The 72089-nt window shown below is 44.8% G+C and overlaps 1 protein-coding gene across 1 annotated transcript; it reads left to right on the top strand.

Annotated features, from left to right (window-relative positions):
- Positions 1–47134: 47134 nt before the first annotated feature.
- On the top strand, positions 47135–63546 carry LACTBL1 (lactamase beta like 1; the record flags this gene model as incomplete). Its single annotated transcript, XM_082493370.1, is given in 8 exon segments — positions 47135–47149; positions 47153–47179; positions 50388–50532; positions 51953–52066; positions 55020–55173; positions 57592–57839; positions 60670–60775; positions 62568–63546. Coding segments are annotated over 8 exon segments (1788 nt in total).
- Positions 63547–72089: the final 8543 nt, after the last annotated feature.

Genomic DNA, 72089 nt, shown 5'->3' with positions numbered 1-72089 from the left:
GTAATTCCTCACGTGTAAAGGCGAACCAAAGGACTAAGGAATCCCACAAATTCCTTTCCTATGATTCCAGGACTGATTGCTACCTTCTAGGCTGAAACTAAGAACCCCAGGGCTGGCTTCTTGGGTGTTCATATGCTTTTTGCCAATGACCTTCAGCTTCACTCCTCACCAAAGTTTTGTCAATCCTACAGGACAATTTTCCAGGCAAGTTAGAGCTACTTGGGCATCATCCACACAATAAAACTATTCTCTTGTGGAGGTGGATTCATCCATATTTCATCTGACAGAGATGTACCCCTTTTCTATCTTATAATGATGCATTTGAGTCACCATATTGACCTCAGTTCCTCACCAGCTCCATTGTTTGAGTGAGCGTCTGAAATTTTTATATGAAAAGGGCTTTTCATTCAAAATCATTTGTGCAAAATGGAACTTTTTCTTGGAAAAAAATTCATTATCATTTAAACACTCTGCTTTTCACAAACTTACTGGTATCTGAAATTGATATTTTGATCAAAGCATTACTAAACATCTATCAAACTAATTTAAATAATTACTGCTTTGCTGTCTTTACAGTAGACACAATTTTCTGTAAGCAAATGCAAATGAGCAAAGAGTGAATATTTCAAAAATGGTTTTATTAGCTTTAGAAAAAGTCTTCCTTAGAATCTGATAGATTGTGTAGAACAAGTAACATGTGTTGGATCTGGTTAATGGAAAGCCTTTCATAATCTTGGTACTTTAAAAAATAATTTTCCTGTTTTAACCAGTTTACCTTTATGTAAAGCATTTTTTACATTAAAGACTTGATAATGGCTTAACCACATCGTACCTCTTTCTAGTAGATAAAATGCCTCTCTTTTATTGTGAGCATTTTCACTCAAACATTTGCTCCCATTTTGTGATACCGAGTGTAACTGAAGATGGGAATGTATTCCCTCCAGGCCTATGGGTTGAGCATAACAGGTCCAGTAGTAGTTTTATAGGGATGTTGGATTTTTAAAACTTCAGAAAATGCTCCAGTATCAGTACCAATATTTTTTTATACCATCTCTGTCAGCAGCTTCACCAGTAGCTCTGCTTCCCTGGCTGAAACTCTGCATCATGTGTATCACAGATGACTACTCAGCCACAGGACTTTTCTACATAAAAAAGCCACTATTTTTGCCACACATTGCAGATGGGGCAGAAGGATGCAGACGGATGGGGCAACCAAACCATCTATACTCCACAAGAGACAGTGATTTCAGGTTTACTGCCAGGTTCCCTAAAAGACGAACTTAATGTTTTAGCCACAGTAATGAAGACTATGGTATGAGAATATCCATGTACTCAACTGACGAGATGTTATTATTCTGGTCTTGTCTGCCAGACCACCTGAAGTTACTGGGAGATTTAGGCACTCCTCTGTGACTCTAGACCCCAACATGTTTGCCACTGTTATGGTTTGTCCTCTGCTTGTCTGTGTGCGATATGATGGGTTGCCGCTGTTTTTTAGGTGGATACTGACTTGATACTCATGGTGCACTTTACTCTCGGAATTGAAAGTTTCTACTAATTTCCAGTCTAAACCTGCTCATGATCCACCTTCAGCTATCATTACAGACCTGTCCCCCAATTTACCCACTTTATGTTTTTCCTTCATATTTACACAGGAAATACATTCCTTCTGTCACATGAACACAATTATGAACACAAGTGGCAGAACTATGCAATATGTCTCAACCGAGTGTTAGGTGATGGTTACTTTGATGACAAACTAACAGGCACATATTTCTGGATCGTTGTTCACTCTCTTCTGGACAGAATTGTTATAGTTGTTACCCTCCCATTATGGGGACTATCCCTGGTTTGCATAATTGTTGTACATCGTCCCTGCTTGATTTGTCATTCTGTGTGCCAATGCTGTTAATGGTCTAGGTAGAAATCAGCATTTAATTTTTCCCTTGAATCAGACTAGATAGTGGCTTCACCTCAGATGATGTCATGCCTAGGGCCCTACCCTCGATTGCACCTGTTAATGCCCTTGATATCACAGTGTTGCTGCTGTTAACTGCAGGAAATAAGATTTCCAGTATTAGTGATAAGTAAATTTTGATCTATTTTTGCCTCATTTGTGCAACTGTCCTAATTTTCTCTTTGTTCCCCGTGGTTTCTGTGGCTTAAGTACCATTTACTATCATTAATTTTAATTTCCTAAGTGAGGTAGGTTTTTGGTCATTCTTACTTTCTTTTTGCAGTTTGTAACCTCTCAAACATACCTCTTCTCACTGCTCTCTCTCCCTTTTGAATTTTGAATTTTAAGTACCTATGCCTTCTCTGCACACAGATCCCAGAGCTGCTTAGTCAGACTCAATAATTCATTTCCTTAGATTTCAAAGTTTGCCTTTCTAAGCTTCCAGACCTTCATTCTAGACCTACTTTTTTCCCATTTTGAAATTTAAAGTGAGAAAAGTCAGCTCATGATCGCACTTTATTCAAATTTTACTACATTTAAACCCATACAGGAGCTAGGTCTAAAATGCTCTTATACTTACATTTGCGAGGAAATCCATCACCTAAAATATCTCAGCCAACATAAACGGTAATTATCTTTCAATCCATTTTTGAGACGTTAAAGTCTCCTATAATTCCCATTAATGCTTATGCATTTTGTAACTGTACAGAGACTAATCATGACTGGGCTGGAGCTGGGGGACAGAGGGGGCTAGTGAGTCTTTCTCTCTCCAGCCATCCCTCCTGACAGTGGTTTGCACCAAAACACTTTTGCCCCTGCCATAACATTTCATATCTCTACCTTCTGTTCCTTACCCAAACAAAACACTGCTTCATTCCTTTCATCTGCACTGGTTTCCAGCATCCCTGAAGTTTCTCTGCACCTGTGTGACTTCCATGCCTCTTTTTCACCCTTCCATGTGCTGTAACAGTTTTGAGTCATGTACATGAGCATCTCAAAGTGTGCTTGACAGTTCGGTCTTTCTCCCATTGTCAGCGAGTGTCAGGTCTCTGTCACTTCTAATAGACGTTGGGTATTGGGTTAGCTTCTTGGCGTTGTCTCTTGTGGTGGTAGTCCAATATCTTCTCAGGCCAGACAGCTGGTCATCATCTGAAGTGATGAGGCCTCGCCCTGCCCATTTACCTTTCTGGAAAGCAGCTGTCATCTCTGAAAGGCAGCTTGCATGTCCTAAACCCCACTGGCTGGCTTTATAACATAATATAACATTAGAGTGATAGATTCTTTTCCGATCCTTCTTGTTTGGAACAGGGGAGGATTTTCCCCAGCTTCCTACAAAAGCTCTGAAGGCTTCTGTGATCTTTGCAATTTCATGGTATACCACATTTTTGCTTCCAGCATAGGGTAGAAGTCATTATGAATAGTATAAAAAAAAATACGGAAACATGACAATGAAAATGATATTTTCATGTAGGATGGATAAAAGAAATGTTCACCTTTTCCATTCACAACTAGGAAAAATGTTCTAAGCCCTAAAATATCAGAACTGCGGTCAAAGAACTAGAGGAAACAGCATTTTTTCAAAGCTGGGAAGTTCTCCATTCCCCCAGCTGGGTAAGCACAGCACTGGACACCTGAATGGCTCCAACTGATGGCTGATACCCTAAATGATCTACAGGAAACTCTTCTTATCTCTGTGCCTCTGTTTCTCCTCCCACTCTCTGTCTCATCCATTTATATTACTGCCTCTCAAATTGTTTCTGATATGTGTTTGTGCAGCATCCAGCACAACGTGGTTCCAGGCTCCAGCGGGACCCCTTGGCATTACCATCCTACAAACAAATAACAATGATAGTCAAACTACTGTAGCTCTGCATCATTAGCCATGCCCTGAGAAAAATAACATTTTAATCAGTCTGATATGTCAACTGTGGCTTCCTTCACTGTCACTGTTAATCTAGCAAAATCCCTCCTTCACGTTTCTTGATTAGATGGTGATGGCATGATGGCAGACATCCATTGCTGTGTGCAGAAAGTACTGAGACCTTTCATCTTTTGGCAAGATGTATCCCCATAATACTACCTAGTTAGCTGCTATCCAAGCATCATGAAACACAGCGCATATGTCTCCTAGATCCATCCCATGAGAGTACACCTTTACCAGAGCAGGGGCTAATGCAGCGGCAAAGCAAGACACTCAATGTCAAAGCTGTGTCCCGATCAACAATCAGGTTAGATCACAAACTGTTCAATACAAGAAGATGAAAATCTACCACCTGTAGCATGCTGTGTTCCCTGGTCATTGGTTTCCAGATTGCACTGTTCTTTGGGTTTCCTCTCAATGTAAGCTTAGTCTGGAATGTCTTCAGTTCTGCAATGGAATTACTTCTCCTGAGGGCTTCTCAGTAAGTTGCTAGTCTGTCCTCTTTATCATCTAATATTGTGATGAATCTGTTATCAGTTATGCTGTGTTCCCGGCTGAACTCCCTGATGAATTTCAGATGTGAGGCTTGAAGTAAAAACACCATTGCAAAGGGGCAGGAAGAGGACATGCTTCGTACAGTCACATAATCTGTTTTCTCAAAACCTATGTCATTTCAGCCTGCCAGGACCAAGGGGAAAGGAAACCCCAACTAGGCACCAGCAGAGTGGCTCAACAGGGCTGTGGGATCTCCATCACCGGGGATGTTCAAAACTCCACTGAACAAGGCCCTGAGCAGTATCACGGGTCTTTAAAGACAGAACTGCTTGGAGTATGGGGGTGAACAAGAGATCTCCAGAGGTCCTTTCCAACCTTCAGTTTTTCTGTTATTGTATGAAATAATCTGTAATAGATTGACCCTTTTGCATTATTCCTGTCTCAGCAATGGTCATGGTGATTGCAGTGCTGACAAAATGCATGAAGAAGGCATTGGCCCCCACATTTACATAATTTAACATTTATACTAAAGCATATCTCATATATGCTTCCCCCCCGCCCCCCTTAGGAATTAGGTAAGTTACACAATACCTCTCTGAATCGGACACATGAAAAAAATGTCACACTCAACTTTCATCATTTGCCATAAAGGGTGCTGCACTTCAACATCTCCCCATCTCTAGTGAAGCTAAAGGAAACACTCATGTACAAACTCCTCAGTGAATTCTGCTTTTCTTCATGAGTGTCTACAGTGCAGATAATTGCAATTGTCTACTTTTCTCTTTCTCCAATATACTGAATATTCTGTTAGCTTAAGTAAACTGCATGAAATTGCATTGCCGAGGACATTTTTTTGGTGTGTCTTTCAGCTTTTTTAAATCATGAAATCACGGACAGTCCTCATTCCCCAGAGCTACATGAAATGTGGTCAAGTTGCTAAGTTATGACATGGACTTTGTAATTGCCTGCTTGTGCTGTTTCCCCATAGGAACATTTATTACACTGAGCACAAGATGAGTGATACTCAAAAAATCTGAGTTGTCTCACCAGAGAAGATGTTTGGGGCACCAGTGTTTTGCTTGAAATTCAAAAGGATTGGAAAACAAGCTGCGCAGCTCATGGAGGCCACTCAAAAGATGCGAAAGCCTTGGCTGTCTCTGACACTGTTCCAGATTGGTCACCCTGGACCATTTTATGTAACTAAGCCTTGCTCAGTGGGATCTTTTCCACCACATTTCTGGTAGGCATTTACATTAGTGGGTTCTCAAATATACCCAGGTGTTTCAGGTGACTTTTGTGCCGTAAAGTAAGTACCATCTACACCAGTGCCCAAATTCTGGTATGTTACACCTTCAGCTTGCCAAAGGTAAATCCCACTTTTTCTTTCCACATGATTTTGGCAGTGCACCATCTCTCCAACTACCAATAATATCTTGCAACAGAATAAGAGGACTACTCCCACCAGGATTTGTCCCTATGCTTGAGGAGCAAATACTGTGAGGAGAGGTACATGAGGTAGAAGACTACTTTTCCTGGGGGTACTCTAGCTAGCATAATACGGAACAGATTTTAACAAATGTTCAGTAGACTAGAAATAACTTGATGGCAGGATTATGCTGGCAGTTTGAAGAGGAGGATGAAGCAGGAGGACTAGGAAAAGACTAGGTAGATGTGAGCTCAGTTAGGGCAAGATCTTCATGAGGGAACAGGAGGGTCAGAGGCCATGAGATAAGTGGGAGGCCAAGGACAGGTAGAGAGACCAGATGACATTTTTCTCTGGCTCTTATAACTGCACCTTGGAGCTGGAACAACCCAGAGAGTTCACCAGCGTGCTACCTCCTCAAACCCAGTCTGTGTATTATCTCTTTTAAGGATCTCCAAGAGCATCACTGCCTGTTTCTCTCTGTATATGGGTGCTACACAACCTCAATGAACCTCCTATAGACAGGAGGAGGATTTGTTCCTGAAAATATCACAAATGTCACTGCTTCTCTCAGGGCCTGGGTCACTAATGCACCATTGGCACCACCAATGGCACTTTCCTGCCTCAGGCAGTTGGTGCTCCAAGCTGTTGGGATGGTTTCTCAATGCTCCAGGGAGTAGATAAAGCAATGCCTCATATATACACATATAAATCAGTTATGGGTCCAGAAGTGGACAACATGGGCTTGGTGGTTTGCTGAGAGTGGGCAGTAAGACCAAACTGACCATCCAAAAAACGTGGTGGTACATCTGAGTCTCTGCCATGAAGATTATTTGCAGACTGTGGTGACCATCTATGCATCACGATACCTGTGTGAAACCCTCAGAATCAATATAACACATTAGCATCTCATCCTTGTCTGACCTTAGCTCACACTTTGCCTTGGGTGCTCTGACAACAACTAACTTCTTCATAAACCTCCCTTCCAGCTATCTGAGATGTCAGACTCCAAGGAGCATTTCTCCTCCAAGTTGTCTTTCCTCCAGAGGGGTTATGGACATGTCAGAAGCTGGTATATTGCTGAAGTCCTCCAGGAGCTTTGAGGAGGAGAGACATGATATGGCAACATTGGTACTGGCTTGAATCACAAGACACCTTGGTCAGTGTGGCAGGTGGGTGAACAAGGCATGTGGCAGGAAAGAGAACATCAGAAATAGTGACTGAAGAGAGATATTCCCAGAATATCAGCAGGGCGATGAATCTGGAGAGCAGACTGGAAAAAATATGTCCTTATTTTCATGTTTTTTTTCCAGATAAAATCCTAAGTTTTTTGTGTTTAAGAGAAGTTTCTTTAGCTATTTATGGAAGAGGGTCAAGAAAATCCATCTGAATGTTATGGACAGCTCAGAGTCCTTTCACAAGAGACAGCTGACAATCTGGTGTTTCCTATATTTTAAATGTGTGTTTTGCATTTACAATATATATTTAACATAGTTATAAATATTTAATTAAAGATGATAAAAACCAACACTGGCTCCCTGAGAAAACCCTTCTCTTACCTCTGCTACTCTAGGGAAAAAACTTCCATTACATTTCTATGTTTTCTGTCTTTTAATGAAATTAGTTATTAATCCAATGAATCATTTCCCTTTATCCTATACCTATTTATTTTCCTTAACAGTCTTTTATGAGAAACCTTATAAAAAGTGTTTCAAAAATCCAAGTAAATTACATGCACTTAGGTCACCTTGCTCTCTGATTTTATTAACTTTTTCAGGTTAACAAGGCATACTTTTCCCTTCAGAAGCTGTGATGGTTTGACCCAATCAAGCTACACTGCTTTTATCTCAATGCTGTATTATTTGATTCTTAATTAGACTGTTTCTCTGGGACTAGTGTTTCTGACACCAATGGGCAACTTTTTAATCTTCTTGGTAATTGCTATTTGTAAGGGTATAAGGACTGATGTAAAGTCCACTGAAGAAATTGGGAAAACAGCCTCAGGAACTCCTTTAAAACCTGTGCAGAAATCTCTTTTGGCCCTGGTTAGCCAGCTCCTCTAGCAGCTCCGTAGCTTTGTTTTTAATTATTTCAATTTATTTCAAGACTATAATCTTCTTTTCTGAAAAAAACCAACCCTAAAACAAAAAACAAGGAACACAAAGCCCTCCCCTCCCCCAGCCTAAAAAAAAACCAATACCAAACCCAGACTTCTCCTTGCAGAGGACAATTACTTTTTGTATTATTCTTCCTGTAGATTGGGTGACTGTCTTTTATATGTTCTTCTTCCCCTCCTTATCTCAGGTGCAGCTTTTGTTAGCAGACATCTCTTCCTAGTCATGCTTTTCAAAATGCACAGGGCTTGTGGGACTAAATTACCAAAAAACGCTTCTAGACCAAACCAGACTTGCACACCCAACTAGTCAGTGGACGGGATGTGGCTCTCTGTGTGCAGTTTTCCCATCTGGAAGGCTTGTTATCCTGTGTATTTGCCAGCTTCTGTGTTTTATGGTGCCTCCTCTATTTGAGGAAGGAGGCTGGAGTCATACGGAAGGACCCAGACCTTATGCATACCAAGTGATACCTTTCCCTTTTCATTCAAATATTTTTAGGCTTTTAGCATTGTATTAACAATCTGCAAACATGAAAAATGTGGCTTAAGGTATTATTTGCACAACTCGCTGTGTGTGGAGCTGTGAAGGACCTAGCACGACGGCCAGTATGCTCAGCCAAAACAACTTCTAACCTCTGCTTTTGGTTGCAAGTTCCAGTTTCTGGCTCTGTTTCATATACACTACTTTACAAGCAGGATTTCCTGGCCAGAGGTGTCTGTCTACAACAGGCTGCTTGGCTAGATCAGAAGCTCACGACTCCCTCTGCCAGGCACAGACGTTGGTCTTCCTCTCATAAGCTCCTGTAAGGAATATTGCAGAGGGATATGTGGTAGCAGTCAGTGGTGGAAAAGCGTAAGGACATATTGCCTTTATACAAGATTATGGGTACAACATCACCAAAGAGCTCAGCCAGGTGCACCAAGGAAGGGGAGCTGTGGAGGAGAGAGGAGCAGGACAAAGAGGAGAAAGCAGGACATTAGGGTACAAGACAGCCAGTGGCTTTAGAGCATAAAAAACAACTTTCACTAGAGGGACATGGTGGATTGGAGCTCTAGGGACTACAGGATGTCTTCTATGTTTTGCACAAAGTAATGCAAATGAATCCTCTGGCTTTGGGCTGTGGCTTTTCATGTTCTGCAATGGGCTCCCAAGAAGATTCCTCTGTTGGGCAGAGAAAGGAGGAGATGTGCTCTAGAAACAAAGCGGGGACCAGGTGATTGTACAGCTGCCCCCCACCTCATTCTTCCATCAGCTGGAAGCACTCATCATTCTTGATTTGAATTAGTTTTGGGGAGTGGGAAAGACACCGTTGCTGGACCTGTGCTTTCTCCTAGGCCCTATAATACCACATAATGACACTTGTCCTTCACTTTACGTTCTTTAACCTTTGGATATTTATCATTTTTTTATGAGAGTTTTCTTTCTTCCTGTCTTCTCTCTTTGTGTCCAGCATTGATTTTATTGCTTCTTGTGCATATCCAGTACTGAGCAGCTTTCTCCATTCCCTCTGCTTCTTCCCTGCATCTTATCTCTCTTGCCTGCGGCTGGACAGTGTTGCCTTGATCAGTGAAGTGGCAACATGTCACTTACACTGTAAACTGCTGAGATTCCCGCTTGGCCAGAATAGCTATGGAGCACAGCTGCAGACCAACGGGAGACCACCAATCATTCACGTTTCTAAACTGCTTGTCGCAGTTCTTCAGTATGTAGGCTGTGATGCTGCCAAGAGCAATCTCATCTCTTAGGCACCCATCCATTTCTTCTCTTCCCAGACCCTCAAGGTACCCTAGTCAAACCATCCCCCTTCATCTTGCCCCATCTGTCTGTCCCACATTCCTCTTTCCTCAGGGCCCATCTTTTCATTTCAGGAACAGTAGATCCTGCTGCTTGACTCCCCACCTCCCAGTTGACTAGGGCTGAAAAAGTGAAAAAGGAGATGATGTAAATAACAGTAGGAGAGGGGGGATACCTACCAATCTTTGAAAAGAAGACATTTAAGAGAACAGAAAATTGATAAAGGGAGTTAAGATCACCAGAGAAAAGTCCATAGCTGCAATCAATAGAGTTAAGGAGCTTTTCAAGTACATTAGAAACAAAAATTCTAGTAATGACACAGATCAAATATGAAATAGATATTGTTTCACTGAGAAATAATGATGCAAGAAATAAGTGTGTATGTGTGTAAGCTTTGTTGCATATTTGGGAAAAACAGATTAATGAATATTGTATTGTCTATGAGATTACTTTCTTTTTGTTGGTAGAGAGAATTGTGTGTTATGTAATGGAGAGCTCTCAGACAACTGATTTTGAATGAATAGCCTAGGTGGTAGAAAAATTTCCAGAATGTGATATTACCAAAATCTAAATAATGTCAGATTTAAAATGATTTGACATTTCAAAGTGTAATTCTCCAATGAAGAGTTTCTGCTGGACTTACATGTGGCTCAGCTCTAGGACCAGAGATCTGCAGCCAAGTCTGGCATTGCAGATAAGACCTGCTGGGCGTGAAACACAGGTTGGAGTGGTAATGATGTAATGATGAGCAGACACTAGCAGAAAGGAATTTACAACATTTGGCAAAGGAAGTCTGGTAAAAACATTTTTTGATGTAGGCAGACTTATACCTCTGGTAACAAAGCATAGACACTGGTGGGTTGGTCCCAGCTAGCAGACAAACTCCTACCCCACTGCTCCCTCTCTCCTCCCCTCAACAGGACGGGGGACAGGTCTGAAAGATCAGGAATGAGAAAACTCGTGAGTTGAGATAAAGACAGAAAGTTACCAATATATCATCTCAGGCAAAACAGACTCAACTTGGGGAAATTAATGTAATACCAAATAATCATAGAATCATAGAATGGTTTGGGTTGGAAAGGACCTCAAAGATCATCTTGTTCCAACCCCCTGCCATAGGCAGGGACACCTCCCACTAGACCAGGTTGCTCAAAGCCCCGTCCAGCCTGGCCTTGAACACCTCCAGGGATGGGACAGCCACAGCTCCTCTGGGCAATTTGTTCCAGTGCCTCACCACCATCATAGTGAAAAATTTTTTGCTAATATCTGTTCTAAATCTCCCCTCTTCCAGTTTGAAGCCATTACCAGTCATCCTATCACTACATGCTCTTGTAAAAAGTCCCTCTCCAGCCTTCTTGTAGGCCCCCTTCAGATACTGGAAGACAGTTGTAAGGTGAGCTTTCTCTTCTACAGGCTGAAAAACCCCAACTCTCCCAGTCTGTCTTCATGGGAGAGGTGGTCCAGCCCTCTGATCATCTTCATGGCCCTCCTCTGGACCTACTCAAAAGGTCCACGTCCTTCTTATGTTGAGAGCTCCAGAGCTGGAGCTGAATACAATATTCCAGTTGTGGTCTCCAGAGAGGAGTAGGGGGGGACAATCACCTCCTTTGACCTCCTGACCATGCTTCTTTTAATGCAGCCCAGGATACCATTGGCATTCTGGGCTGTAAGCACACATTGCTGGCTTATGTTGAGCTTCTTATCAACCAACACCCCCAATTCCCTCTCTTCAGGGCTGCTCTCAGTCCATTCTCCAACCAGCCTGTATTTGCACATGGGATTGCCTCAATCCTGGTGCAGGACCTCGCACTTGTCCTTGTTGAACTTCATAAGGCTGGCATGGGCCCACCTCTTCAGCCTGGTCAGGTCCCTCTGGATGGCATAAGTAGCTCCTTCCACCACCCTCTCTCACAATGTCTATTTTGAAACTGGAAAAGGAGCATAAAAACCACAGGTGTGTGCAACAAGCAAATAGGAGGTCTCTTGTGTGTCACCTGCTGGAAAAACTGCGGCTTGAGGTTCCGCTCTGACTGCTTAGGCACTTTACATTTGACATTTATTTGATACACACAAAAAAAAATGCCAAAGAGCAAGGGCTCAACAGCATATCTCTGGGGTGATCTTAGCTCAGTCCTATGCTGTAGGGTGACAGAAAGACACATTCTGCACAGTTCAGACCCCTGCCAGCACCAACTTCCCCGCTTAGGCCTAGGGACGCTGGGATTTGAATATATGCCATGTGATCTCTGTCTATGTCTCTGGTGTGTGGCTGCTCACTTGTTCAATGCTGCGCTGCTGCTAGAGTACAGAGTGACCCTGGATCACTGGCTGTGTCCAGCAAGTGTTGTGAACAATACCAGGGCGTGGGCTTCAGGTAGCTCCACACCTGACCCCTCTGGGAGAGAAAGAGAAACATAAACATTAAAGGTACATTAAGGTATTACCTTCTGCTAACAGAAAGAAATGCCACTGCTCAACTATCTTTAGTAAGGCTTATCCTAAAGGTTAATCTTGAGCTAGGTCATGACGTGAATTTAAAATATAACTTTGTGGTTTGGATCCATCTGTTGGCTTTTGAACTTCCCTGCCTCTCCCCATACCATGTGGAATAACAATGAAGAATGCCAACTTTCAGGTGTAATGAGGCAATTTTCTCTTCTCTGCAGAAGCTCTGTTGCCACCTCTGCCCAGAAATAAGCACTGTTGCAGTCAGAAGCACCATTCCCTGCTCCTTCAGTTGATTCTTTCCCATCAGACTTAGACACTGTCCAGAAAACCAGGAAAGAGAGGTCATCTGAAGCCCTGCTCAGGCAGCAGTGGTGCAGACTGTGGCAAGCTTGAGTTCATATCCATCTTCTACCTGAGCCTCTGAACCTATATCCCACCACAGGCGGCCTGCTACCAAATGGTAGCCACGAGGCTGTCTGCTACCAGCGGGAGAGAGAACGTTTCCCTTGGTCTTTGCATTTACTGTTGTCATAAAATTCTGTATAGGTATAAAGCCTCAATCAGTGAGATACAGGGTTCTTCGTGCACTGTCACCATGCCCTAAGGAGAACAGCTTCAATTTGAGAGATCCCTCAACACAAAATAATGAGTAATCCGCAGTATTAAAGCTTTGTGGGTCAAGTCCTTTCAGACAGGTGAGGGATTTGCTCCCTCACCCCTGTAAACTGATGCTCTACTAAGCTAGAGTATGAACAGGAGTGAAACCCTCTGCTAGCTGACTTAACAAATCTGGTCTGAAAACAGTGCTGAGGGAAAATAATTTCATGGTTTTTGCCTTGGATACACAGATAGTTAGGGGGAAATTGCAACCTGTTTAATTTGTCACTAATAAACAGATTTTTTAAAAAATGCGTTTTGCTCAAACTTTTTTCCATTGAGTGCATGGGACGGAGATAATTGAGGTTGGGCAGAATTGTTGTGAGGTCCTATGGGGCTAGAGGCATTTCACTTTGGAAATGAAGGCCAAGCCTGAGCCTACCCTATACTTGCAGAAGGATCATGAGAATCAGAAGCACAGAGGACCTTGTCATTCCTACACAAGCTCCCCCTGGGCAAGACTTCTACCATCTTCAAACCAGCACCCTTATCCAAGCCAGGTGCATCTATGTATGCTGCTCTGCTCCAGCCATGGCCAGGCTCTGGCTGGGATGTGGACCTATCTATGATGTCTGGGGCCAGGTTAAATGGACGAGGTCCTTGCCATCTGTAGGGACCTGCAATGGGTCCTTGCCGCCTGCAGGGACCTTCAATGGGTCCTTGCTGCATATGAAAACAGAGTCTTCCATGGTGGAAGGACAAAGTCCATGGGAATTATTAGAAGTCCATGTCCTCCATCACTCAGATCCCTGAGATTTGGGTAACATTCATTAGCATTAGTATTAGTACCCATAATGAGCATTAAGGGTCTGGCCCAATAGGAAGGAAATCACTGCTCCTTAAGATCAGATCACTATGCTTTGGTGACTTCATCACAGTTTTCGTACTCTTTTGAATGCATCAAATGGAAAAGGCTATCTGCTGCTGCGATTTGCCCCAGGCACAGTGTGATTTGGTGGCAGAGCTCTGGTTGCAGCCCAGGACATCATTTGTGCTTATGTGTGAGAATCACACTCCCCTGCCAAAATACAAAACATCAGGCCACGCGCTTTCTAGCACGCCAACTGGCATGTGCATCCACAGGGAACCAAGCCCAGGAACAGCAACACCCCAGCCCTGTGTGTCCCTCCTGGCTGCGAGCACACCCGCAAGCACAACCGTGCTCACACAGAGGAAATCTGTGCACGCTCCCCATAGTGCCCTGATGCAACACGCGCGTCTGTGCACACACCCTGACACCGCCTGGCAGCAGCAGGTCAGCCCCAGCCCCAGCTCACTCTCTGCTCCGTCTTGGGTTTGCTTTAATGGCTCCTCTGAGACGCTGCCTCAGTGCAGTGAGTTTATGAATGTGACATATCATTCAATATCGTCTACCATAAGCCACTCTGTTACCATGGCAACTGCCTCCTTAGCCCAATTCCTGGGGCTCCTCAGGTCTACTTGATATTCACCTTGACACCTTTGCTGGAGACCTTGGGGAAATGCATTAAGTGTGAAAACACCTTGCACTTATTGGGCAAAGGTAATTCCTCCCCACATGGTTGTGCACATCATATTATCTCCAAGAGAAGGTCTCTCACCTCCCTGACTCCTGTCCATCCTTCACTTCCCTCTCTCCCTGCACAGCTAACAAGCTGCAAAGCCAAACCTGGGCAAGAGCCTGGGGTCCTCTATAATCGGAAATGCTGAATTCTCGGTGCTCTGGCCTGGGCTCCTGCTGAAAGGGCTAGGCAGATGTGATTAGGAGAATATGTGAAATATTGAACCTAGCTAACATGGTTTCTCTGTATCTCTGACTGTATTTCTGATCCCCTGCATGTGGCTTGCTTTGCTTACTTTGAGCCTTTCTTCTTTCATGTCCAATTATTCATTTCCCCCCCCTCATTTTCTGGGCCAAGCATTAAGTTTTCTAGCTCAGTCTCCTGATTTGCCTTCCTTCCCAGGGTTTTCTTCCTAGAGACTTTGCCTTATGCATTCTTTCACTCTGCTTCTATGTGTCTGTTTCACCACTGGTTGATTCATTGCTCACACTGTCCCAGTTCCCCAATTCCTGCCAGGTTATGGGAGTGGCATTTTTGTACACCCCTACCAGGTTCTGTCCCTGGTTTCTTAAACCCACCAGAGTTTGGTAAAGAATGAGGTTTAATAGCAGGCAAGATGCCTAGTCAGGCAAATTTTCAGGAGATATGGTAAGTGATAATGGTGAATAATTTGTTTCCAGCCATTCCCCAGCCTTTCATGATAGCTATTAAAGGCAGCACCATGGGACCTTTTGCTCTATCTTGGCATGTCAGGTGTCTCTCCAACACTCCTACCTATGGGTAATTTTGGTTTGCCTGACGAAATGTACCCACTGGAGGTTTCCAGAGGTCTATTTCAAAAGCCAGTCACAGAGTGAGTGGCATAGTGGGGCTGGAAGGTGGTGATATTCTGGAAGGAGGAAGAACTTGTACTGTTAGAAATGTCTTCTTTTCTCCAACATGCCTGGAAAGATCTCATCTGATTTTCTTTTTACTCTTCATTCGATACTTGGTTAGATGGGATGCCTCCATAGAAAGGATGTAAACTGCACAGAACCTATAGTAGGTGACAGAAAGGCAGGGGACAATTTATGTTCCCTGATTTGGAGCACAGTGCCAATGCCAAACATCATTTTTGACCATGCTTTCTTTGGAGACTTTGAGTCCTATGTGCTAAGAACCACTTCTTTTTATCTTCTGGAGCAGAAGGATGTTATCCCATTTGTTTCTCAGCAACCAAGAAATTGTGAAACTGAGGCACCGTGACCACAACAATAGCATAAATATCACTGTATTGCCCACACTGCATGTGTTGTCCACACTGCCTGCAGCAGCAGGAGGAACTGGATCTGATGGGGGACCATGGGTGGAGCACAGAGGATGGTGGGTAATTAACAAGTGCTTGATAAGGCTGCCACAACGCGCACACAGCCTGGCCCATGCTCAGCCACAGGGGTAGCTTTGGCTAGCAAGAGGACTGGTGCTGGGAGGGGAACAATTTAAGCTAAGCATCCAGGAGATGGGGCTACCCTGTGCTGTCCTCACAGACATTACCTCTGTCTTCTCCTGTGATGCTTGGGCTACTCCAAAGGTTTTCAGTTAGCTGGGAAATAATCAAGGAAACCTTTTTGACAGGAAAAGCTATTTGAGCCCTGCAAAAACCTCATGCTTTTGATAGTGGTCTCACCAGGAATATGTCTCAGGGCAGGAGAGCCTCCTCTGCTCTGCAGTTGTGTCTGCTAAACCAGCAGGTGAGGTACCACGCTGAAGCCTGTTTTCCAGCCTTGGAGAAGGGAATTATACATGAGCTTCACTCACAGGCAGCCCCCTCCACCCTCCTGTCCTGATGTCAGCCCGCTGCTGTTTCCCCTTCTTTCTGCTTCTGAAAGGTTTCAAGCCATGCTGGCTTTTACCTGTATTTCACCCGTCCCAGGAGTTTGTTCCCTTATCAGCGATGGCTCATCCTGCATAGTGGGACTGCAAATTCCCCAGCCCGCCAGCAAAGCAGTTACAAGGGAGCTCTGCTGGCAAGACCCATGATTAGTTCTGGCTTCTGGTCCCTCTGTCTCTAACTCTGCTCAGTGTTTACCTGACTTCTGACAACCAGTGGGCAACAAAGAAACCTCAGTTTCCCCCAGTTCCTAGCTGAAATCCCTAAAGCCAAGGTTACACAATCTGGCCACATCTGACTTGCTTCTCCTTTTGTACTTACATCGTCTACATTCCTGGGAATGCTGTGGCTTCCTTCACAGCAGAGTGTTTTGCTACATTCCCCGCACCCATCACAGCACCCTCTTAGTAGCTGGGGCACTGTCCTGAGGAAGAGTAGCTCTGGATTTGGGGTTTCCAAGCAGCCTTTTTTGTGGCTTTTCACGGGAGCAAGTTCTGCCCGTTAGGCTTTTCTACAAGACGCTGTCCCCACCTTCAGCTAAACTTTAATGTGCCACAGAGCTCACCCCAAACGAGCCCAGCATCTGTGACCTCTAGCTTCGGAGAGATGTCATAAATCCAGGCAAGCAAGAATTTCAGACATGTTTGTGCTTACTACTGGCTGGCTGTGCCACCCCTACGCTTACCATGTGGCAACTGTAAATCCCACCCTGCAAGACTCGTTTTATCTGAGGTGCTGGATGGGAAAGTGCCCGTCCTTGCTCCATGCCGTGGATGGCAGCCTGGAGCTGGACCTCAACACTTGCAGGGCTCAGACTAAGTCTGAGGAAATGTTTTGCTGGCAATTGCATGGACACTGTAAGGTGCACCCATAGGGTAAGAGTACCTTGAAAGGGCAACAAATGTGGGACCACAACAGCTATAGGCAGGACTGGCGAAGCAGTGCTTTGCTTCTTACCTGGAGAAGGGATGGTCTGGGTGGGCTGGGGAATTCCTGCTGAACCCTTTTCTAGTGGCTTATTACTTTTGAAATATGCTGTGTACATCTGAGAACATTTGATCTTCTCTGATACCAAAAGTTTATCAAGAGAAGTTGTCAGCTTTTATGGTAGGGGTTGAATGGGGAAGGGAAGCAGATTGTTAATGTTAAGATATCTTTCCTGCCTGAACTGGTTTAACCTGTGATAAGATGTAAGGTTAGGATGTACTGTCATAGCGCTTGATCCCAGTCCAAGACAAGTTTTGAGCAATTGCTCAAGGGCATGTTTGAGCAAACAGAGCCCTTCTGGATTAAGGCCAGTCTCTGAGGCTGGACTTGGAGAGCCAGAGGCTGTGTACCTGAAGATGAGAACACCGATATGCTGGAGGCAGTTTGTGACGGCAGGACAATCTGAAAAGGCAATAACACCCTCCCCACCCTCTGGAAGCTTCTGGACACTGTTCTGCTCTCATCACTCTACATACAGCAATGTTTCACTGCTTTGGAGACATTCCTGATTTTAAACCCGGACCCTTCACACAGACCCTACTGAGGATCCCCTTCACCCCACTCACCTTGATAACTCCACAACCCCAAACTCCCAGCAGCTGTCTTCATGTATGCAGGCCCAAAAAATGATACAACAGATAGTTCTCTAATGCTAAGGTAGCATAGAAAGAGGGTAAATTCTTGCCATTTCACCTTCCAATTTTGGCTCTTCACTCTGCTCCCTCTCTAGGACTACATTTCTATAAAGGCTTGCCTGTAGGAACCAAAGGAAGAAATGGATGCTTGGTGTCTTCCCAGCATGGCCTGCTCTATCAGGTAGGAAAACAGGGTCAGTCCAAGCCCCTGGAGTAAGGTGTATAGGCAGAACTAGAGGTGATCCCTGTATAATGTGGCAGTTTCTGCTGGCACAGCATTGGCATCCTTGACAGGAAGAGCTGCCATTCAGGAAAGGAATGCAAACAGCACTTGTAGAAAATATGGGAATCATGTTCCTAGAGGGTGATCACCTGGCACTGGTAAAACAGAACCCATTTCGTTCAGTAACTTCGCTTCTTAGATGGGCCTCTTCTAACTACTGAAATTAACAGCACATTGTGCAGACAGTGTTCACTCTCTCAGAGTGATAAGACCAATTGTCTATAGCTGATGCCCAGGCATGGGATGCAGAGAGGTTCTGCTTATACTTACGGCTATAACACCCAAAGTCAGCCAAATTTTTTATTTGCCCCGTTGGACGGTTGAAAGCAGAAAAGTGCAGTGGGGTCCCACCTGCGTGGAGGAGCGGACAGGACAGGTGACCCAAAACTGACCAACGGGGTATTCTGTCCCATCTGCCTCATGCTCAGTATAAAAACTGAGGGATCAAAGGGTCAGAGCTCTCTCTTTTTCTTCAATGGCCGACGTCTGAGGAGGACTCTGTTCGTCTGCCTGTGATCCCGATCCTGAATGCAGATCCGGAATCCAGTTCCCGTCTGTCACTGAGTCCAGCCTGGGACTGCCCCAGTGCCAGCCGGTGTCGTGGTTGTCATCTCGGGAGCTGGATGGTTTTGTATATATTTCATTATTTCTTTTTATTTTATTATTAATATTTCATCAAAGTAGTTTAGTTCCTTCTAAACTCATAAGTCTCTTTTTCCTCCTCTGCCTCTGTCTTTGAAGAGGGGTAGAGGGGAACATCTGTCGGTCCCATCTGGGGTCCCCCAGGTCCCCAGTAGCAGATTTGGCCTAAGCCATGACACCCCTGTCCCCCACCCTTCCAGCTATGCTCTTGCTAATACAACCCTGACTGGGCTGAGGATGTGATGGTATCTGAAGCACAGGGGGAAGGGTTAGCATTGGTGCATGCCCATCTGTCTTTTAGAACTAGATTGGTGTGTGGTGAGGACACCTGCCCAGTGCATCAGCACAGCTACTGCATGTACCACCCAAGATATATCCCTTAGGAGGGCTATCGCGGGGGAAGGACTGACTGGTAGAAGAGCAGACTGGAAGACATGCTTCACCCAGAAACAAAATTGTGGTCTGGAGGAGACAGGACCACTCTCTGTAAATACTTTTGGGGAATCAAACTGCCTGCAAAGGAGATGTTTTAAGCAGTTGGGGCTCAAGGAAAGACAGGGATGAATTCACAGGCCATCTATGTTTAGGCTAGAAACTTAAGGTGGTAGAAAGAGCAGTGATAGTAGCAGTCTGGAGAAAACTTCCAGTTTCATGTCAGGAGGGAGGTAACTTCAGTGGAGGTAAGCCAAATGAAAAAGGATGGCAAACTGAGGAGAGAGCTGCCTGGAAGCAGGTGGTACCCTGGAGAAGATGTCCTGGGCTGGGTTGCTGTGGCTAACAGGATTTATTGACAGGCACTTGGATGCCTTAACACAACGCGACATGCCCAGTTTGGGCCAAATTACTCATGCCTTTCGAACCAGAAGTGTGAGCCCTAGGATAGTTTGGCCTTCTTAGAGCTCCTTCGGGTCCCTGTGGACTCAAGGGAACCTGGGAAAAATACGGGAAATTTTTGGTTTTAGCCATTTTCTCTGAGCCTATAAGCTGGGAGTTTAAGGCAGTAAAAATGAAAGCAATATTCGGTGGGTGAGTGGGACAATTCTGGTCAATTCCTCAGCTGCAGATTTGAAAATTGAAGATGGGAACAAATAGCAGGAGAGTGAGAAAATCAAAGATGCATCTCCAAAGCTGCATTAAAAAAAAAGAAAAAAAAAAAAGGAAAGAACAAGAAAGCATTTCAGCATTTCATCCATCTGCTTGCATTTTCCTTGGTGCTTCTTTTCAGTTGCTTTGATAAGCAAGACACTAAGAAATGTCATGGAAGAAATTTCCTTCCCCCAACAACTACTTTCCCTTATCTGTTTCACCCAAATGAAAAGATTATTTAAAAAAAAAAAAAAAGAAAAGAAAACGTGAAAGAAAGGAAAGAAAGGAAAAAAAGCTGAAAAGGTTTCTGTGATTTAACAAGGCCATTGTGGGATATATTAAAGAAACAGAAGAAACCAAGGGCTGGCTTTGATGTAGAGCCTTTGAAAAACCTGAGCAGTGAGAAACAGCCCTGACCTATGCATGTCCTGATGAAAGGACTTGTCATGCTGACACCGGGTCTCTGTCTGTTGAAATCTCGTGAAGGTGCCAGGCCCAGCCATGGTTTTGCTGACACTCAGTGTCAGACTGGCTGCGTGCAAGGCCTCTTTCAAACCAGCCAGAGGCCTGGAGCAAGCGGGGAGAATGGGCTGGAGGAGAGGCTGCTACATGGCAGCTGCTGCCCTGCACACCAAGGTGTGTGAGGAGTGGAGAGCCGCAGGAGTCGCCACCCCTCTTCATACCATACGTTTCTGGTCGGGAACCAGGATGGGATTACTGGTGTGCATGGGAGGAAGAAAACAGCTGCTTGACTTTGCAAGGCTACAGTCAGCCTCCACTAAGACTGGGGCAGCTGAGAATGCTCCTGTGTCACTGAAGAGCCCTGCAGGGTTGCAGGATGCATTACATGCAACAAGATGTATTGTTCATAGGATTGCATTGCACGCAGCGAGAGGGCAGAACCCCACTGTGTGTGAACACTGGGGCCCTGAAAGGTGGTGTCCAGGTCCCTTGAAACCAGTGCCAGCTGTGGTAGGAAACCTGTGGCTGGGGTCTGCAGTAGGAGGGAAGAATGACAGAGGTCACCAGCATATCCCATGGTGAGCACTGTCCCTTCATCACATCAGCTCAGCTGCTCTACTCACTGACAAACCCAAAAGAGACATGGACATACTGGAAGCAGCCCAATAAAGGGCCATGAAGATGATGAAGGGACTGGAGCATCTCTCGTGAAGAAAAACTGAGAGGTCCTGGACAACTAATCCAAGGTGACCCTGCTTGAGCAGAGGAGTTGGACAAGATGACCTCCAGAGGTCCCTGCCAACCTCAAGCAGTCTGTGGTTCTGTGATTCTGTGATTCTATGATTATGATACATCAGCTTTAGGTCATACTATTCCAGTAAGTTCTGGGGACAGAATCGGGAAGATGTACAAAGTCTCTGAAGCCTTCTTTGCTCTGGCACATCACAGCAGGAATTTGTGACAGCTTCATCTATGTGAAAGGTGAGAACATTTCCAGAAAGTAAATGCAATACTTTCAGCAAGAGATTCATGAAAAATACCTCAAAGATAACTTGGGAAAGCATTTTTCTTGGCTTGAGTCCTCACTCATGAATCTTTGAAGACTAACCTAACTACATGCTCTGCTAGTAGCTAATGGTGCAGGAAACCAGCACTCAGAGGAGGGTAGAAGTAAGACAGATAAGAGAGTCTCCACAAGCCCAATACAAAATTAACTGAGAGCCTTGTGGCAACCACAGATTAATCTCATTGCAATCTTAGAGACAGCTTATTCCAGTGGAGGAGGGATCTATGAACCTTAAAAGGTGGGCTTGGGTGGCAGTATGAGCTTTAGAGGAGTGAAGATAGGGGAAGTCTTCCCTAGTGCAGGAGTTATTGGAAGACAGTGACAGATCTCGACCCCCATACAGCACACCCCAGTCCCTTGCAGCACCCCACCCTCATGACCTGGTCCCCTTCCTCCCACTGCTGACTCAGACTCCCACAAGCATATCCTCACTCTGCAAACCATGCTGACAGCCCCTGCCCAACAGGAAATCCAGTGACACCTCCCAGCCTCCACCATCACAGCTGGGCACTGCTTTTCACCCAGGTGATTCCTATGGGGAGCTCTTGAGCCTGTTCTGTTTCCAAGCACAGACATAGCTGTGAAAAAAGCAGGGATAGAGGGCAACAGAAGTGTGTGCAATAGACTGAGAGCAGGGAGGTGAGCACAGAAACTTGCACTGCTATGTGGCAAGGGAGTGATCCCAGGAATAGGGAAAACTGCAGAAGTCAGTGACCTGTGACACCCCCCATGACCACCTCCTCCCACACAGGGGGAAGGGCACTTCCGTGGGTCAGGGACATGAATGGGTCAGGGTCAGCTGGAGCCGTTTCTGGGACACAGGCTCTTGGATTCCACCTCAGTGCTAGATTGAAGGTCATCTGCAGGTTTTTCCACCTGAAACAAAATAGGTGAATCCCGGGATGCTGTGCAGGCCTGGGTGGGGCCTCAGTCTGACTGCCCATTCAGGTGACACATCCTCTGGACCACTGACTGGTTGTGTTCTTTACTGTTCTAAACCATTATACAAATTCTGGTGTTTCCTATCTTCTTTTGGATCTGGGATGAAGAGAAAGCACTGCTTGATGGTGGCTTCAAACCTTGAATCAGCAGAGATAATTTTCCAGTAAGGCCTTCAGTACCTGCGTGTTTTTTTTGCATACAACTCTGTGCACCTGATCTTAAAAAGTGGGAGTGGGTGGAAGAAGATCCAGAACATGGATGAGATGAACTGAGAGCATCCTGCTTAAGCAGTCAATGAACAGAAGTGTCCAAAAGGACCCCTAGGCAAGGAGTGGAGTTCTGGGTAATCTCAATAGAACCTGCAGGTTTCAGCTTGCTCTGCTTGCACTTGAGTCTTGATTTGGAAGGTATTCTCTTCTTTCTAACCTTTCACGAGGAGCTGAATTTTAATATGAATATGTGCAGATACTCTTCAGTTTGGCTTCCAATGATGTTGTCCTGCATCAGCACTCCAGCTGGCCATACAGCTCTCACCAAGACTAGTAGTGAACACCTTAGGGTGGATGCAAGAACAGAACAAAACTATTCTTTAAAATTCCTCACTGTATTCTCTCAGCACCTGTAGCTTATGGATTTTTTAAAAACAGAGATGATATTTTTGCTTTTATTAATCCACTAAATTGTTTTCTGAAACCATGACAACTTTCAGCATCAAAGGCACCCTGTGGTGATGAGTTCTGCAGCTTAATTACACGTTGCACTGGGCCATTCAGGCCATGTGAGTCTCAACAACACACCTGTACACTGGGCTGGGCTGATAACTCTTCAGTGAACCCACTGAAAATCACAGAATCTCAGACTGGTTGAGGCTGGAAGGGATGTCTGGAGGTCATTTGGTCCAACGGCACCTGCTAAAGCAGGGCCACCTAGAGCTGGTGCCCAGGACCATATCCAGATGACTTTTGGATATCACCAAGGATGGAGACTCCGCAATCTCTCTGGGCATCCTGTACCAGTGTTCAGTCAAAAGTGCAAAATCCTTGTTGCTGGCAGTGAAAAACCGTGTTTAGAAACATCAGGTGTACACAGGGATGGCTCTACCTCCTGTGTGATGGGGGCATTTAAACTGATGGGTGAGGTACAGTGTGTTAGATTGAATGCGTATCATGTAGCTACTTACAGCTGTGGGTAGACCCAGTAATATGAAGTCATAGGCACAGCGATCCAATCACAGTCAGCTCCAGGAATCTATATGTGACATCAGCGTCAGAGCTTCCATCTCATCACCCAAAGCTGTTAGCTGTGGGTTTTGGGTATCCATTAGCACCAAGGTGATGGGGATAAGTGGAAATAACAGCAGGATGAAAATGTAGCAGAAAGGCATCCCCAGGAGTCCCAGCCCAATGACAGGGAAGTTCAAAAGTTCAGGAGCATGCCTGACAGTGAAACGTGTTGGAAAATAAAGACCTTAATTAAAGTGACCATTTCTGACCCTGCCATCGTTAGTGACTCAGTTGCTAAAATACCACATTGAGTGGGGGCTGCTGCTGGCGACTGTGCAAGCAGCCCTGGCAGCCGGGCAGCAAGCAGGAGCACTGACAGCCAAGGCTATAAGGTACATCTTTCCAGTAAAAAGCCTCTATTCAGTCATTTTAGGCTGAAAGTCCCCAAGGCCTGCAGGTATATCTCTAGAGGAAGAGTGTGTAGCAGGGGCTGTGCATGCAAGTATCTCAGAGAGATGCAGACAAAGAAGATTTCACTGGTAGAGCAGGAGCACAAGGGAAATCTGTTGAGATAAGTGCCTGATTTGCAGGTACTTATGCAGACCTTCCATGATGCCTCTAGACGTGACTTTAACTTACAGTTTGATTATGTGAGGGCCAGCAAGGCTGGAAACAAGGTATTGTGAAGTTTGTCTTTATTTGTTGCACATGACTTGGGAGTCAGATGTGAGACTTATTACACTCACATGGTGAATTGTGTGTCCCAGTCAAGGAGTTAACACAACCAGCCACAGAGTTACACGGAGGAGTTAACTAGGAATTAAGCTTCATCAAATCAAACATTAGCTGCATGAACCAATTACAAGGAATCCTTTTTATGAAACTCACCTTCCACAGGTTTATCACTTTTTTCGTTCACGTTATTGTGCTGTTAACTGTTCATTTCAGATGCCAGCCTCACTCATCGTTGCTCCCATGGGAGTGAACAAGGTGAATTTACTTCCTGTAAAAGTAAAACCAAAGAAATAATATACAGTATTGCCGTGAGCTTCACCAATGAACAGTAAATCATTTATGAGAAGTACTGGTCTCTGCACGACACGAGCAGAGCCAAGACCTTGATTCTGTGCCACAAGAAGTATCACAGGGCGGTCTGATGGTGCAGCAGTCTCTCCTCTCACAGAAAGGAGAGGTGCTTCAGTAAGCACTAATTTTGATCACCAGTTTCCAAACTACCAAAGAATGTGGGCTGAAGTCCAGCGCTGGTGAAATCTCTGCTTCTTAGCTATCACAGCTCTGTCATGTTCCCTGTGAGACCACTGCTTCCCCCACCCCCTCCATCCTTCCTGTCTTCAGTGCTTTTCCAGGGAAATGGATGTGTCAGGCAGCTTCAGTCTCCGTATACGCACTGAATTATTTCTGAGTACCTTACACATCCTTACTGAGTACCTTTTAGAGACCGTGCTTACAAATATATTAACTCCTTACAGCTCTGAGACATCTGACACCAAATCCTTCCCCTTTTCCATGGTGTTTCGGACTCAGTAAGCCGGGATAAAACTTTATTTCCTTAACAAATAATTTTATGTGATCTAAGGTAACCTAGGTCTTATAGTTGCCTGTTACAAGATGACAACCCAGAATTATGTTATCCCACTGTCCACAGTGTACAATTTATCCAACAGATTGATCTACTTTTCTTTTAGCCTACTGCTTGCAAACATGCATTTGGAACTGGTTTCCTATGGGAAAAGGCTGGATGAACTTGTTAGGTGCTTTAGAAGTTTCCTCTGCTGTGTGAGCTGGCTCTTGTCTAAATCTTTTCCCGTGACTGAGACAGATTTTATTAAGGCATAAGGCACTTCTAAGCTCTGTGATGAATATTAGTGGGCATGCAGGACAGGTGTACAACCTGTTGGACTCTATGTGAGAAGCAGAGTCAGGTCCGGGAGAGTATTTAGGATTAAATGAAGGTTAAAAAGGGCCTATACAGGAGGAAGGGTATCTCGAACTAAAGCTATTCCTGAACACCTGTGGAAAGACAATATAGCCTTACAGTGAACCAGGAAGGGGTCAGGAGGAGCAGAGCCACTAGCAAACAGTGGAGACTGCGGGTGCACATCAGCGCAGCTCCACTGATGTCATTACTGGTGCTTTTAAAATTCACCCAGGTTTCCAGCTGACCTAGGGTCATCAATGCCTTACTTGAAAAGTAATTGAGAACACATCAAAATGTTTCCAAGCAGCTTCCCTAGGCTGGTTAGGAAGCAAATGGCCTGTACTTGAGCAATCAGCTGGTCCAAGTGGACCATTTGGGCTAAGCCCACGGTGTCAATGAATGCAATTCCTTTCTCAGCACAGAGCTCTTTATTGCCGTAAGTAGGAACCATTTTTCTCCTCTGTTCTCTTTTTCTGAGCCCTCTCTGGCAGTAGTGATGGCAGGGTGGTAAGATATGCCTCTGTTCTGAACTGCAGGTCATTGTTCTGAGTCTCCTTATCTTTGGTAACTGCTGAATTTTGATCTGTTGACCATTCTCCTTCCACCCTAAAGGGATTTGTTCTCCCTGCTGCAGCAGCTCACCATGTCAGTTTTTACCCTGGAGGGAATCGTATCTTTTATTTTTACTGGTGCTGAATTGAAGGATCAGGATTTTGAGATGAGAACTTGTTTAAACAAATTAATTTACACCTGTTTTTTTTTTTTCTTTGTCTTCCCCTGGCTCTTGCAGGATCATCTTGGCTGGGTCTGCAGTGTTGGGCAAGAGTTATTTCATAATAAAGAGCATCTGTGTCAATGGGAAAGGCTGAGGTGGCTTTTACTAGAGTATTCTGACCTGTCCTGAAAATGCAGCTCCCAGTTCCCCCAGGCCAAGATGAAAGCATTGATCTCCACGTGACAGGATAAAGCTGGCGCTTTCCTGTGTCAGGGGTGAAGCTCAGCATGAAGACAAACGTCAGTGTTAGCTCCCCGGTAAACAGGGGTAGCGGCTGGTCACCAACTACTGTCAACTACCATCGCATGCCAAAGACAATGTTACCCAGCAATGAGAAAACGCATATCTTTGTGCTGAAGCATGACGGGGAACATTCACTGCTGAGGGGTGGAGCCAGAACTACAACGACTGACCATCTCCGATTATCTCTTCCAGTCTCCTCAGTGTTGTGCATGTTTTGCACAACTATGGGAGGATTTACTGGCAGAATATCTGAAGGGATAACTGGGGCTCAGCTGTTTTAATTACTACCATCCCCTATGAGAGGTGTATTTGCGGCTTTGGACAGTAGCTTCCTTCTTCACAGAGCACTGCGTAGTTCATTCTGGCTTCTGGGCTTACTCCATAAGCCAGTGCTACCACAGTGAGGGAGGGAGGGAGGGAGGGAAGGGCTTTCTTGTAATCAGTGCTGGTCGGAGGAAGGTATTTTCCCTGCCAGGTCCTCATGGGCTACCTCTTGCCATGCAGTCAGCGGGTTCAACCAGGAATGTCTCTCTAAGTCATGCTCTGATTCAAGAAGGCCTATTTTTCTGTTGCACATTGCTTTCTGCCCCTCACCATCCGTGGTGCACATAAGTTAGCTCTCTGGGGAAGATGAGGTATAGTTGAAGCCTCTGGGCATGACATTTGGGTGAAATGCAATAGTCTGTACAAAGCTGAACTACATTCCCTCTGGCCTTGAAGCATGTGATGATCTTAAGGAAGGTAGAGGAACCAAACCTGGATCTGACCAGTAATTTAACCTTATCGCTGCTGTTGACTTTTCCTACCATGCAACAGGTCCCATGACCACTCTGTGTGAGTAAAACAAAGGTGGAACATGCAGGATCTTGCAGGAAGGAGAGTTCAAATGTCTAGAGACATATGGTCAAGGGTGCAGATAGTCATATGGATCTTGGCAGCCCCAGTTAGTCATTACAAAATCTCAAGGACAGGTCTTCTCCGGTGATGGATACTGTGTGTGCAGCTTGTGGTAAGGGCACATGTAAACCCCTAGTGCTAGGTGATTTGGGGTAAGCAGACCAAGCTCTCTGAGGACGTGAGCACTGCGGGCACTTTTGGAAATGCAATGAAATAGCTGGGTCTGTGACTTACAGTGTTTGGCCCCCTGACAATCTGCCACTTTATCATGAAAAATATGTGTCTTACTCAGGCCTAAACTGTTCTCTTCCTGCTGCCTGGAGAAACAGATTTTTGGCTGTGTCTCCAACCCTGCCCAAGCCCTCTGTCTCTCTCCCTGCTCTCCAAGTCCTTGCCTCTCGTCTTTCCCATCAGATGCTTGCTGTCTGCAGTCAGAGAAAGGCAAATAGGAGTTCGGAAGCAGAAGGCTTTATTTTTTCCCTATAGACCTAGTACTTCACCATGTGTTGTCAGGTATCTTCAGACTAGACAGCTTGGCCTTTTTTTAACCCCTTGGGAGAAACTGGGCCTGCTCACCTCTCATTTTTTCACAGAAAACATCTGCAGAAATACATCTTTCTTGAGATTTGCATGCAAGCTAGAACAAGCACCCTGTGGCTCAGGGAAGAGGGACAGAGTCCTTTGTGGAGAAAATATCTCCATTCAGCCATGCAAACTAGCCCCAAGGAGTGTCATACCTTTGCAGGAATGTGAAAGAAAGGCTTTGTCCTGCAAGCTAATGCAGAGACCGGGAAGAAGCTTGACACTGACTGCATGTTGTGAATGTACCAAAACTCAATGAGGGATTGTAAGGAAGTGGAAAAGGATTTGATTCCAAGGAAGTTGATTCTGCCCACCCGCATTCTCACATACTTATTTACAAACACCAGGATGTGTACGCCCAGGTGGCGTCAACAGGATCACTTGTGTGCAGCATGGAGGACAAAGGGTGTCAACTACTATGTCCCTAGCAGCTCTTGATCGGTGAGGAAAAGGTGTTTTGGACAGCTGTCTTGATCCAGGAGTCAACATTTACTGCAACGTGATCTTTCGCTTTAGAATTTTGCTTGCTTCTCCCTCTATAAGTCTTAAGTGAGATCGCTTTCTGTTGCCTGGGTTTCCTTGTTTTGGTCCTCTTACGATCTGGTCTGTTTGTTGGGATAACAGGAGGAGAAAAGGCACATACATTGTGGTGTATGGTTGCCAGAGATGCCAGAGCACACTTTCTGCTGTCAAGTCACCTCAGCCATTGGTCTTTGTGCAAGCAACACTTTTCTCTTTTACTGTCAGTCATGTGCTTTTAATCAGTCTGTTCCTACCTGGAGACATCTCACACAATTCTTCTGTGAGCAAAGGCAAGATGGATACCACGGATGGTGGCATTTGGAAGAAAGGATTTAATTTGAAGAGCAGGCTCTCGTTTACTAGGGTCACATGTAAATCCACAGCACCACATCAGGGGAGATCCTGATTGTAGCCCCTGGCTGGCTGGAGCTTGTCATATGACTGAGTTTCATCAGAAGGAAGTTCGTCTCAGGGGGCCTCACCTGTTTCTGTTGATGCCAAGCTTACAGTAATCTTTAGGTTTTTCTTAGGGGTTTGATTATACAATTTAGGTACTTGATTAAATTTGTGCTTTATATTTAATAGGGAACACATGTACAAATAAGCGTGCATTACACCTGGAATTTAAAAGCGGGGAAAGACTGTCTCTTAGCATGACAACAATCTTATATAAAGCGGAAAGTCTGAGAATATGACTATCTCTATTCTTCTGTCCCACTCACTATAAACAGTCCCTTCCTGGTCACTGAACTAGGTTTTCCCTCTTATTGTTCGTCATCATTAGCTAAATAGGCCATGTACAGACACCTTTTTAAAGGTTCCTGCCTTTTCCCTGAAGCATGTGAATCAGTGTACAGGCACAGTGTAAGACACATGCTACCGTGCGCTGAGATGGCAAGTAGCTGGGGTAATGCCTTGCCAGAGAAAACAGACCCACATGGGAATGCATTCAGGCTCACAAACCTTGGCTCTGCACCCCAAAACATGGCTGGGCAACACATCTCACCAGACCTGACTGTAGCTGGGGGCTCCTGGGAGGGAAGGCTATGGGGGATGCTTATCAATCCCATCTCCTGCCAGGACAAACAATCACAAATCACGGGAAGAAACAGTCGTCCCGGAGCCACAGACAATGTGGCAGTGATCCCAGGATGGGAAGAATCAGACTCAAGCCGAGGTGTATCCCACAGGTGAGGAGTTAGCTGAGGTGGTAAGTTGAGGGAGTGGAGGTAGCATGAAGGTAGTAGACTAGAAGACTAGTTTCAGGAAAGCCTGGATACCACTGAGGTAATACAGTGAAATAAATCTTGAGTTAAAGGATGCAGTAGTGGACCATCCATACCCAAGAGCAGTAATCAGTGGGTACAGTCAGTCTGAAGTATGATTGACTTCGAGTAACAATCAAAGTATCCCAGGGTCAAGCAGTGAATTGATAGAGTTCAATATCTTTATATGCTTTCTGGAAGATAACTCGGATGTATCCTCACCAAATTTGTAGACAACACTAAATATGAGGAAGTAGCTGGCACATGAATGGCAGACTTTCGGCCCAGGGGGACCTCAACAAACTTCAGGCCTAGGCCAACAGGAACTTCAGAAAGTTCAGCAGCCAGGAGAGCCAAGCTCTGTACCCAGGGCAGGATAACCCCAGGCATCAGTGCAGGCTAGGAAGCAATCGATCAGGCCTGCTGAGAAGGACCAGGAGGAGGACAAATTGAATATGAGTCAACAGTGCACTCTCATGGCAAATAAGGGAAACCACAAACCGGGCTTCTTTAGGACTGTGACCAGAAGGGAGGGGTTAACATATCCCTCTACTCAGTGTAGTTGTATCTTGAATACTCTGTGTTTGTCCATCCCCCAAGACCCCTCCCTCAACCCAGAACAAGAAGGATATGAAAAAAGAACAGACAGGGTTTGGCAGAGGGTGACTGAGATGTCAGGGGTCTCAGGCACATAGCCTGAGGACAGGTAGAAGGAGCTGTTTTGTGTTGTCAGACACAGAGGATGCTTAGGGTCTTGTAATCACAGCTCACAAATACTTGAAGGACAGTTACAATGAGAATGAAGCCAAACACTTCTCAGTGACACGAAACAACAAAACAAGGGCCACAGAGACAACAAAGGTTCAGATAGGATGTTAACAAAAAGTATCAGCACAGCACTAGCCCTTGCTTGGTCAGATCCCACAGTGACCTTGAATACATTTCCCAAAACAGATGCTTTTCCCCAGACCAACACTGCTCCATGCAAAATGGACATTCTCAGTCTACGATCTTGCATACAGTTCTCTCATCTGCATGGCAAATACCTATTAGGATTATTTTTCTTCAATATTTTTTTTCGTGTGGAATCCTACTTACCTGAAACTTTTCACCAAGCAAATTTCAGACACATACTGGAGACACGTATATACAGGAAAGGAAATGAAAAATGAAGCAGCATGTTAAAATTAGTCTGTGAACAATCAGTGCTGTGTAAATTGGATAGTCAATGCCACAGTTTGGGATATTAACTACTTAGTGAACAACCGATAGAATAATTTTTGATAAAAATACTCACACAATGTAAAAAAGACTAGATCACTATGGTAGCTAAGGGTGGAAGGAAGGTGTAAAATGCAGTAGAAAAGGAAGGAAATAAATCACCTAGAAGCTGAAAAATTAGTATAAGCAAAAGAGAAAACGAGAGAACATTTTGACTCATTCAGACTAGACAATATTTTACTTGTTCTTAAAGTCATCACAGGGAATGAATGCAAACTGAGAGGGAGATGTATGCAAATTCATGTAAATTTATATGAAAATCAGCACACACCATCAGTCTCTTGGCAAGTTACCCAATGTCTCTGTGCCTTAGTGACTGTATATGACTAAGTAAGAGTTTAAAAGTGAGCGACGATATAAATGTTGCAGTACATTATAGCAAGGATCCACAGCCCTGGGACAGGACCTGATAGACTGCATTTACACAGAAAAGGCTGGGGCTGTATTTCTGCTCACCTTTTCTCACTCCAAAATTAACTGCATATCCTCACCTTGCCCACTGACATTATGGGAAAGCCAGGTACACAGAGCAGAGGAACAAGTCAGGGGACTGATATGTACAGTTGAATTTGCTGGTCATTACAACTTCTTCCTCCAATAATTTTACCACTGCGTGAACAGAAATGTTCTATATTTTGGCTTCTCCAAGACCTGTTCATAAGTGTCTGGTTTTGTGCTCTCACATGCATGTTTCTCCTGTATTTTAGACTCTCTGTATTAAAGGATTCAACTCTTTTGTTTGTAAATTCCTTACACCCACATAAAAAAACATGCTAATAGTTGTTTATTTTTTGCTTTTCTTCATGAATTTCATTTATGAATGTTCATCGCTATGGGCTTCATTTTACCTCCTGAGACCAGTGGTCCTTGCATGTGACAGCCAAACAATAGGACTAAATTCTTTCCCTTTCTTGTAATGGAGTATAACAATTTAGACCCCACCTGGAGTACTGCCTCCAGCTCTGGAGTCCCCAACATAAGAAGGACCTGGACCTGATGGAGCATGTCCAGAGGAGAGCCACGAGGATGATCCGAGGGCTGGAGCACCTCTCCTATGAGGAGAGGCTGAAAGAGTTGGGGCTGTTCAGCCTGGAGAAGAGAAAGCTCCGGGGAGATCTTATTGCGGCCTTCCATTACCTAAAGGGGGTCTACAGGAGAGCTGGGGAAGGGCTTTTTACTGGGGCACGTAGCGATAGGATGAGGGGGAATGGTTTTAAACTGGAAGAGGGCAGGTTCAGATTGAACATTAGGAAGAAATTTTTCACTTTGAGGGTGGTGAGACACTGGCACAGGTTTCCCAGAGAGGTTGTTGAGGCCTCATCCCTGGAGGAGTTCAAGGCCAGGCTGGACGTGGCCTTGGACAACCTGGTCTAGTGGGAGGTGTCCCTGCCTATGGCAGAGGGGTTGGAACTGGATGATCTTCAAGGTCCTTTCCAACCTAAACCATTCTATGATTCTATGATTGTGGATTTGAGGAGTTTTTTGTTTGATTGTTTGTTTTCTTTCCTTCCTTCCTTCTCATTTGTTGAAACAGCTTTGTATGAATTCTTTGGGGGCCCAAAGTATTAAAATGTGCAAAGCTACTCATCTGAGGACACCAATAATTTCAGCAGGATGCATCTGCTTGGAAAGGGTATGTCAGTTCCAACAGCCAGCTTTGGAGACTGAGCAACCATCTGAGCGTTTCCCTGATTCCTTTCACCATCCTATCCTTACCTCTTGTGATTTTTGTCCATTAGGACAGGAGAAGGAACTGGAGGTAGCACAGGGCAGAACCTAGGAATTATAGTTGCCTATAAAATAGTAAGCATATTTTTTAGGTGTTTTTTTTTTTTATTAAATGGATTTGCATGCATTTAAAAGCTCCACAGATAAAGGAATAATGTGCATCTGTTTTTATGTGTACAATCAAGTGTTGAAAGAGGTTGTCTAGAGACGTTGTGCTCTCTCTGTGGTTGGAGGTTTTCAAGATCTGACTGGAAAAAGAAGCCTTGTCTGACCTCATAGCTGACCCTGCTTTGAGCAGGAGGTTTTAGCAGGACCTCCTGAGGTCCCTTCCAACCCAAATTATCCTAAGAATTTGTGCATTGGAATATTTCCACAGGCAAATGGTACTTCCAGGATATGTCAATGTCTGTTTTGAAGATATATGTCAAAGCTTTAGCACCATAGCATTCCTCTGCCACTAGTTAATGGACAATCGTTTAAAAAAAATCCCAGTGGACCCAAAAATCCCAGTCACCCCAAAATCTTAGTAGGACTAGGACAATGAATTCTAAAAACTCAGGTTCTGCAGAGACTTAGTGCTTGAATAGGCACGTGTCTGCGTTGGGTAGCACCACCATGAACCACAGTCTTGTGTCACTAGGCACATGATGCTGCTCACCAGCTCACATACACAAGAATGTGAAGAGAAGCTGTCGGCCAGGTTCTCCTGGTGGCACACACATGGCTTGGACCAAATAATTTTTAAATCTGCCCCATCTTTGGAAATGCATGTGAGTGTCCAAATCAAGAACCACAAGCCTTGCTGCTCTTGCCCTGGCCCTGAATATGTATGCATGGCCCACATGTGCCTAGAAGGCACATAGTGGAAGCAGTGTCCAGATCCAACTCCACTGCATATATATGATCCAGATAAAGCTATTTTTAGATGATAGAGGGTTCCTAATGTATCAGCTATTTTCAAATTAATTTTAAAGGATCTTATTCTTTCACTTCACCTTCCCCTCTACTGACTTTGTTCAGAATTGCATAGCTTTCATTTAGACCCTTTGTCGACTTTTCTCCTCTGGTAGCTTCTGGGATGTTCTTTCTTTTTTTTTTTTTTTTTTTTTTTCTTATTTCCTCTCTCCTTAATCTGAGGGAACTCAGCTCACCTTCTGAGTTTATTCTCTGCTCCTTTCATTTTATAACCTGCTGACTGAATATCTCTCTCATCTGAGACACAGATCTCAGTTAACTGTATTGATACTCCCAAGAGAGTAAAACCAGGGTCTGGAAATGACATATGAGACACTGGAGCAGGTTGCCCAGAGCAGCTGCAGATGTCCAAACCCTGGAAGTGTTGAAGGTCAGGTTGGATGGGGCTTTGAGCAACCTGATCCAGTGAAAGATGTCTCTGTCCACAGCAGGAGGCTTGGACTAGATGATCTTCAAAGGTCCCTCCCAACTCAAACCATTCTATGATCCAAGGCCAGTCTTGGTAGTAAGTGCCAGCTCTAAGCTTTGTACAGAGCCCTCAGAAAACCTGTGAAGACCTGTCTACCATTGCTGCAGAAGAGCTAAAGCCATTTTGCTATACACATCGAGCCCATGGCTGGGGTCCTATTTCCTCTGTACCCAGTTTGTTTGGTGATTAGTATTTTTCATAGAATCATAAGATGGTTTAGGTTAAACCTAAAGATCCTTTAGGTTAACCTTAAAGATCCTCAGGTTCCAACCCCCCTGCCGTGGACAAGGACACCTCCCACTAGACCTTGTTGCTCAAAGCCCCATCCAACCTGGCCTTATTTTTATCATATGCAAATGATAAACAGTTTAGTGTGGTCAGTTTTAAGTTAACACACTTTCCCTGTTAGACAGGTGAAGCACAAGAAACGAGTAGAAGTCTAACTAACGCTCAACTTAACACTCCATAGGGTGTTTCCATAGGTTTGGATGTGGGATCAACACCATGACTGTCTTTGTAGAGGGGAGACAGCTCTGCTAAGGTAGCGGGTGTAAGGACAGCCCAGCCTGGTCAGTAGGACCTTCTGACAGGCTGCAGAGGAGCATAGCACTGCACTGTGACCTTAGAAATTTATTTGTTTAAATGCCTCACACTTTCACCTGCCCAGTGCAAAGCCTCTGCCAGAAGCTGTGTTAAGTATTAGAGAAATATTCTTGCATTGTCTAAAGAAGAAAATGTTCTTTGGCTTCAACATGCAGGACAAACTAACCTAGGTCCTGCAACAGCATATCTGAGGCTGCTGCTGGCTAGCTCTTCTCCTGAGGCATGACCAGCAAATCCCTGTGTTTTCTTCTCCTAACTGAAGACAGACTGTAGGGTAACAATGGGAACTCATGAACTTGAAGAAAATGGGGCAGTGAAGACCAAATAAATAAAGAATGCAGATAGATTGTCTTGTCACGGTGAGTTTGCTCTTGCAGAAAATGCTACCCATGTCCCCTGGGAGACAGTCTGCAATGTCTGCTCTTCCCCTGAGGCAAAAGTGGCTGCTTGCGGGTGGTAAAAAGAACCGTCCTTCGGGGTGGCATGCACAATGGAGCAGAAACATTCACCCAGCCAAAGCCCACAGCTACAGCCAGACTGCTGTCCTGGGCATATGTCAGAGCTGCATGAGATGCTGGTGTGAGGCAGGAGATCCACAACAGCAGCACGAGGTTAAGATGCAAAAGGCATCGTGTGGAGCTGGTTGGTACTGGGAATAAACCCCCACAGCTGTGGAAAAGGATCACAGATCAGCAAGGGACCTTTGTGGTTGTGAACATAGTCCATCAGCATACTGCAAACAGGTCTAGCCCCACTGACAGGAATGACAACTTTTTACTACTTAAACTCTAAATGTATTCCAAGGTCTCCTTCGCTGACAATCCTCTCATCTTCAGCTTTCCTAAGTTCATGGCTTGTTTCCTTCCCACATACCACAGGCAGAGCAAATGCCTAATGGCAAGGGAAATGATAAACAAAATGGAAAGGGCCATCCATACTTGTCATAAATCAAGATAATCTCATTAATAGAGGAGGTTACTCTGAAGCCTAGGGGCTAGCTCATATGTAGCCAAGACAGCTTATAAGTCACAGTAATTCCCCACACAAGTTTTTGTGGCACCTGTGGGAGATAACTCAGGGTCTCAGTCATGCTGTTTAACCATCCTGGAGTGGAGCTGCTGCACAGAGCCTTTCCCCATCCCCAATAATGTGCATGTGTCATCTGCATCATGCATTGCAGGAACTTCTGGGCGCACCGACTACTCATGCCCTGCACCTATCCCATGGCAACAGGGAGGAGGAAAGCCTCCTGCGTTGGTAAAAAACCGTCCTGTGTCACCGGGTTCCTGAACTGCATCCATGCCGCAGTGGAAGCAGGGTGCCCTTCTCTACTCTGTGCCTCTGTTTTGTCAGTATTCAGCGGGCTGGATGTGGAGCAATGGTGTCCACTCTCTTCCCCAGCTGAGAGCCAGGAGATGCCACTGTTTACAACGTTTAAATAGCACATTCAGATTATCACCTGGGCAAGCTAATAAGATTTTAAGTCATAGTCTAAAACCCAAGCCAATGGGAAACTGTAGCCATTTTCTATATCTTTCAGCAAGATCCTTCATTAAGGAAACTTCAAAAGAGCCATATTGATACAAAACCAGCTGTCAGAAGACTTTGGTGATTTCCAAGACGTTACAGGAGAAAGCCATAAGTAACCTCGTGTCACCTCAGAGCTGTCCCTGGATTTAGTAACAGGTTGGACTAAATCACTTCCTAAGGTCCCTTCCAGGTTGAAGGACTCTGTTTTCCTCTCATTCTATGAAAAAAAAAAAACAAACAAAAACAACCAGGGAAAACACAATCACAGCTCAGGAGGAGACACAGTGTCTCTGTCATGCTCTTGTAGGACCTGGGTAAATTTGTTCTAAGGCAAAAGGACTATTCGTCTCTGGATTCTGCAAGACTATTCCTTTAATAATTTCACATCTGCAGCATTTGTGCAAGGTTATGTGACAGCTCAGCACAAGGGGGAGGTCTTGCTTTACCTTCCACTCCTACAGCCCAGCAGACACCTCAGTGGTGCTGGGCTCTCCTAGAGTAGGTTTGTGAGTTGAATCCCCTTGCAGAAAGGTTGACAAGCACATGAACTACTGCAAGGGACTGGACAGAGACTGCCATCAGGAAAGACGGGCGGAGGCGGGAAGGGGAACAAGAGGAGAGAACACCTCTTTTCAGTGTCAGGAGCCACTAGACTGACTGAATTGTCCCTGTTACAGCCTTTTTTTCTCTCTGTCCCTGGCCTAACTATTGGGATCAGGGAGTGTCCCAATTTCAGAAACTGTTGGTGGACTGTCCCACCACAGCTGCTCTTATGGTCTGGTCTGGCACTGGGGCTACCTCAGCTGGAGGCACTGTCACTTCTCTGCCCCTGGCAGCCTGCTCCTGTTTCCAGTCCAAGGTGGGCTGCCCTACACTAGCCCCATACAGTTGCTATGGACCTTATTTATCCTCAACAACAAAGATTTAAATGCAGATGCCTCTTCTGAGACCAGGGAGTTGATCAAGGCCAGAAGGCTGTGTCTCATAGTAGCCAGAAGCTAACTCCTATGGTGAAAACATGCCATGGTGTTATTCAGGGAGCCCACGTACAAGGTGGGATCCAGAGTAAATCCACTGGCCACAAGGTCATGCCTCTGTACACAGTCAAAACCCAAGATGCTCCTGGGCAACCCCAGTTTAATATCTTCCAGTCTCAAGTAAACTATCATGGCTGAAGGTGCTCCCACAATTCTTTGGAGAAGTATAGGGGGTCCTCAACACAATGAGAGGAGCAATTCAGCACTGCATGCTGGAGGGTGACAAAAATGTCATTTAACCTTTCTAATTGTCAGTTACTGCCCCAGGCATTGTAATTCTCAGTGTCTTCAGGCCAAACCCACTGATTCTGACCTGTCCAGAACAGAGCGCTTCTCCCACAGGGTCACTTCTGCATGTCAACTAGTTTGGCTTTACCTTCAACCGTGGTTTTTACTACAACAGTGCTATTTGGTCGCCCTCCATTCAACTCGGCCCTCTGTGGCCATGCATGTGCAAGGATAGCTGCCCTGGGTCTCCAAGTACCTGGTCTGCAACAGCTTCTGACATGGTGAACTCAATTTTTTGGATGCCATAGCTCTCTTTTCCAGACCTGCCCATCTCAGAGGCTGTCTACTGCCTCTTTGCCACACCTGCTAAACCAAGGTCCCTCATGTTGCTGTTTGTGCTGGAAATCCTACATGTTCACTGCAGAGAGAAGGTGTTTTTCAGCATTTTCAGCACTTGCTGAAGCCAAGCATTCAGTGTTCAGACTTTTGCAAGCCAGGCCACTCCTAAAATGGGGAAATGCATGAGAGTTTCATGAATCCCAGCCTCAACAGTGCTCAACATGGGGCTGGAGCCCCTGCTTGGGAATTTCACTTCTGTTGCTTTTTACTGGCAAATCCAAAGGTGAAAACTGGAGTTGACAATTCAAAGCATTGCCACTGTTGTCCTCAGGGGTAATTGCCACCCTTCCTGGTAGGCACTGTGGGACATGCAGAACCACAGGCCCCTCTTCTTTGTCTTCTTGGGACCAGCTAAGACAGATTTTTATGTTTGATACCATCCCATTAAGTACGATGGCCAGTCATAGGATACCACTCAGATGTCTGCTATAAATGTCTACCTTAAAACATAGAAATGGTGCCCTGGGCTCCTCTGGGTTTGCTTATTTGATCTCTGCTGGCTGCTAAAGGAGCTTTGGGTGACAAAAGCATGTGGAAACAACTGGGTGCAGATAGCTGGAAGAAACTACATAGAGTCTTCCCCATTGACCCCATTCTTCTCAGCCATCACCATCACCTGGTCTATTGGGAAAGGAAAGAGGTTTCCAATGGAGTATCAGCAACTGTAGGAGCAAAAGTGACCTCAGCCAAGACCACAGCCAAACGGAGGTGGTTCTCAGCAGCGCTGTTCAGGGTTATCTCATCTCACATGGTATGTCAGCCCTGCTTCTCTTAGACATCTGCTGGAGACTGGGTAAATAAGACGGCAGATTTAACACCAGAACACAGGGGATAAAGACAAGTCAGTTCTCTTTGATTCACACTGTCATGATTTACTGTCTTTCTACCCCATGCAGCTCACTAAGCACCTGACACCACATGCCTGCTCCAGCTCTAGGTTCATTATCAGCCCTCATCCTGCTCTTTTTTCCCCAGTGAGGCTTCCCTGCCCTGATGTTCACCCACCATCACATCTAATTTTGTCTCCCAGTCAATCTCTACCCCTGCCTCCCCAGTGTCCTTCTGCCCCCACAGTGTTCCTACCCTGATGCTCAAATCATGTCCTTTACTGTGACTCCACTTACTGTCTGCCACAATGAAAGTTTACTGGCACCCAGTGACATGTGAAGGCCAGAGTTGTTCACTGTTTATCCCCAGAAATTGAGAGATTTTAATCTCCAGGCTAAACTGCCACTTCAGTGTTTTAGACCTCCACACTGGCTGCTTGCCTCTGCAGGGAGTCAGGGGAGCACAGAGAAAGGCTTTTGACCAGTTTCCCAGTGACGGGTTTGTACTGCTGTGGCCCACAATGATGTCTGGGACATGTTCCTCTGCACATTTACGAGCAGTGACAACATCCTCCTGACCTGGCTGGTGGTGCTTCAGAGCAAGGCTGAACTAGCACAGGCACACGGCATGTAAGGAGTTAATAAAAACTGCTGGATTAAAATCATTATGTTGCCACTGAAAAACCCTGCTGTTAGCCACAGGGAAGGACGTTGTCTGCAGCTCCCTTACAATAAAATGAAGGGCAATTTCATCCAGTCACCTGCTGCTGACCTATTTAAAGTACCCGGAGGCAGGGCAGAACAGGTCGCAGGTGGTTCAGCCTGCAGCAGCCAGGGTCAGGCTGCAGGTGAAGCATCCTGGTGCCACCTCTTTGGGGAACTGAGTGCCCGCACCTTCTTCTCAACCTGGACCATGCAAGCAAGCAAGCTGGTGCTGCTGGCAGCATTGCCCTGCCTCTACCCCGGTCAAGCTCTGCCACAAGTGTGCTGTTTGGCAGAGGCTGGGGTGCCTGGCAAGTGATGGAGCTGCATGAACCTGGCCACCACCAGGTGTACCCAGGCTTGGGGAGGTCACTTCCCAGCACACAGAGCCCAGCCTGCACACCCAGGCTTTGGGGACCCCTGCACATCCTTCATCAACATCTGCTTAAATCCCACCATGTTCCTATGGGCTGGGAAGGTGAAGCTTCCCTGCATTAGCTGCCACTGGATCTGCGGCTTTTCAGATGCCTTCCCATCACTGCCTACCTGGATGAGCATGGTGCAAAAGAGCCGTACATGATCTTTCCAATTTTTCTTGTCCTTGCCTTGAATGTGCCCTTCTGTCATTGAAGACGGTCTTCTTACTGGGCTGTATTAACACAAGCATAGCTGGCAAGTCAAAGGAAGTGATTCTTCCCATCTACTCAACATTCAAGAGGGCGCATCTGGAGTACCATGTCCACTTTTGGGACACCCTGATATGGGAGAGATGTTGATGAACTGTAATGGGTCCAGAGGAGGGCCGCTGAGACGGTTGGAGCTGGAGCACAGGACATATGAGGAGCGCTGGGTTTGGTCTGATGGATGGAGAGGAGGCTGAGGGGGATCTAATTTCACCGCCTGAAGGGGCTGGCAAAAGGACAGAGCTAGATTCAGGTGCACAAAGAAAGGGCAGTGGCAATGGGCACATGTTGCCATACAATGGGACATACAGGAAAATTTCTCCAACTTGGAAGTGGACAAGCACTGGAACAGGGTCCCAAAAGTCTCTGTTGGAAATCAGGTGAAATGAGCGCTACCTTCGAAATCAAGTTTCCTCTTGTTTCTTCTAAGGAAGATTAGAACCTTTCAATTTTCAAAATGCCTACAAGAGTCCCATATCTTTACTTGACTCCATGAATAAAAACAACAACTGCATTTCAAAATGTTAAAAATTGCACTGCCAGACCAGGCGGTGTCTTTTTAGCATACTTGTGATTGTGTGTATTTTTCTGCCTTACCTGCAAAGGGAAATCATCATTTCTAAGGGACTTTGCTAGAGGCAAGAGGTGGATTACTAGAGCTGTGTCCTTCATTTAGGAATAATAGCCATTAAACTCCTTGTTGCTATGGGGCTGCAATTTCCAGAGGCGATACCCATTATCAGAAAACTGGCTGCTGGCAAGCAGTTAATGAGAGAGCTTTGAAACGGCTCAGTAAAAATCCAGCTTCCCTGCAGACTTCTGAGACACGTATGAAAGGGGAAGGGGAGCCAAAGCTGCATCCAGCTGTGATCTGCACAGACGTGGGGTGGTGGCGGCTTCACTATTGCTTGACAGACTGAGGGAACCCCTTTCAGACCCAGCACAGGAGGGTTTTTTTCAGAGCTTTGGGGGCTCTGCTGGCCTGTGGCAGGTCAGAGCTCTCTGCCCTGAGCCCAGACTCACTCCCTGCGGCCTGAGCCAACACCAGCATCCTGCTGAGCCAAGAAAATACAAAGGTGTCTTTAAGCCATCAAGAAGCACACATGAGAGCCAGGGCATGGGGTATGAAGAAGTTCTTACATGGCAGAGTCATTCTTGTGCTGGGCTTTGGTCTCTTCACCGTGTCTTCCCAGCAGCAGAGAGGACCTGGGAGAGCAGCAAATCCATCTGGATGCGGCTGTTGCCTGGATGGAGAAGATGCACACCCACACACCAACCCAGCATCTCTCAGCAGCACAAAAGCATCTCACTAGACTGCAAAAAGAAAGCCACGGAAATGCCACGGTCCTTCTGTTCCTCTCCACTGAACTAAATCTGCAATAGATTCAGCAAAGTTCCTTGCACAGATGCATGCGGTCAGGCCTAATCCTTGGGGACAAGCAGTTTTTCTGAGGCCCAAGGCAACTGGATGAAATAAAGCAACTGTCACACTTTCAGTTTTACTGGTTTTGTTCCTTTCTGTTTGTTAGTTTTGTGAGAGCACTGATGTGAATTCACATTCATCCTTCCCTTTCTGAGCTGAGAAAGTCTTCATTTTGCTTTGTGACTGAGGAAAAAAGAGAGGAACCTAAAACATCAAGGCTCTGCTGCTCCCTGGCAGAGCCTGGAGGGATGCCCAGGCTATGACAGGCACTGCCACCGTGACTGAATGCCTCTGAGCATCACACACACACACAATATCCTATCGACAATGCAAACACACTAGCAGTGGTGCTTCTGGTTGTGTGAAATTCTCCCTAAAGCAGACAAGCTAAAGATCCCTGTTTGGGATGCTAAACTCTTTTATAACCTGCAGTTGCAAAGTTGCAGTGTGGCTCAGTACAGCTTTAGATAGCAAAGACAATGGGATGTGCCAGGTTGCCATAGTTACGCTGCAGAAAGTGGAGGGAATTTACCAATGTTTAAAAAAACAATTTCAGCATCAGCAGAACTAGAGCATGAAACAAATGGATGACACTTTGGGGCCAGGAGTAACAGTTTCTGGCTTTTCATGTATTTTCTAGAATCAGCCTCTAGCATGGCATTTTCATGTTGTAACCAGGAGGGTTACAAATACAAGTTTTCACTGAAATGGTGGATACTAAACACATGACTCCAGGACCTGCAGATTGAAGTAACTGTCAAAAATCTTATAATGCACAGTAGGCAGTCTGTAGTATTTCAGTGGCAGAAAGACTGGGCTGCCTGACGTGTGTTAATGACCTGCAAATATTCAGTAAGGTTGTGGCATCTAGGACATGTGCCTTTGTTGTCTGTGTACCATTCAAAGAGCAGGATATTTTTGCATCAACATGTTGTCAAGTTGAGGAATTAAAAAAATGCGGTTTTCTGTAAATGTGTTAAATAAATAAAATGTGTTGGAAGGCGTTTACTCTTGTCAGGGAGCAAAAGGGCTATCTGCTTCCTGAGGGATGGGGAGTCAGCAGCCAAGGGCAATAACACGGCCAGCAGGGCAGGGACCTGACCAGCCAGGGTCCAGCCCCGCAGTACCCAAGCAAGGCAAGCAGAGCAGCACCAGACATCATGGCCAGGTTCAATCAAGAGTATCCATCATCAGAGAAGCTGGTGTTGATGAGGCAGGTCCAATGTCAATCCACACGTCAGGGTCAGGATCAGTGGAGTCCACAGCCAGGCACGGGAATGGGCATGGCTGCACTGGGGATCAGCAGTCTTCAGCATATCTCAGGCAAGGACTAAAGGTTCAGGTCTTGAGCTTAAATTCTGCCTTTTGGGCCAACAGGTAAGGCATGCAGGTAGAGGCTCCAGGTGAGGCTGGTCTGGGCTGTTAATGACTCAGGGCCCTGACAAATCTTTGTGGAACATAATCTAGTATATCCTATATTGTAGTATGTATCAGCAGTCTCTGTTTCTATAGACTTTTGTTTGATTTTACCACAAATCTGATGATAAACAGTTTTTCAATAAATTCCCAAATCCTGGGTTCACGGGAACATGACGTGTTAATAAAAAACAGCAAAAAGATTGTACTACTTATTTTGGAGAAACCTTTGAAAACATACTCTGGCTGTCTTCAATATTGAATATTTCTTCTGAGGCTTCTGACTCTTGCTTTCCGAATTCCCGAGTTGGACAATGCCAGCAAACAGCAATGCTGGCCACCCCCTCCATAACCATCTGAGTCCACACCGTTGCTAGCATGCCTGGATACAAGAACATGCAGCTGGAGCCCATTTGGCACTCTGCTCTATCTTTTGACTCTCAAAGCTCACTTCAACCATACAAAACTATCAAGAAAATGAACCAGCTGGTAATGGGACAGAAAATCTGACAATGGTGCCCAGTAAGACACAAAGGACACCCAGTGGGACAACAGAGTCCCTGGCTGAGCTCTGCAATGTGGGACTGTGGAAGGAGGAAAATCCCCCTTTCACCCCCAGGCTGCTTCAAAGGCTGGTGTTGAGAGGAGGGCAATTAGAGCTGCCAATTGCTTTTCCTGCTGCAGCTTCCCCTTTGTCACTGCTAAAAGACTGACAGCCCGATAACAAGATGACAGTGCGGCTGAGCCCACACCCCTGAAACATGCTCTCTGCGCTCCTGGACCATTCATTCAAGAGCCTGTCTCAGTTCATTTTGTAATTCTTTCTTTCTCTTTAAGCTACTCATACATGAGGACCTCGTTCATCCACTCAGGCTGTTTCATTTCAGGTTGTGCAAGTATTTTGGCTAAAATTTCACCCAGACAACTTCTGTTTCTGTTTCACTGCTATACTTCACAGAGACATGATTATTCACCAACTAGTCACTGGGCCTGTTTACTCTGTAGATAAAGGAATAGCTCAGAGGTGCTTTTTCTCCCAGTCTAGGAGCCAGCACACCTCTGAGCACAAAACTTCACATCAGTTCCTGCCAGCTAGCAAAACCAAACCTTGGCAAGTTCTCTGTATAGGGATCTGCTCTGAAGCAGTGGCCTGCACAGCAGCTGGGAGCTTCCTGAAGACGTTTAGATGCATCTTCTTGGCAGGAATACCCTTCAAGGCAGAGATACTGCAGAACCGTACTAGGAAAAAGTCATGCGGGAGAGCTTTTCCTTATGTACACTCAGCTGCCTGCTCATTCTCCTCCCTCAGCAGGAAAGGGGGAGCAAATAGGGAAAAGACAGGCACGAGAAAGCTTGTGTGTTAAGACAGAGACAGGGAAGTCACTTATGAGTTACTGTTGCAGGCAAAACAGACACAATTTGGAGAAAAGTAACTTCATTTATTGCCAATTAAAATTTAATGTAAGTACAAATGTGGGTAGTGGGAAACAAAAAGAGAAACGTTAAACCAATACCTTTCCTTCCTCCCTTTCTCAGACTCAGTTTCACTCCTTCACTTCACCCTGCCCAAAATTGGTGCAGGGATGATCAAGGGCAGGGGATCAAGGTCAGTACGAAGTGGTTTCTCTCAGCCACTCCTTCCTTCTCACCATTCCTGTGCTCCAGCATGCGATCCCCACAGGCTGCAGGCCTTCAGGAAAATCTCCTCCAATGTGGGTCCTTCAGGGGCTGCATTTTCTTCAGGAGTATCCATTTGCTCTGAAGTGGTTCCCCCAGGGGTTGCTGTGTGAATACCTGCTCCAGCGTGATCCTTTCCACAGGCTGCAGGGAATATCTACTCTGGCATGAGTTGTCCATGGCCTGTAGAGGCTCCAGGAACAGCCTGCCCCACAGCAAAGTGCCTGTGAGTGGCACCACAAAGCGATAGTGAGTGGATGACTCCAAATGAGCTGGAAACAGGGGGATGCAGCCAGACTGTGCCAGGGTCTGGTCTGGCCACCTGAGCAGGTCTTTGCGTCAATTTGCAGCTGAGAGATTGGAGAAGCCTAAAAAGCCTTTGGACAGCTGTCTGTTTTGGTCAGTCCCTATCCTGCTGGGCTCCTGGGTGCTTCCAGATCAAAGTCATTTCATGAGTTGACTTCTGCATCCTGGAGCTACGTTGCTTGGTTGTAACTGGTGTCACAAAACACAAAATCTTTTGTGTGCAGTCACTTACGTGCAGTATATGTTTGATTGGGCAGCAGGGAGTCAATTGCTCTTTACCTTCTTGGTTGAGGCTTTCTGGGTCAGAGGGTTGGTCTGAGACAGGAGCCCCGGAGGGAGACACTGTCCTATAAACCTGCTCAGGACAGAGTGGGCATAAGCTCTTCTTACACTTCTTCTGCCACTTTTTGAGGTTTCTCTACAATGGGGCTCTTCTCTGAGCCAGTGTAAGGCCATTCAGTTGCAAGGAGGGACTAAAAAAACTGAAAGTGAAACTTATGAAACACTGCTGAGCTAGGAAAGACTGAGACTACATCATGGCTGTGGGTGCACAGGTCCTTTTCTGGAGGGGAAGCACAGAGCCGACGGATCTCAGAGAGAAGGTCAAGAAATACAGGGATAGCGAGTGAATTGCTGCAAATCACACTGAGTTGGAGACTAAAAACCTCTATTTTTTTTTAATGAACACTGCAAAAATGGAGGGAAAATGAAGAAGGAATGGGATAACAATTTGTGAAATGTAAAGAGCATGAGTTACCGACGTGCACTTCTTCTCTTTGGCTTTGAAGGAAAACTGCACAGACTGTGAAGAAAAGCCTGGGAAAGTTGGTTGAAGTGACAGAAGGAAATAGGAGATTCTAGAAATGAGCATCAACAAAACTGTGAAGAGCTTGATCTACTCAAATTAGTTAGCAGGTTGTCTGCAGCCCTGTTCAGCAAAATTTGGCCACAATTCTGGGGCACAGTCATATTGCTACATAGGCTCCACTTCAGTATTTTGAGCACTATTAGAGCCTGGGCCACTACTGGAGGTACTGAAAGGAAGATACGGTATTGAAGAGACTATTCTTACCTGTGAACATCTGAAGAAGGCAATAGGATGGCAGGACCCCTGAGGTTGGGGTTTACATGGATTTGGTGCATAACTGGGGGCATGACAGTGCCCTCCGCTTCGGAGAGTATTTATAATGTACTTTACATGATAATGGCAGTTCATTATTGATATTTCCAGCTCACAGTGTGTTAAGGATACCCTCCTCCCCAGCTCCCCATTTTCCACTCTGCTGGAATGTTTGACCCATGAAATCACCAGCAATACTCCCGTTTGGCTGCATTCCTGCACAGATGCTGCATTGTTTGAGGAGGGGTGAGGCATGGCCGATTAATCTGTGCTCAGAGAGGCTGACTGTTGGGATTAGTGCTTCAGATGCTCTTAACATCTGCAGCACCAGGACAGCCCCAAATTCATCAGCACTGGAAGCCTGAGGGTAGCAGCAAGGCTGGTAAGAGCTCTTGTGACAGGGGGGTTACCTATTGAATTACCAATGCCAGGTAGCAAGACAAGAGGCAGGTTTTATGGGAGATGTGGCAGCCATGCCATTGTCTTGGCACTTCCAAATCTGTCATGTGGTTTCTTGGCTGTGCCTGTGATTCTCAAGACTAAGAAGGGTGGTGGTGTGCAGAGGGAGCAAGGCTGAGAAGCCAGGGAGAGGGCTGGAAGAACCCTGCAGAGCTGGCACAATGGAAATGTGTCAAGCCCTGAAGGTCTTGAAGCTCCAGTTCTTTGTGTTTGGGAGGTGGGGTGAGGACGGCCATGGGCTTGCAGTAAACACAAAGTGCTGACAAACCAGAGGTAGAGGAGGGAAAATGTTACTGGGGAATTATCTCATGTGAGTACTGTGATTTATCTCCCTATCTGAAACCAGTCCCTCCCTGCTGCTCTGCTTATCTGAGCTGGGCTTTGTTACTCTGGGTTTCCCTTTGTGCTCTGACTCCATTATTTTGCTGCACTAACCTTTTTTTTTTCTCTTCATCACAGGGTTTTATAAGCCTGTTGTTTGTGGGGACAGGCAGCACAGGGGATGAGAAGAGACTTCTAAGCAGCCATGGATGGGTTACAGCTGAGGGTAAGGCTCACCTCCTGCAAATCATAACCTTCCACCATCCTTCAGGGTCCCCAGTAGCTAAGGGGAAAGAAAATACCAGCTCCATCTATGTCGAGCGAGCCTGTTAGCTGGGAATGACTCCCTTGTCTGTCACTGCAGGGGAACTCCAGAAGGCTGTTCAAGATTAAGCCCAGAGAGTGCCTGAGCTCCTGGCTTAAGCTCCCCCACCTCCTCTTCATGCAAACAGCTCAGCCTGCCCACTCCCAAGCCCGCGCAGGGACCGCCAGCTGGAGGCAAGTAGGGACTGTCCATCTCGTGAGTTAATCGCCTCCTGTTCAGATGTCAGGAGGAGATGAAGCTGCTATAAATAGATTGCGAAGCCCTCATGATTTCAGCTGTGATTCACACACATGGTAGAGAAGCATTAGGAAGAATTAACATTCAATCTCTCAGGCACTTTCCTGAGAGCAAATGCCATTCTGTCCCTGCCACTTAATCTCCTTGCCCAGGGGAGGTCAGCAGCGCTTTCTGGAGGGTCTGAATGGGTCAAATGGACAGGGAAACTCCAAGCAGAACTGTTGGGGAGCTAAAAACGGCCATTTCAGTCGGAGTGACTGAGCAGCACCTGCTCATGATACACAGCTGCATTTAGGAGCATGGCAAGGGACTCTGCTCCTGCCTTACCGAGGCTGAGATCAGGTGGTGTGGTTTTGTTATGGTATGGACACGCTGGGATGCCTGACAACAGTCCCTGGGACTGAGACGACTTCTGGCAATGGTATGTGCAGGGGACTGGGGGTCTTTCTGTCTCTCCCTAAGGGGCGTTGGGCTGTGTCTCTGGCAGAGCAGCTGACGGGACCTGTGGTAGTCTGCCTAGGTGAGCGTGGTGGGACAGGACAGTGTACCTGGGTGGTCTATGTGAAATCCCATTTCTCCCCCTGCCCCCGATTTTTCAAAGTTCAGGGGAAAAAAAAACGTAGCATACAGCTGATCTGCCCATGGGAAGCTGTGTGTACTTGTTCCTGCATGTGTTTGCGTTCATTTGTATGTGTCTAAGTGCTTGGTAGCCCCTTCCCCCTGCCTTGCTATGTTTATGCTGTTAGCAATGACGGTCACTGAGCAATGTATGTGAGATGGAGAAATCAGCTGAAAGGTCCTGGAGTGGGAAGCGTGAGGAATCTGTTTGTAGGTATCTATCCATCTGTTTGTCTGACAGTCTCTCAGGTACAGGGAAAGTGGTATTTTTCTTAAAAGGTAGCTTAGAGGGTAGAGCTTTTCCTCAGGGTTATGAATATTCCTCACACTTTTGCACATTTGCTGCCCTGTCAATAAAAGAGAGATCCATGTCTCTAGTTTCATAGCATCACCATGGTTCATTGCTTTGCCACTAGATTATGAGTCAGAGAATGAAAGAGACATTCGGGGCACTCATCATCCGCAAAAGGGAAAGGAGAGTTTGGACTAAAGGATAAGAGTTCAGTGTTGGTATTTTTGGGTCCTTGGTTAGTGGTCTAGGGAGGCTGGAGTTCACAGGATGAGGTGAAAATCGTTTCCTTTCACTCCACTCTTAAGGACCCAGGAATCAGGGCTTCTCAGTGAAGCGAGGAAAGAGGCAGAAAAATGGTCAGAGGAACTGCAAGTTGGTGGGGGAGTCACCTTATTATAATGGGAGTAAATCCAAGAAATTCACCCCATGACTATTCCAGGGCAAAGAGGGCCCCATGCCACTCCTTGCTGCAGGAAAACGGCATCTCATTGCAGCTCAAGGCAACATCCTTCAGCATAAACCAAAGCCTGCCAGCATGGGGGTGATTAAAAAGGTCTCCATACACAGGTTTCTCCTTGTGTGGATATGATATCCTGCCTACTAAGGCACAGTATCAAGTTGTGTATGTCTAAACCAAGCTGGTTTCGGTGTCAAAATGGCATTGCCCTATTTAGGAACATATGTCACTTAGTCTGATAGCTGGAGTATGGACTGCACGTGTGCTCTGGCAGGCTCAGGTCTGAGTGAGTCTGCAGACACCTGTATGATCTTAAGCCATCCTTGAAGTCTTCATTACATTATGGAAGAACTTGAAGTAAGCTGCCTTCAGAAAGTTATGTGGGAATGTCTGAACAGGCTAAAGGGCTTCAGAAATAATTGTGAGGTATTTCTGTTACCGTAGAGAAAGTGGAATTGCAACGTAGAGTTTCAGCAGGGGCTAGATTCCCCAGTTGGATCCTTACAGAGCCACAGAATAATGTGCAAGTCTGCAAGTGGCTCTGCAGATTCCCTTGTTGTGAGTGACGAGGCTCAGCTGACCTGTAGAAGATCTTGCATGAACTATCCTGTATCTCAAAAAAAGAAGAAAAGGGCCATGTGGAAATCTGATTTAGTCTGTCTGTCCTACAAGTGAGTCCAGACAACCTGAAACAGCTTTGGAATGTGGACCATATTAGATGCAAATGGCAGGCCACATGTTTTATAACATTAATTGCCAAACTTTCAAAAGCGCCCTATTGACCTCCTACAGTCAGTGAAAGAGCACAGCTCATGCCTGGGCACCTAATCATTTGTCATCTATTCCTTGTTTTTCTTCAACATTTATATGACAGTATCGCCAACCTGAATGGTCTCCAGTGTTGTGAGAGCTGCACAGACCCAAAATATTAGCCAGTTTTCCAAAACATGGCAGCTGTAAATGCCAAACTTACAGATGGTACATGATATAATGGAAATTACAGGCACAAAATAGAAGGGTAAAGGCAGTACATGGTGAAAAAATCCATCATTCATCTAGAAAAGCTGGATCTGCTCAGATGATCTGGCTGCCATGAACAGATGCTGGATTCTGGTTAAAAGGGGTTGGAAAGACATCCACGAATAAGTAATGACAGTTGAGAAGGGAAGAAATGAGAGCTGTAACAGAGAATCCTGCCAGCCTGGGCTGATGAGGTTCACCTGCAGGGAGGGAAAAAGGCAAAAGGAGTGGATGGTTTTCTTCTACAAGAACTAACACCGCTGGAGAGTAGTCTTGCAGGGGTCATTGGAAAACAAGGAGTCATCTCTGGTTCCAGTTGTTTCAATGTGGTCTGGTATGCCCAGCATTGGTGCCTCAATAGTACTGGAATTAGTCCATGTCCCAGCAGCAGCTTTATTCTCCAATGTAGTGTGCTTCTTTCGCCCAGCTGATATGCATGAGAGGCAGTTTTTCTCTCTCCAAGATCATATCTTTTCTGCTTACAGCAGGCATCCAGCAGCCGGAGCCTCCTCAAGCTCACAGTTATGGAGGTGAAGTGGATTCATATGTTGGTCATCTTCTTCTTCCTGCTATCTGTTGCAATGACGGGCTGCTTTCTCTGGCAGTACAGCCTGCCCAAGGTGGAACCCAGTGAGTAGTCAACTTTAAGTGTGGCCATGGTTTGGCACAGAAATTTATAAGACCAACAAAATGTCTTTCTCCCCATGTGGACATTTTTACCCAAAGACCATTTCCCCAAACAGCACACAAATTTACCTCCTCCTAGCTGGTGCAAGGACACACAGAAGATGAACACTGGGTTGATGAAGTACCATGTAACTATGCTGGTGTCCACAGAAGCTCCATTACTTCTGGCACCAACCTAAGTTAATTGATATACTGAGGAGACATTTTATTTTACATTCTCTTTCTTTAGCATCGTGTTGTAAAAGTCACTCCAGTTTAGAATGGATTTTGTTATACACCTTTCCATGAGCTTCAGCTTATGGCTTTGCTTTCTTTCCTATTCCCTTAATCTTAGATCTTTAAATGGGCTCAAGCCCCAGAGTCACACTAAAATTCCCTTATGTATGATCTATCAACAGATAGACTCAAGGCACTGTATGTGCAAGGGTGAAATGCATACAGTGTAACTGGATCAGAGTTTTAAGTAGCCCAAAGGTGTCATAAAATCCATGGTGAAGGTGCCAGAAGTACCTCATAGACCAATGTCTGAAAAGATTTCAGACCCTACATTTTTATCACAGAGTATCAGAGGTTGCCTGTAGGCTCTTGGTTATCCATCCCCATTCATCTCAAAGTTTTAACAGTGCTTTTTCTCTTCTTATCTGTATTTCTAATGTTTCATGCTCAGTTGGCAAGTGAAAAGATAAATAAGCATTTTGTTTACAGCTTACAGAGCAGAGAAGCTGTGTTTATAAACACTTTGGGATCAACTGGGAAAATAATGCCTCCAAGTAAGAGACTTCCCATATCTTACTGAGTTTAAAGATCTTTGCCTGCCACAGAAATTTAAGATACATCACTGGCATATGCAGAATACTGCTAATTCAGAAGACAGATAGTACACTAAGTATGCAGCCTACCTACTGTTCTAATGTTAGATTTCATGTAGCACTCGCAATTCACTTCTACATCCATTTTCTGAGGTTACAATATGCATGGGACAACTCTGTCCTCCTGAAGCCAAACTCAGACTTTCCCTTGAAATGGGGAGGTCACTTTCATGGGGTCTAAATCCACTGTCAGGTACCCTACAGAGCCTTCTGTAGTCCCAGTTCCTTACTCTTCCAGGTTGCAGAGTCAGCTGAAGCCTATTGGAGCTTCTGTCCGTCCCGTGTGCTATACCATGTTGGAATAGGCAATACCAGAGCACAGTCCTGTTTTATGTGAGATAGAAACAATTCAAAATTATCTCTTTGCCTATGAAGAAGTGTCCTTCAGCTTTGGACAACACAAGCAAGAAAGCTAGTGCTGACTGCTGGATGAGGTTAAAGCTTGTTAGTGTGTCTATTCAAGTTGCATATGCTATCTTTGAAATGTTTTCCAGGCCCGTCTGTGATGGAAGTGAGATCAGAAGCTGTGCAGATGTGCCCCCGCTATCCCGAACCAGTACCGCTGGACCATCCAATCCCCATTCTGAAGGACGCATTGGAAAAGGTCTGTGAGGAGAAGGGGACAAAGGGAGACAGAGCTCATGACTGCTTTTCTGAAGTTGTAAAGGGGAGAATATGTATTCTGCCCCTCAGCATCCCTGGGGAAGGAGGTGGGGAATCAAGGAGGTGGAAAACATGTGAATCGAGAAATGGGTATATAAAACACCCTCACTGAACATACAGAACAGGTCAATAAGCAGTTATCTTATCGAAAAGGTAAGCTATGATGAAGAAACATTATTGTCCATCAGAAGATCTAGTGAGCTAACATCAGCACAAAATGATGCCTCTTGGCATCTTGTCTACCATTAGGCAGCCCTCATGCCCTGGAAAGCAGGTGACTCATGTAACTCGTTCATATTCATCAATGACTGCCAATTCCTTATTTTATTGCTTTGCTGGCTTTCTCCATGCCACCATTTAAAAATTAAAAAGCTACTTGCAGGTAACTTCAAGGGGATGGAGGGGAAAAGGAAGAGGAAGGGGACCTGCATCTGAAAGAGAGACCTGCTTTTCCTCAGTATGATACGCTGTCTCCGAAATTTTAGCACTGCCTGAAATTCTGGTTGGCTCTGCAATGAGGACATACCGCAGCGGTGCCTTGACTGTATGGACCATAAGGACAGCCATGCTCTGACAGGACGCTCCTGATTTTGTAGACCCTATCATATAATATACCATCTCATTTGTCTCTTTCTCATGAGTAACTTAATTAGTCACAATAGAAGCTGTCCCACAGCTCTGATCATTCTTTTTACTCTTCTTTGAATGTTTTCCAGCTCTAGCATACTCTTGTATGAGGGAAATCAGTACTGTATACAGTATTCAAGGTGCAAGTGATTTATACAGGGATTTATACAGTAATAAACCAGGGTTTTCTGTTTTATTTTATGTTACTTCTCTAACAATCCCTCATATTTGATTTACCTTTTTTTCTGCCATAGGGAATTGAGCAAATGTTTACATAGGAGCATCCGTCATAGCCCCAAGGTCTTGTTTCTGAGTGCTAATGACCAACTTACTGCCCACCTGTGTGTTCGTGTTGTGAGGTCGGGATTGTTTTCCTGCATGCGCGTTGCTTTATCTGCATTGAATTTCAATTGCTATCACTTCACATTCACTTTTATGAAGTCTCTGCTGCTGTCTCTGGGGTTACTGTAGGGAGGTATTTTATTATTCAGTTAGTATAAGTCAGAGAGGTGGGGAAATGTACAGAACATTGAGTGTCCATCAGAGTCACCTAACCTCACTTCTTTGTGCTCCTCAGAAATGAAGTATCCAAGCACTTCTTTGAAATAGGCTGGTGAAACTATTCCTATTTTGTAGATGGAATAAGGCACAGAGAACCTGAATGCTAGATGCATAGGAAGACGTAGCTATTTGAAGGAGGCTTAGGCACCAGCACTTCAAAAGTGTATCTTCAGATGCCCTTAGGTTCTGCTTAAGTCTGCGGGCACTCGAACCCACACTAAAGATCTTGAGCTACCTGAGACAAACCAGCATCCTGTGCCAGGCCAGGGACCCTGGAACTGGACTCTGTACAGTACCAGATGTGATTATATTACACACAAGGGAGACTTTTTCCTAGCCCACGGCAGCTTGAAACAGGAGGGTTACATTCACTCATGGTTGAGGCTTAAGGAAACATTTCTTTCCTAAGGGTAAATACTTTTGCAGATCAGAAAGGCCTATATTTTCCTCAGAAGAGTCTTGCTAGCGGCCAAATCCAAACACTGACTATTGGATTCAATGACACTCAAGTCTAGAAGAGCATCACCTATTTCTGTCAACTTCCTGCAGATCCAGGCAGGTCTACATGCCAGATTCTCTCTGAGAAAACTCTTTAGAGGACCGTGCTTGCTGACATGAGACCACTCTGTTCTCTGGAGTTGCTGCTGTACCTAACCATACTAGACGGGCCATTGGCACGTGGGGAGTGGAGGGCAAAAACCACTACAGAAGGACTCGGCACAAGTTGAATGTTTCCACTGCTGGCTGTCAGTGCACCTGACTAGTCCATCCAGTGAAGAGGTCCTGAGGACATGACTTGGCTTGGTCTTTCTTGTTTCAAAAGCTGGGCTTGGAAGGCCATTTCTTATGTCTTAACCTTTCCGTGCAAAAGATAACTTATGCATGATGATGAAACAGCTTTGAAATTTACCACTTTAAGGGTGGTAAGGCACTGGAACAGGTTGCCCAGAGAGGTTGTTGAAGTTCCATCCCTGGAGGTGTTCAAGGCCAGGCTGGACGTGGCCTTGGGCAACCTGGTCTAGTGGGAGGTGTCCCTGCCTATGGCAGGGGTGTTGGAACTTGATGATCTTCAAGGTCCTTTCCAACCTAAACCATTCCATGATTCTATGATAAAAGGGCAAGACTAATGCGTTCTGCTTGCAGGAGATGGGCGGGGCATAGCTGCCTCATTAGGTCTACACAACCCTGGCGCAACAGAACAAAGAGGAATCACAACCCTATGGTGGATTAGGGCTGTTTCCCAGATTGCAGTTTAAACAGAGTTCTAGATTTGGCTTGTTTCATGGCATGAAAAGGGTAATGGGATATCTGAAAAATCTGGATCTTTCTCTCATACATCTTTGAATCTAAAATACTAATGCAAAGAATAGATGTGCACAGTACAATATAAAAAGGAAGTAATTACAATTATTAAGTTTTAGCATTTGGATTTAATCATATAAGCGTCATAGGTATTACAAGGATGAGCGCCACATTCTTGTACATGGTGGACACGTAGACTGAAAGAGATTGGATAATTCAGCGTAAGCAATTCAAAGGACCAGTACAGTTAAAATATTTTCTTTTGCCAAAACACATTTGAAAAAACCACTCTCAAGTGCTTGGAAGTAAGGAGGGCTGATGGTCTGGGTCTTTTATGTCCTATTACAGACGATGCATTATAAGAGTCTTCATTTGGAAATTAATAATTTCCCATCATTCTCCAGGTAGACATGATGCTGCGCCAAAAGATTCATAGCTCTGGTCTCCCTGCCATGTCTGCCATTGTTATCTACAACGACACTGTGCTCTGGACAGGCAACTTCGGAAAAAAGAATGGTTCGGACCCCGCCTCAGTGGTGCCCAATGAGTACACTATTTACAGGTGAGGCAGTTGTATCACAGGCATGAGAACTAGAGAAAGAGTAGGTACACATATGGAGATCTGGTATCTGGGAACAGAGCCACTGTCACAAACAGCATCTTCTACTGGCTCAGGTCCACTGCAGAAACCACTTCTGGGTTACACTGAAACAATGCTTCAGCTAATCCCTAAATTATAATATGCTTGTGGCTTACTGAGTTGTTTACTTTGGATTTTTTAAATTTATTTACTTTTAATTAGATCTGGCAATATTTTAAACTGGAATAGCAGCGATCATCATGAATAACCTGTAAACATACTACTCCTCACATAGAAATGTGTCCATGCTTTGAAGAGGCCTAGAGCACAAATCTAAAGACTAAGATCTAGCACAGATTTTGTGAGCAGTGAGGAGAGAGTGCCATAGGATAAAAAAAAAAAAAAAAAAAAAAAAAAAAAAAAAAGTTTAGGTTTAGCAAAAAATGGGGTTTGGGAAGAGTATCTACTGAACACGTAAAGTAGACCTGTAGGCTTATTCATTCTCCTAGTGAAGTCAAAGCCATATTGGTCATTATTTTTTAGATTAAGATAGAATCAAGCTCTTCGTGTGTGTTAAAAAACAAAAACAAGTACAAAGGAAGTGTTTAATTAATTAAAAAATCTATTTTCACTGACTTATAACTCTGCTATATATGAAACTTATGGGCTGTACTATCGCTATCAAATGTCCTCAGAATGAAAAATTTTGGAAAGTTTAAGCAGCTGTGATTACCTGTTTTTTTTTTTTCCACTTTGCCCCATAGTAAAATCCCTGCATAGATGACCTCATACTATTTCTTCCAGAATAACAGAATCATAGAATGGTTTGGGCTGGAAGGGATGTTAAAGGTCAGATAGTTCCATGCCCCCCACCATTGCCAAGGAAAGGGGAACCTGTCCCTGGATGGGCTCAAACCACCAACCTTTTGGTTAACAGGTGAACACGCTGACCGATTGTGCTACAGAGACTCCCCCCCCCCCCCCAATTCCTCACCCATTGGCATCATTTGTGGTCCGAACTATGATGGTATCTGATTGTCTTTGAACCTCTGGCTTTTGTTCATGACTAATGAAAACATTCTTGGCAAATGCTTTTGCTGTAGTCTGTCTTGCACCAGTCCAAGAATTTAACCTCTAGTAGCACAATACGAATGCCCCCAGGTGACCCTCTTAATGATGTCCCCATTTCTGAAAACCAACAAAATAGAACTGTAATCCTATTCCAGAAGACCTTTTATAAATTTGACCCTATTCTGAAGCCACACAAATATTAACACTGATTATGAAATGTAAAACTTTATGGCATTGTAACCTTAGAATTCCAACGAACTACTTGTAACTTGTTATGGTATTTAATAAGCAATAATTTATAAAATATGTCGTCTTATGAATACTAAATAAACAGAAAAAGTCCTGTAGCCCACTGCACTATTCAGGAGATACTACTAAAGGTTATGTTGCAGCCCATAAAGGCCAGAGTTAAAGATATTGTCCTGGTTTGAGGTAAAACAGAACCAATTTTGTTCAGTAACTTCGCTTCTTAGCTGGGCCTCTTCTAACTACTGAAATTAACTGCATACTGTGCAGACAGTGTTCATTCTCTCAGAGTGATAAGACCAATGTTTATAGCGGATGCCCGGGCATGGTATGCAGAGAGGCTCTGCTTATACTTATTGCCATAACTCCCAAGGCCAACCAACTTTGTCATTTGCCCCGTTGGAGGGTTGGAAGTGGAAAAGCATAGTGGGGTCCCACCTGCGGGGAGGAGCAGACAGGACAGGTGACCCAAAACTGACCAACAGGGTATTCCATCCCATCTGCCTCATGCTCAGTATAAAAGCTGAGGGATCAAAGGGTCAGGGGCTCTTCCTTCAATGGCTGACATCTGAGGAGGACTCTGTTCGTCTGCCTGTGATCCCAATCCTGACTCCAGATCCAGAATCCAGTTCCTGTCCGTCACTGAGTCCAGCCTGGGACTGCCCCAGTGCCAGCCGGTGACGTGATTGTCATCTCGGGAGCTTGATACGGTTTTGTATATATTTTTCATAATTTCTTTTTATTTTATTATTAATATTTCATTAAAGTAGTTTAGTTTCTTCTAAACTCATAAGTCTCTTTTTCCTCCTCTACCTCTCTCTTTGAAGAGGGGTAGAGGGGAGCATCTGTTGGTCCCGTCTGGGGTCCCTCGGGTCCCCAGTGGTGGATTTGGCCTAAACCACGACAGATATTAATTCAAGCTTCTTACCTGCATTTTAGCCATTCCCTTCTGAATTAACAAAAGCATTGCATGTAAAGTTACAGGCAGTGGGTCAGTTGAGTGATCTCATTTACTGACAATCTTTCCTCTTAATTCATGGGTTTCTTAATGCTTAATTTCTATAAATGTTTGTTCCTTAACAGAATTGCCAGTGTCTCCAAGATCTTTCCCACCATCATGTTGTACAAGATGTGGGAGGAAGGAAAAGTCACATCTCTTGATGATCCACTGGAACGTTACGCTCAGAACTTTATTATTAAGAACCCTCTGGGAAGGCTCAAGGAATCAGAACAGAAATACACAGCAGATGGGCTCAGTTTTTTGGAAAAAGGCTCAATGCCGCTTAAGCCATCACCTGTTACCTTGCGCAGAATGGCCAGCCAGCTCTCAGGTAAGACAACGCTTGCCCTCTGTTCACCACTATGCCACTTGAAAGAGGCCACACAGAGAACAGACCATATTCCAGGGATAAAAAATGTTGCTGTTGAGGACATTTCCCAGTATGGACCCTGCACCTTTGCACTTCCCAGAGATCAGGCAGGACCCTTGGAAGCAAGCTGTCAGCAGCTTCATGAAACGCTAAAAGGAAACTCTTGTCCAGGCCACCTGCTAGGAAGAAGGCCAAGCTGCACTGTGGGCTGGGGAATTGTTTTTCCCATGCAAGGTGGATATATATTTCTCCAAACACAGTAGCATGACCTGAAATCAGGTTCCAGTTGCATAACAGCCTTTTGTACTCCAGCCCAGAGTGCTCTCATTTTTCTAAGATATAGAGTTGAGGGTCAAAGTGGCACCAAACCTCTTTGCTTTGAACAGATAGACCTTGATCACTGAGTTAAATTTAGCTGTCGGAGCAGTTCTTGATCTGGGATTCCTGAGCTATTAATAGCTTTGTACTTGCTGGCAGAAGACTATTAATCTGCTGCTACCTTCACAATTGGGTAACCCTTACATTAAGGTGGAAGGAGCTCACAGGACTCAGGAGAACTTTAACCTTTCTCAGAAATGGAGCTACTAATAATTGACTCAGAGATTCCAGAATTTTATGGCCAAAGAGACTGTGCTGATATCTCATGTAGCGTTTTGGTTAAACTCTGTAGCACCTGCATTATTTCAGATGGGAATAAATGCCCTAAAAATAGGATCTAAGATCAAAATAGCATGTAGGCAAATTGCAGTACCTCAGGACAGGGTACAGCATCACCTGAAGTAAGCCAATATCAAAATAAGGGTTCCTCAAAAAGGAATGATGTCACTGAAATCTGAAAACAAACAAAGAACCCAAAGCGGCCAGTCTTGCTCTATCTAGCCTGATGATGTCCTCAAGGCCACCAACTCTGACTCTCAGGAGCACCTGAAGCTGGTCTGGCTGCTCCTTGCAGGAGCAGTGTGTGCTGGGGCTGCCAGCTTGCAGCCCTGCTGCAGTTCCCTGTCACCTAATGAGGCATTAGCTATGCCCTAGAAACACTTGTAGGAAGCATATGTCAAAAGTGTACCTGGCCATAGCATAATTGTTTGTAACATGCAGCTGTTCCATTGCTTCCATCACTGTGTGAGATTTGCACCCCTGCTTAGCTCCTTTTATGTTCCTATGGATTTTTCTAAGAATGTGGCCCAAATGTCCAGACCACACCAGCAGGGCACACCAACCAGTTGGACCCTGACAACTTAGTAGAAGGAGAAGCACAGTTTCAAAATCCCAACTGAAAATCAAATGAATGTTGAGGTCACATGTTACATTTCCTGTCTGTCAAAAACCAGAAAGGAATAGGTTTGGCTTAGCTTCAGGATCAAAGCCACTGCATGACATATTGTAAAGTGGTTTTCATCTAAATTCTTTCAGTGGAAACTGCTCTATAATATATCCTCATAATCTGGGCTTTTCTACATTGCATACTACAAAAGGAACTCCAAAGATTTTTCTGCTCAACAATTGATGGGTACATTGCTAGAGGAAAGCTCCAGCTTGTTAAGACTATGATTTTCAAGTATATATGAATAACAATATAAGATGCTATTTTAAATTATTAACAGCTTGCTTGTCACATCAATTAGCAGCCTGTGAGTTATAAATCAATGACTGTGGATTTTCTGTTATGCTCACACATCCTCTGGTTTATCATTTCTAATGAACCTCAAGACAGACATTGCACTGCTGTCATGGTGCTGGTTTACCTCTTGCAGTGGCACAACATTTTCTTTGGTGCTGTTGGGGCAGGTAGGAAACGAAGGAGCCCATTGTCTACTGGAAGATGCTCAGTGAATCTCTTATCTGGTCGTTCAGCTGCACAAATAACCACAGACCAGAAGCAGAAAAAATGCTTTCATTCCGGTTCAAATCCCAAGGTCAGGCCAATTGAGAAAAACAGGTGTTGCTGCTACAAAAGAATAGGGCCTCATCCAGCTTTGCCATGATTAATCCCATGCTCACTGAGAAGATGACTGCAAGTCATTTTTCTGTCATCTACCCTTCCTGATTTCCTCCTAACCTCTAAATCAAAGTCAGGTGTAAACTGCAATGAGGATTTCATTCCAGATGTAATCCAAGTTCTGGACTTGGCAAGCTGTAGATCCTGTGCAAAGGAGTTGTGGCATTTTGAAAAGTCCTGGCCAAAAGCTTTTAGGAAATCCATGTTCAGTATTGTGGAATTAAAAGTAAAAAGAACTTCATTTTTTCTACATTCAGAAACCCTGAATAAATGTTGCTGAAGCTGAAAAAAAAAATAGATAAAAATACTTTAGGCCAAGCTTGGAATGGCTCAGAGAAGTTTAAACCCTCTGTAGTGAGGTGTAAAGAAAAAAACCTGTTTAAAGGGGCCATTACACGCCTTTATAGTCAAGGGAATACAGTCCCATGGAAATATAGACAGGGATTCCCCCAACACCCAATATGCCCTTCTCTTCCAAAATACATTTGGGGGTACATGATATTTTTAATCATTCATCAGGGTATTTTTACTGAAATGTAACAATCCAGAGTTGGTGCTGGGGTAGGACTTAACATTATGCAGATTCAGTGGCCCGTGACTTGAACACTGTGTCCCACAGCCCGATATGAAGAGCTCCTTGCAGCACATTTGCTATGTGTATAAAGCATTTGTGTGCATCATTGTTGTTTCCATCTTGCCATTGAATCTTGCTTTTTGCTCACTCTTCACTGGAATCAAAGTTTCCTGGACCATGATTTGTCTCAAGTTAACTTCTCTTCTTCCATGGCACAGGTCTGCCCAGGAGGCTGCGATCTACCAGCCTGCTGTGGAAGGGCAATACACAAGAAGCTCTAGCTCTCCTGAAGGATGATGTCTTGGTCGCTGATCCTGGAACCAGGTCAGATATATTCACTTATAAGCTTCTGGTCTGGGTTTGTGCTCTCCACTGATGTTAGCCCCACCTGCAGTCTCCATGGCCAATGGATAAAAGACAGCCATTCCTAAAGGGACATCCAGCCATCTACCCACATACCTACCTGTCTTAGGCTGGAAAGAGTGACTGTTGGAGGTGCCAGGTTTTTTTTTAAATGTTTATAGAGCCTGAGTGAGAAGCCTAGATAAGGCAAATTAAACTGCTACAACTAGGTCCAATAAGCCTTAAATTGTGAAAGATGCAGACTTTCAAAAGTGGAAAAGCATGTTAATTGGTTTAAATCATCATAGATTTTGCTTAAAATCATACTATTTCTGTAGTGATTTGCATGTCTCTAAATTATCTATGAGTTCTATTAATGTTTGCTACAATTTACATAGCCTGTTAAAAGTCTGCTACCTGAGTAGCTGTAAGCACTCAAAAATATGAACAGGATCCAGTGGACAGCAGGTCCAGCAGGGAAGGATTCAGACTAACTGGGATAAACTTCTAAGTCTGCAAAATTTTTATGGAATAGAATTACATTCTGAAATAATTTGCCAAAGTTGCTGATGATTCCCCATGACTTGAAGTCTGCAAGTTCAGAAAACTCTTAGAAAACTCAATGGGTCGGTCTTGGCAACCTTTTATTAGTTCTGTCCGATGTCATGTAGGAGATTACAATAGATGTTCCTTAAAGGATTTTAAGACTTTAATACCATTGTCTTCTTTGGTATTTATATTCTGCTCACCATTAAGATACATAAGGACATCCACTCATGTTCTCTCAACCCCATATTACTTGACATGTAGATAGTTTTAACTCCGTCTCCCTGTTCCTGGATATACTTCACAGCTAACAGATCATTGTTCATAAAGGCAATTCCCATTCATTGATATAGAAATGTTAACATATTTTTCTGGGTATGTTGATACTCAACTCCATCTCAGATTTAAAATTTTAGATCCCGAATGTATTTATTCTTGGGGTAGAAATATGTATGTTCATCATGCTTTTATTCAGCTAGATGGACTGGAAATTGTTGTAGTGATACCAAATTTATGATCTAAATAGGCGTGAGCTAGGTGTATGGCTTCACACAATTAAAAAAAAACCACCACCAAACGAGGTTGAAAACATAATGAATTTTGAAAAAAAGTTGCCCATTCATGTCTTCATGTCATTAAACTTCATTCAAGTATAAAGACTTACATCACTTAATGTATATTAAAGACTGAAGCACTCAGGTGAGTTTAATGACTCAACATTGCTGGATGCTGCTTTGTAGACTTTTAAGTGCTTTTTAAGTGCTTTTACCATCTTAAGGTAGCTTAGGTGTTTAAGTGACTGTCCTATGTTAAATCTCCAAAGAGGCTTACTTGGGATTTTGAGACCTCTAAGGTAAGCACCTGTAAATCTCAACTCCTCTTAAAAAGAATGGATATATTCTTTGGTGAACAATTATAAGCAATAAGTCAAGATATGCAAATATATAGGTTTTTGCATAATTTTTTTTTTTAGTTTTTCATCTCCAGCCCTCTTTCTGTACATAGTGATTAAATAGCTCTGCTAATGTTCCCATAAGAAAGTTTTCTTTCTTCGCATAACAGTCTTTCTCTGTCTCTCCTTCATCTCTCATCTCTCTTTATCATGTCGTCTGATAAAATGAGAATATTTCCCCAGAGAAGAGAGACCTAGCCACTGTTTTTTCATAGTCATACCCACACTGCATCACTGAGGTAAGGCTGATCCTGATATATTGTTCTTCCTTTTCAGATGCCACTACAGCAATTTGGCCTTCTCACTGATGGCACACGTGCTAGCTGACCATGCAGCTGAGGGCCAATACCAGCGCTGGATCTCAGAGAACATCCTGGACCGCTTGGGCATGGAGGACACTGGCTTTGACATCACGCCACCGATCCGCTCCCAGATGGCTGTGGGTTTCTATGGCAGCCGGCAGCCAGCCCCTCTCTATGACCTTGGCTGGTACAGGCCTTCTGGCCAGATGTACTCCACAGCTGCTGACCTTGCCAAACTGGCAATGGTCTTCTTAGGCACTTACCACCGTCGTCTCCTAGAGCCTGACACAGTGAAGACAATGCTGACCCCTCTGTTTAAGTGCTCCACTGAATACTTTGCTAACAAGACTGGCACACCCTGGGAAATCAATGAGCAATTGGGATATGATGTCATTAGGAAGGATGGAGACCTTGACGGTTATTCAGCTACCTTCTCTCTTATCCCCAAGCTCCGCCTGAGCTTCATTGTGCTGATGGCAGGGCCCAGACCTCAGGGTGGAGATATCGTGACTCAGACGTACGAGTATCTTATTCCTGCCATGGAGACGGCATTCAGAGAGGCAGAGAAAAGCTTGATTCCTCCTCCAAGTCCAGGCCCTTATGTTGGGTACTATACTTATTCCAACCTGACTTTCTATGAGATCAAAGTTGGACCTGGTGGGGTGCTGGTCATGCAGCAGTTTGGGCCTCATGTGGAAGAGCTGATTCCCGAAAAGTACCGGACAATCAAGCTCCACCATCTGGAAGATCGCATCTTCCAAGTTGTTTTTGACAAGGAGTTCCCATGTGTTCTGCACCTGGGCTCTGCCTCCATCTCACTGGAGACCCAGAACGGGCAGCTCTTCAACTTTTATCCATTTGATCGCAAGGGTTTGTCTCCTGGCTTTGATGCACCAGGACTGAACACATACAATGTGGTGCGTGTACTTCGTAAACCTGTATTCTACAGCTAAATGTCCCCTCTACTTTTCTGACCACATCTGGAAGGTGGCTCCAAATCTGTGTCTTACCAGACTCTCCTGTCCGTGTGGCTTTATGGCTGCCATTTAAAGGGGAAAGATGGTGGCAAATGGCTCTTTTGCCCCAAAAATATGTCATGTCCCTCTTCTAAAATGGCTTTAATGGCTTGCAATCCCTGTCAGTGCACAACAGGCCAGCTACTAACTGGGGATGCCTGCAGAAAAAAGAGGTGGGAATGTGCTGGATGGACGGTGTTTGGATGCCATAAAAAAAAAGCCGAGCACTGAAGTCTCCACACTTACATTGTCTGTTTGATGATCACTGTGGTGAAGGACTGGTATCATCAAAAGGCTGAGAATTTCCTGTGTCTCTCAGAAAATATCTCTTCTTCAGATCAAAGGGTTTTCCAGGGCTCTTCAGGAGCCCATCTACCATCTACCAGAACTGTGTCCAGTTCTGGGCCCCTCAGTTCAAGAAGGACAGAGAGCTGCTGGAGAGAGTCCAGCCTAGGGCAACTAAGATGATTAAGGGAGTGGAGCATCTCCCTTATGAGGAAAGACTGAGGGAGCTGGGTCTCTTTAGTTTGGAGAAGAGGAGACTGAGGGGTGATCTTATTAGCGTTTATAAATATATAAAGGGGGAATGTCATGAGGATGGAGCCAGGCTCTTCTCAGTAGCAACCAATGATAGGACAAGGGGTAATGGATTCAAGCTGGAACACAAGAGGTTCCACTTAAATTTGAGAAGAAACTTCTTCTCAGTGAGGGTGACAGAGCACTGGAACAGGCTGCCCAGGGAGGTTGTGGAGTCTCCTTCTCTGGAGACATTCAAAACTCGCCTGGACGTCTTCCTGTGCAACCTCATCTAGGTGTTCCTGCTCCGACAGGGGGATTGGACTAGATGATCTTTTGAGGTCCCTTCCAATCCCTAGCATACTGTGATACTGTGATACTGTGATACCATGAATAAAATTCCTCATCTGGGTTTGCCAAAAGCATTATGTGCTAGAAAATGGCACCAGCCTGATACCAGGCCCTGCTTGTGATACCTGGGAAGTGAGGGCCCATTTATTTCCTGGGTCACAACAAGGAAACTGTGGAAAGAGCAGACAGCAATGTGGTTATGTCTTGGCTCCATGGATTTCTGCTGAAGTGGTGGTCACACAAAGGATATTGTAGCACTTAAGTATAGAAGCTGAAGCTTATTCCTGTGAGCAGGGCCAGATGAACATATACTGGTATATTCCAGGTGGACTCAGGTCTGTGACTATCTCAGTATATAGGCAAGAATGTGACTGCGGTGTTTAACTACAGGAATGTATGGCAAACTTTATGTGTGTTTTGGGCAGGGTGTCTGTATGGATTGTGTTTATGCAGGTGTGAGGGAGGATGCTAAAGGAAAGCGCATTAGTCTGGGGACCACTACATTTAGGACAGGTGCACCTGCAAGCAGTCTGCAAAAACACAGGTGCATTTTCTTCTCCCTTCTTGTGCCCACTCAATGCCAAGGCAGGCAGGACAGATGCCATGTCATTTATGGTCAACACCATATCACTGTGATGGGAACAGTGTCAGGCACGAGTGCAAGACAGGACAAGTACCACTGACTGAGAAGTCTTGGCTCCTGCAATGCCCCTTCAACTTTAGGGGAGTATTGTGATTGTAGCCTTAACTGGAGCCTGAAACAAATGAAAGCAGAGGGTCAGGGCAACATAACTCTTACCTTAAAATGAATAGCCTAGCTGCAGAATATGGCAATGGTGGTACAGCATGGAAATCCTGAAGGAAGTGCAAAAGAGTAGGCATACTAGCACCATCAAGGACCCGTCAAAGTGCATGTTGTCCCATACCATAACTGGCATGAGGTTGGATCCTCTTGCAGAGAGACCTCCTGCTGCTGCTTGTCCACACATAGCCTTGAAAGCGGACATGTCTCAGAGAAGATAGAAAATAAATCTCCCTGCCTTCCTTCCCTCTTGATGTCTCTCTCCGCTTTCACTCTGTGTGCAGTTCTTCAGCTTCAGTTTTGAGTAGAGAGACCACCACTGAAGGCCTAGAAATCTATGATTTGCAAACTCGGTTCCCTGCCTTTTTTTCAGACAATTTCAGTTCCCTGGTAAACACATGAAATAATGTAAATCTTGCCTTACAGGCAGTCATGGTTGCTGCTGTGTTGGTTTCCTCTGGACTTTGTAGGTGACTACATTTCATACCTTGTACAACCCCATATGTTCAAGTATTTGATGAGCTATAGCAACAGTAATAAAATATATGCACATTCTTGCTGTTGTCATGTGTGATCATGCCCAGAGGTATGTGTACAGGCAGCTATGTTGCACTATGGTTGATTTCCTGTAGAAGTCCCTACGCTCTGTCATGGCCTGCCTGACACAGCAGTGCTTTCTGGGCTTTGAGCTCACAAGATGTATGACTGATTGCAGGATACTTGAGTGGTCTAACCCTAGCCTTTTTGAGTGAGGGCAAAGTGACAGTTTGGGGCTGTTCTTCTTGCTTTGGAACAAAAGAAGTGATTGTTTACCCATCAGCTACCTTTAAAAACTTCCAAGAGAAAATAGTATTTGCATCCCATGTCACTCACAGGGCAGGGTGAAACACCACACTGGACTGTCTCTATGTCTCTGATGGAGAGGTTAAGGTGTTTTACTTTTCCATCAGTAACGCAGACACTGTCTTTCCTTTTCTAGTGAGTCACCCTCAAACCTGTACACTGACACTTTTGGTGCTCTTGTTTGTTCCCGTAACAGCAAAGTACAGCATTTTGCTATTCATAGCATGAACCCACACCTGCAGTAAAGCTCATCTCACCAAACCTTGGGTCACACTGGGAAGGTGAACAAGAGCTTCCTACACTGCCGCTTCCTGTGGGCAGGAGAGCACCTGGTATGGAGAGGAGAAAGGAGGCCTTGAGATGCCTGTACAGAGGATTTGGGAGAGGCTGTGTGGGGCAGGCAGGATAAGGTGGTGTTTTGGAAGACCCCAGTCAGCCATGGAGAGCAGCCAGAGTCACAATGCTGTCAAATGTCCAATTTCTTTCCAACACTTCATACCTAACAGTAGCCTAAGAAGAGCAGAACCAGCTTCTGTGACCTGGTGTGACCTGACTCACATTAGCAGGTGCTTTATACCAGCTTTAACAGTTCTTCATAAATTTTTAGTTTTAATACAGGAGTGACCATTCTGAAAAATTTTTTAAGCCTTTGTGTATGCTTGTTGCTGAATTAAAAAATATCCCAATGTTATTTCATGTATGTCAGAGGCTGGCTCCAACAATAGGTACAGCAAACATGTAAAAATCTACTCAGCGGCTCACTTTTCACAGAAGTGTGTGTTTTAAAAGGTGACTAGATGTGTCTGCAGCTGCCTATAGAAATAGTGTTTTTAAAAATGTTTTTATAATTACTCCTCAGGGAACCAAACAAATAGAATATGCTTCGTTAACGTTCTCAGCATCAAAAAGACACAATAAGAAGCCTTACTTATGACCAAATTCTGCTCTAAGGAGCACTGGTGAAACCACATAATATTGTAATAGTGTCGCTGAAAACTGTATTTAGTCTACAAGTTAAAAGGCTCTGGGCCACTAAGAATGAGATTAATCTGGCAAAATATAAACAGCTACACCTGAGCTAGCCCCTTTAAACTCTTTTCTACTCAGTGAACTTTAATTACTCTAATCAGTAGAGTGGATTCATCTCATCTTAAAGCACATAAGTTGATGAATCACCCTCTATGAATCCTCAGCCTCCAGTTTGTTGAGACGGACCAACCCTTGCCATCACAAGCAACTCTTCAGTCAGAAGTGAAACAGTTCAATAAGATTATGAAAGTATTACCTGCCTGCCAGGTAAGGACAAGTTCTCAACTTGTTACATAATGCAGGCCCAAAGCAGAACATTGGCAGTTTGTTGTGGTCCCGTGCTCACATACTGCTAGTTAAAACAACTTCTTCCCTTTTTAAAGAACTCCACCTTCAGGAACGTCAGCTCAAGTGAGGATGATATCAAGTTTTAAGATTCAACCTGCGTTTTGAAAACCGCAATTTATCCCTACATGTTTCTTTCCTTCATACTTCTGAACCAGAGAAGTGTGGCCCCAGTTGTTTACTGGACAGCACCTTTGCAGAGCTTTTTCTGTTTCAATGATGTAAGATGATGCGTCTGTCTGCCTGCAACCACCACCAGAGCTGGACTCAGAAAAAAAGGATGAAGTCAGGTTAGCAAGGACTGGCCTTGGTGTCAGAGTCTGAAAGTTTATTAAACACTAACTCTAGGCTGCCTGTTTTCCGCCTCAGAAATGTATTGATGTGTTTGTCACAAAGAGATGTGTTAAGCCCCTGTGATGTGAAGCACAAGCTTTTTGACTTTTCAGTTCCACAGAAGCTTGTAGGAGTTGTTTAAAAAGAAATGTCAGCATCCACCCTTTAAGAGAGAGAAGAGATTGAGAGACCTGCTGGGATGCATGAAGTGAATACCAACAAACGCTTAAGTACTTCACAGTTAGCAGGGAAGCTTCAATATATATTGCTATTAGGCGCAATTCTCACTCTAGATAAGGTTGTGCATGCATCAAAATGCAAAAGGTAGAAGCCTGTTTGCAAGTTTAATCCTTTCTTGTCCATTCACTTCTGCCTTTATGAAGAGTCTGACATCTTATGGCTTGGTTTACAGAGATGCAGATCAGCAGTCACGAAGAAAATAAATGCCAAAAAATCTCCAACACTGTCTCCAGAGAAGTGAGACAATTTCCATTTACATTTAATAGGCATTTGTGCAGCCCAGCTGAGCATGAACTGTTGGTTTAATGTGACAATGGCTGTCTGCAGGACTCACCCTTGCAGACATAACAGTAATATATCACCAGCAAAAGCAGCTCTTGCTTTAGTCCACTAGGTAAAATCCTGTGTTTGCATGAAAGAGCTCTTAGTTTTCAGGCCTGTCTTACTTTTGGGCTCCTGACCTTGAGACTGTGGAGGACACACTCTGAGGGCAGTCTCCAACATCAATAAGAGACATAGCTAGTATCTAAAGTCCAGTGTCATAACATGAACACTGTGTTCAAGGAAAAAGCATCTTGTGATGGTGTCCTGGCCTTGCAGTGAATCCCAGGGGAGTGGGAGATTGCACATCCAGCTCAGCAGCAGGCCAGATCTTGGCAGTAGCTATTGAAATGAGAGGAGAAGAGGCTGCAGATGATAGGATTGATGTCAGAACTCAAGGTGAAGATGCTTAGCAAAATGCAGACACCCTAGAAGACCATGTACACTGGTTCTGCCCCGTGGATACCAGAGCTCCACAGCAGCCTCTCTGCCTGAAACACCAGCAAGCACGTCATGAACACCGCTACCATGACACATGCAGACAAGAGGAATTGGGAAGTGAAAGCGAGACAAAGCATTAAATAAAAGTAGAGCTCAGAAGCAGAGAGGACTGGCTGAGAAACACTGTTAACAATGTCCCTAAGGACTGCCAGGGACCCTAGGCAAAAAAGCTGCATGCTATTAGGCGAGGAATTGCTCCAGTGGGACATGCTGAAGTGCAGCTCAAACCATCTCATGCTATTTAATCAGGCATTTGGCTTGTTTTTTGTATTGTGGAATATAATGACTGAAAAGTGTAACAAATTGGCCACAAAAAAACTATCGCCCAGCAGGGACTGGAAAGCCTGGAGGGGGAAGGAGCAAGACAAAGGACTCCACATTCCCTAGAAAGATAGATCTGCTAGCCTGATGCCAACATCAGGTCTCGATATGGGGATAAAGGAAAATAGGTCTCAGGGCCTTCAGGTTTGAAGTAAAAGGGAAAAATTAACGAGGATACCAAGAAAGGCTCTGCTTTTTGCTTCCAATGGCACTTTTCCATCTGTCACCACAGTCTGACAAAAGCAGTACGACACGAGCTGAGCCCCAGTCATCCCAAAGCAGTGAAGAGCTGCCTAGATTCAGGCTTGGCAGGGTTTGTCCTGGTTTGAGTGTCCTCGGGCAACCAAGGGAAAGTGTCTTGGATCACGATGAGCTTGACAGTCAATGCTTCTAGGTAATATGAACTACACATTTTCATATTATGCTCTTAACAGGGTATAACGTGACTATTTTCATAAATTGGGGCATTGTTATTCATAACTTTAGTAGTAGTCAGGATTCTCAGGTATATAGTCCCAGAATGTCACACAAGTGATATTTTGTGACACATGGGGGGCAGTCAGAGAGTTTTCGGTATTTGAAGCATGCAGTTTGCTTTCTCCTGGTAATCACTGCCAGAGAGCGAATGGCTTACAGCTCCCAAACTGTGTGTCTGCCCAAGCACAGTACTTGTTTAGGTAGTTATAACGATGATCTCCAGTGTTTCAAAAGTGAAAGCTAGCATAGGTAGCAATTTTGAGGACAAAGGAGATGAAAAATAGGTATGTGTTGGTAGTTGAGGTAGCCCTTGGTTAAAATCTCAGAATTAGGATATTGTTTGTAAACACCAGCTACCATTTTGTCCGATTGCCAGGTGATCAGTTGCCAGAAACTATCAGAACAGCTTCAGGATGCAGAGCATATATGGAGTGCTGCAGAATGCAGAGAAAATGCTCACAGAGGCACAAAACCATCGGGCAGACCATTGTGCTGGAGAAAGGACTACAGGCTTGTGGCTTCTCACTGAGATATCCAGTGACCTAGGGATGAAACAGCTGGACTGAGGCTTATTAGATATGGTTGCAGAAGGGACTGATCACATCAGGCCCTGGTAGTTCCATAGATCTTATTCCCCCTTATTAAAATGTAAACAAGATGGAGAAAACCAGAAAACATTTTGCAGTACTAAGTCAAATTTCAAATTAAGAAAGGACATGATAACAGTGAAAGATATAAAAATATTTCAAAAAGTTCTTTACATTTGGTCTTTAAATACCTTACTTGAAGCTGGTGTCATTGTGAAATGCAAGATCTCAACGTACCCAAGAGTTCATGTAGGTTCACGTATTTTCTCTCGACTGTTTACACAGCATTTTGTTGATCTTTTTTTTGCCTTCCGCTGTTCCTGTGAGTATCTCTGTTGAGCTTGGTATCTTCATATCTTCCTCTGCTTCTGTTTAGCTTCCTCAAAGACACTTTCCCCTTGGTGAGATGGCAGTAAAATATCAGGCAGAGCACTGTGATAATGATCATGGGGACAAAGAAGTCAATGGCAGTGCTCTGAATAAGCAATCCACAGATATATGTAGTTTTCAGCACAATGCATGAGACAGATTCCTCTATCTTCCCTAGAGGAGGAAGGCAGAAAATAAATGCCTTGTAGAGAGATGATGGGAATGACAGACATTAGATATAATATTCAAAGTGCACTAATGAGACCGCTGGCATGATCCTAACATATTTGGTCTATCCTCAACACTGGATTGGGCTGGCAATGGCTTTGTCCTGAAAACTGACAAGGACAATTGGTCTAGTACCTAATTGCACCACCTTTTTCAGGTGAAACTTTTCCTGATGTCCAACTTGAACTTCCCTGTAAAATGTAGCTGTGGTTTCTTACATACTTCTACCGAAACCAAATTGAATCTGTCCTCTTTGTCAATGACCATAAAAGGTTTGTTGGCTGTTACTAGACACCACCACCCCTTCCTCTCAGACGGACAAAACAGGCCTCATAGGTCATGTGTCACTGACCATCATCTTGATCAACCTCAGCTAGACCCTTTCCAGTCTCTCTACATCCTTTTTTGAAATGGGGTCCTCACATCTTACTGTTGAAAAGCGCAGCTCCAGTAGAATAGCCTGTAGTGTCAGCAGCTCAGAGAGGGTAATATGACCAGTCTTATAATAAGTGTGTGGAAAGATGCCTTCAATTTAAAACTCTGATTGGCAAAACTGAGTTCATGGAGGAAAGGAGAAAAATTACTGAGTGAAGCACCTCTTCTCAGATAGTTTTATTATCTAACACTTCTTAGGAAGAAGGGATTCATGGCTACCATAGTTTCACCTAAACTTAAAAAAATCAGTCATCAGAAATCTCTCAGATCAGTTCCCTGACCACAAAGAGTGACATTTTTGTCTGTCCTGGTCAATGTTGGACCCCTGGTAGCCAGGCAAATAGATCGCTACTAGCCGGAAGCTGAAGAATTATCAGTACAGAAAGAGACTAGCTCAGGTGGTTAAATTTTTTTTACACAGTGGTCACCTAATACGTCCCAGCTGGGAATAAACAACTTTCCAGTTATTTGTCTGGTCATTGCCCTCAACTTCCTGTCAGATTGCTCACTGCTTTTCAGACTCAGTGTAGTTGCTTAAGCTTCTCTTCACAACTGACGTCTCTGCATGTAGGGATGATTTTTCTCCCATTCCCTTTTACTTCTATCTATCACTTATCCCCAGCACTCACTTGTCAAGCTTGTGTGTCTTCTGGTTACTCCAGTCACCTTCCATCCCTTTCTTCTCAGGCCCTAAAGTGGACTACATCCCCCAAAGTCACATTATCCACACATTTTCCTGGAAAGCAATTTTTTCTCAACTTGCTGAACTGTGGCACACCCGA

This window comes from Vanellus vanellus (assembly GCF_965231255.1).
Source record: "Vanellus vanellus genome assembly, chromosome: 20".
Classification (NCBI taxonomy): domain Eukaryota; kingdom Metazoa; phylum Chordata; class Aves; order Charadriiformes; family Charadriidae; genus Vanellus; species Vanellus vanellus.
The sequence above is the reverse complement of the archived record's forward strand: the minus strand, read 5'-3'. Positions and strand labels throughout refer to the sequence as shown.